The sequence below is a fragment of the Sander lucioperca genome, chromosome 1, assembly GCF_008315115.2.
Source record: "Sander lucioperca isolate FBNREF2018 chromosome 1, SLUC_FBN_1.2, whole genome shotgun sequence".
Taxonomy (NCBI): domain Eukaryota; kingdom Metazoa; phylum Chordata; class Actinopteri; order Perciformes; family Percidae; genus Sander; species Sander lucioperca.
In genome coordinates, this window is record NC_050173.1 from 31,391,595 (window position 1) to 31,463,683 (window position 72,089).

The window sequence follows — 72,089 nt, forward strand, 5'->3', positions numbered from 1 at the left end:
TTTGGGTCTTGAATTTCCAAATGGTTCCATGCAGACGACACAGAAATCATCCTCTTCTGAAGAGGAGTTATCAGCCTTCACCCTTTTCCTGGCAGGTTTTTTTACCTTCTTGGCTTTGCTTTTCTCACCCCCCCAAGATTTTTTCTCTGATGTTTTTCCCTTTTTGACGCTCCTCCTCTTCCAATGCCAGCTTCACTGGTGTATCAGTGAGGATTTCTGAGCGCCTCTTCTTCCTACCCCTACCTGTCTCTTTCCTTGGGCTTGTTTTTGGAAATGGCCTAATGAGTGATGGACTGAATGACTGACATACAATGGACCCCGAGGTGCTCGGCGTCTCATCGGAGTGCAGGTGGACAGCATGAGTGGCTGGAGAGGAACTGGGCGGCAGGTACAGAGGAGAGGAGCCGGGCGGCAGGTGAGGAGAAGAGGAGCCGGGCGGCAGGTGAGGAGGAGAGGATCCGGGCGACAGGTGAGGAGGAGAGGAGCCGGGCGGCAGGTGAGCTGGAGTGGAGCCGCGTGGCAGGCGAGGAGGAGAGTAGCCGGGCGGCAGGTGAGCTGGAGGGGAGCCGGGTGGCAGGTGAGGAGGAGGGGAGCCGGGCGGCAGGTGAGCTGGAGAGGAGCCGGGCGGCAGGTGAGCTGGAGTGGAGCCGGGCGGCAGGTGAGCTGGAGAGGAGCCGGGCGGCAGGTGAGCTGGAGTGGAGCCAGGCGGCAGGTGAGGAGGAGAGGAGCCAGGTGGCAGGTGAGCTGGAGAGGTCTGTTGAAGAGCCCCAGATGGATCAGGACGATCTGTAACTTGAGATGGCTCAAAGTCACAGTCCTGAAAAATGTTACAATTGTAAGGCCATATGCCTGTACACTGGAAGCCCGCCTGTATGTTTTTCTGTGTTGCGGCTGTAGGCAGGGTGACCCTCACAATGCCTGGAATGTCGTAAATACTCATAGTTTTACCTGGATTCCCCCTCATCCAGTCATCGCTCGCCGAATTCACCATCCTTTTAAACGGACCAAACACACTACGATCAAGTGGTTGGAGTTTATGGCTGCAATGTGGTGGGAACGTAAGTAGGACAATTCCATGGTGTTTGCAAAAATCCACAGCTCTCACAGAGATGTGGGAAGAGTGGTTATGAAGCAGGAGCAACACCTTTCTTTCTGGACTGACCTTTGTATGCTTCACAAAGTGAACGAGGAATGATAGGAAATCTTCTTCCTGCATCCAGCCTGAGGAATTAGCACTTCCCGCACTCCCAAATGGCCCGCTCTGAACAAAGTGATCTTTAAAATTCTTACGAGGGAACACAAAGAATGGAGGAATGGTATTTCCCAGAGCTTGCACAGCATATGCAACAGAAACAAGTGTGCCCCTCTCCCCCGACGTCATGGCACCGACCTGCTTCACACCCCACAACTCGGGATGGTTCCTGGACAGTTGTCACGCCGGTTTCGTCGACATTCCATATGTCACTGCCATCGAACCCGTTTTTATCAATCATCTCCCCCAGTCGACTGAAGAAGAGTTCCACATTAGCACGATTGAAACTGGTAGCTCTTGAAAGGCTAGTTGCCTGCGGACTCCTTACTGAAAGTCTTGGGTTCCGCTTCATAAACAAGGTAAACCAATCAGGCCCCGCCATTTTCTTCTCATCCCAGGTTTGTGGATGCTGTATGTTGAATTCCACCGCGAGTTGATAGGCAAACTTTCTGACCTAAAATAAATCATAACACAATGTCTGAGTAGGGACACACATATTTTAGAAATTGTCTAAATGTATGTGTTGGTATTTATTTAACTTTGACCTGATTTTAAATATTGTATTCATCATTCACAAACATTAAATTGAATGAAAGGTCCAATACAAATTAAGAGGTCTTGAATCTTGCCTTTTCTACCCTGTTCTCAAGACGCTTATCCATCATGCTCACCTCACATGGAGTTAGCCCATAGTATATATTGACTGCCTGGCTTATATACTGTGACACAGTCTCCTCCTGCTCACTGGTGAATACCTGGTGAGGACTGTGGTATCCTACACGAGGAAGGTCCCTTGATCCCTGGTCTTTCAGTTCTTTATATTTCCGCCAATATCTGTTCAAGGTGACATGGCAGATTCCGTGGGATTTTGCCACTGCCCTGACAGACTTTCCTTTCCTAACTTCCTCTGCTGCTCTTTTTAAAAGACTGGCATCAACTCCACGATCTGTTTTTCTCACCTGAGTTCTAGGCATTCTGTAGAAATATTAAAATCACAAAAATGTTCTTAGTTGTATGTAAGGGGATGGTTGTAACACTTTAAAAACATGTGTTACAACCTATCCCGCTACTGTCACCCACTGTTTAGCTAGCTGTATTAGCATGGTGAATTGAAATTAGCAGGAGGTTGATACACCATTCTTTACTATAGAAACTACAGTTTGACCTGATATAACTCATACAACATCATCTACAATGGTAGAAGTACTAAACAAAATATTATCTTGTTATTTTTTTTTTACTTTCTTACCTCAGAATTACATTTTCTGCTGTAGCTTCAGGAGAGGTAGCAACACAGACTGGAAAACCTCCATGTGGGATCGTAAAGGAAGCCTGAGGAAACTGAAACTGTCACATGACTCCTATCTTATCCCTGATTCGTGGAACTGGTAGTGTTACAACTATCCCTGTGTTACAACTGTACCCGGTCTCCTGCGTCATCACTCGCGAAGTCATGGCAACCAAATAAACAACAGGGTGAATACACTTGTCATTCAATCTTAGGCAAAGTCACAAACAGCGACGAAAGCCGCAACTTGAAATCCGCACTCACTCAGCTGGTGCGTGGCAGGGCGTTCTGAACTCTATGTGGAACTCAACTGATTCCTCTGCCTGTTCCACTGTTTAAAAAATAGCGGTGCAACTTGGTGGGCGTCATAGTGGTAATTTCTCTGCGTGAGAAATACAAGGTGTGGCGTGTGAGCGTGTAAATGGGTTGAAATGCGTGTGTCTCACGCCCAATGCGTGAGACTTGAGAGGTATGTAATGTTGTTTTAGCATTACGTCAGTTTCAGATAGCTAATGTCTAGCTTGGTCGGCAAAAAGCTGTTTGCAGAAAATCTAAATTATAAATCATCAATCACAAAAAGAATAATAAGAGTACCTATAAGGGTCCAACTGGGGCATTTGGGAAGTAAAGACTCGATGCAACCATGTCAGTTAAACTGCAACTGCATTGGAACTGTGCCAGTAGTGGTTGCCAGTGTTGGGCAAGTTAATTCCAAAATGTAATACATTATAGATTACTAGTTACTGTCATTTGAGAGTAATTAGTTATATTACAATATTACTGTCTCTGAATTGTAATGCGTTACACTACTTTTGCATTACTTTTGAGTTACTTTCACCAAAATAACAGGGGAAGTTTGATTTGGCAGCTAGCTTGTTAATTTCACCACCGGATCAATAAAGTCTCCTCTTTATCCACTTTAAAGCAGCCATATTATGCTCATTTTCAGGTTCATAATTGTATTTTAAGGTTGTACCAGAATAGGTTTACACGGTTTAATTTTCAAAAAACACCATATTTTTGTTGTACTGCAGTGCTCTCTCTCACTGCTGCAGATCCCCTTTTCAGCTGGTCTCTGTTTTAGCTACAGAGTGAGACCTCTTTTCTTCTTCTTCTTCTGTACTATCTTTGATTGCACTGCACATGCCCAGTAGCTCAGATGTAGATCATGTCAGCTAGCTAGCTCCATAGACAGTAAAAGAAAGGCTGTTTCTACAACTTCGGTCAGTTACAAGGCAGGATTAGCTGGGAGACTTCTAAATGAGGGCGCACATGTAAGTAGTTCTTTTGTAGATTATGGTGAACTTGTGTGTGTTGTAGCAGTGCTTTGCTATTGAGAACGAGGTAGCATGCTAGCGTTAGCATGCTAGCATTAGCATTAGCGTTAGCATTAGCGTTAGCATTAGCGTTAGCATGCTAATGCTATGAGCATTATAGCCTGCTCGTTTCGGCTTGTGACGTCACAAGCCGTGCCGATTTTGAACAGCTCACCCAGAGACTGAAGGCAGGACATATTCAGAAACCGTATCTCACTCTAAACAGCATGGATGGATTTTTTTTAAAGTTTGTATGTGTGTGGAAGCACCAGAGACACAAAATAACATATAATAATAAATAAATAATAATAAAAAAATAATAAATATGGGCTTTAATACTTTTCATATCTATTCATATTTTGTATAATTAATATAAATATGCAAAGTAACTAAAGCTATAAAAAATAGATAAGTAAAATGTATAATAGGCAAGTAGGAGAAAATGAAAATACTCAATTAAAAGTACGGCATTGTTGTAAAATGTTTGTTTATAGCACTTGAATAAGAAATTCATGTTGTTTAGTTTAAAACACTCTAAATGAAATGTTCAATTATAGTGTGATTAAAACTCACTATTTACAGTACTTCATTTACAGCTGATTTATGAAAAGGTAGCCTACACAACCTTATTTAACAGTAATTTAGTATTACTGCGAACTGTCACAGGAAGTGCTTTTATTTTGAAGTAAGCTACACGGAAGTTGTCTGTCGTGTAGCCTATGTCGGTACACGATCCGTTCTGCCTGCACGATCCGTTCTGCCTGCACGATCCGTTCTGCACATGCGCAAGATAATACTGTTTTACCGAGGATACGACCTGCACGATCTGTTACACGCTAGCCTATGGCTAGCCTCCACCGGGAAGCTAACGTTAGTTTAACACTAGAAGTGCCGGAATTCCATAACTACTAGAACTGCCATGAGCGGTCATTTTGACCGCCACATTCCAAACTCTATAATCTCTCATGATAAATACCTAATTGCAATATTGTATTATGTATTGTGTTAGGATATCTTTAGAAAAACGTAATAACACCAAAATGTACATTTTTACGATTTTAATTATACATTTGAGTAGTAATACGTGTTTCAATTATTCATATCATGGCATAGTAAAATTATTTCATACATTCATATCCCGAAAATATGGTGTGGAAATTCATTCAGCTTAACTCATAACAGCCAAATAACAATTATAAGTATCTTATTTGAACATTTAGCTATAACCTAACCTGGCACTGCCTCTGTTTTGGCGTCTGCTGCGATGCGCAGCGCTGCTCGGACCGTGAGCCGCTGCCCTTTTTTTCCTCCATAAACTCCGCTCTCAGCTCCTCTGCCAGTTGCTGCATGAACTTCCTCCGGGCAATGTTACTACTGGTGCAGTCCTTGGAGAGGATGTGTGCAATGATTCCAGTCAGTTCGAGGATGTATAAAGTTATATGAACATGTAAACAGCCACCGGCCATCTACGTGTTCCGCGCCTTTCACAGAGCGAGCGCCCGGTGTTTGCCTTCTGATTCAGAACTGAGTCTATCCACGCCGTAGTAGCCTACGTTACCGACTCTGGCTTTGCCTTCGGCCCAACGGTGATGCCCACACTTGTTACTCGAGACCGCTAGTTACGTTGCTCTGACAGAGACTATGGTAGTTACTAAGCAACCAAGATGCATCTTCAACCGCGCGAAAAATTAAAAACAATACCGCGAAAATCCGAGCGGTCAATATGACCGTATATGGCCGAAATAGGTAAAAGTGACTCTATTTTCTTTGCCTTTTGTGTAATGTATATAAAAACAATTTTAAATTAAAATACAGACTCTTTTAGGAAAAGTCAGGCAGCAGCAGGATTGTATTTTTTTATTCAGCAAAGTTATTACACATATAAATTTCAAAACGGTCAAAATGACCGTCATGGCCGTTCTAGTGTTAACTAACAGCTAATTCGGCTAACTGCTAGCTGACAGCTAGATTCAGTCTAAAATAACGTTAACTCAAACGTAATGGGAAAAGCAGGCTACAGCTAAATTAAGACTTCACAGTAATAACAATAAAGACAAGTATTGAGTGATTGTATTTTAAATGAGCACAAGTAAAGTAGAACTGACGTAACAGCTGTTATATATGTTAGGTGTTTGTTATATATGTCAACGTTTATTTTCAAGTTTTATTTTGAGGGTCTTTTAAAGTTATTACATGCTGTCTCAGCTAGCAGTTAGCCGAATTAGCTGTTAGCTAAACTAACGTTAGCTTGCCTGTGGAGGCTAACGGCAGACCGCTACAATCAGCTAGCGGTTAGCCGAATTAGCTGTTAGCTAAACTAACGTTAGCTTGGCTGTCGACCGGAAGCGTGGAACAGATCGTGCAGTGTCGTAAATCCTCGTACAACCGCGCATGCGCGAACATTTTGCGCATGTGCAGAACGGATCGTGCAGGCAGAACGGATCATGTACCGACAGCCTACTCTTGCTAGCTTACTGAGATGCAACATGTCCGTAAGGCTGAAGTTGTTCACTTTTTTGTTTGTAAAACTGCAACATATTGAACAGTAAATGGTCACAGTAAAAGACAAGCGCTTTTGGTCGTCATTCGAAGCCATTCCACTACAGGCATAGTTACTTTCCACCGCTCATAAAATGCAATGATATTTACGTGTAGCAAGCCTCAACATTAATTCCCGACATGTTTATATCTTTCAGCCGCTGACGTACCGTCACCTGTTGGGACATACATGCTGTCCGTACCGTCTCTGGTTCTGACCACGGGAACAGAAACAGGACAGCTCACTTCAACGCAGCGTAATAACTCCTGAAAATAATATCCATCTCGCAAATGTATCTGTCTCTGCAGTCATCTCAACCATCGAATACAGCGACAGGAAAATAATACGGCTTTTTTTATTCCTGTGAAGAAATGTGTCGCGGTGTTGGTGAATTCTTAAAAAAAACAATGCACCACTAAATGTTGCGTTGTAACTTGCGTTACTGAGACTGTAACGAGTATAATATTACCGAAATTTAATTAGTAATGCGTTATATTACTGCGTTACAGCAAAAAGGAATACATTACTGTAATTGCGTTACTTTTGTAACGCGTTACTCCCAACACTGGTGGTTGCTACTAGCAACAGAACACTCAACTGAAACCAACTGCCAGTGGCAGGACAGTCACAGTAGTTGCTGAGATCTGAGTATACGTCAACATTACTAGGGCCGAGTCCACTGGCGTAAGCAACACAAGTGAGTCAGCTTATCACACAGTTTGTAAATAAACACATACACATACAAACACATATCTACACCACTTACACACACTAGCGCCTGAAATGTCAGCTGCAATCATCCATTGCATAGAAAGACGGTGTGAATGCAAAACTGTGGTGTACCTCAAAGTTCAGTTTGAATAATTGAATAGGTGTTCTTAACCACAGATATAGAAAACCCACATTAGCTTAGTTTATCTACCTTTATATTCCTGGTTTTTTTTGTAGAAAGTGTTTGCCTAGAATGGGGTCCCACTTGACTTCTACATCAATAACTGTACTAACAGATTCCCACTAGAGGGCAGTCTCTACCCAAATCAGTCCTCAGTTCCATCCTTCTACCACCCAAAGTGTAGCAGCCACGCTGCCCGAGGACATTGTTACACACTCAATAAAGCAATAGTAAGTCATTTTCTCTGCTTAATTGATCCCACTGCTTCCCAACAATGCGTGGTGTGACATGTTTTTATTACAGCAGAAATAGCAGCATGCCTCAGAGTAAGACATGCTATTTGTAATTATCTCGTTGTTGTGTTCTTGCATGACCGGCCATCTGTAGACAGCCTGCAGGACACTTGCTGGTCAGCGGCCGAGGTCAGGGGCTCAGCATTGCATTCTTCCCGGAGCCGTCTGCAGTGCTGTATAATGACATTGTCCTGGTATTTACCAGGGCTTGTGAAACACTCGTCTCGAGGACAAAAACACAGCACACTCTTACCCAATTTACCCAATCCAAAACTGTTTGGGAACAGATATGGAAATTGACAAAATCGTAAACAAATACAGGGGAGGCCTGATAAGATCATGTTTACTGTGCAAGTTGAGAACACACAGTCTCTCTCTCTCTCTCTCTCTCTCTCTCTCTCTCTCTCTCTCTCTCTCTCTCTCTCTCTCTCACTCACACACACACACACACACACACACACACACACACACACACACACAAAAGCACATGCACTGCACAATGATCCAATTATACAAATTACACTAATATTACTTGGTACTGTATTACTTGGTAAAAAAAACATTATTATTATTATTATTATTATTATTATTATACAAATTATTGTAAAACATAAAGCAAGCATTGTAATCTATATTGATTAATAATAGTAATATCTAATCTAAACCTGTCGGGGTTGCAGGGGGCAGGAATGTGAGCTCCTAGCTCACATTGGGAGAGAGGCGGCTACACCTGGGACAGGTCACCAGTTTATCACAGGGCTAAAACAGACAACCATTCACATCAACTCCTACACTTCAGAGTTTCCATTTTAACTAAACAGAGCACCTGAAGGAAACCCAATCAAATAAAGGGAGAACATGCAAGGCCCCATACACAGAAAGGCTAGCCAGACCCACATCAAGATGTTGGGTCTGGGAACTCACCATTGGCAGGGCTCAATCTGAGGGGCGGGATAAACGGTTGTCTTTCAAATTCCCTCTGCACTCATAGCCAATCAGAGCAACGCTAATTGATAGATTAAACTTTTGCCATATCCGGTCGGCAAAACTCCGAACACATCTTCCTTTTTTTAAGAATGACTTCAGTGCTTAACTCCAAGTCTTTCAGAGTCGCAGCTAAAGCCGATTCAAATGACCGCTGTTCGCCAGCAGCAACAGCCATCTTCTTTGTTTTCAAGTAGCAGGGAATTCACATGGAACCGTCACAACTCTGCCGTCCTTATGTTAAGCCCGCCTACCGACTCTATACACGATGTGATTGGCCTGACCAGAATTTGGTTTTCTAGCAAGCCAACGGAGAGTTGCTAGACTGACCCTGGCTGCAAATTACATTTGCTGCCGCTAGGGTGCGTCTAGATTTCTAGGCTACAGAAAGGCCACAACTTGGTTGGATTCAAACCCACAACCTTCTTGCAGCTGTAAGGAAGCAGTATCAACCAATGCACCACCAGAAAGTGAGTTATTTAAAGCAAGTCTTTATATTCATGTATATTATATGCATTTATTTATTGTGACTCTGTGACCCATTCACTAGTCCATTCCTGAGCAAAGGCATCTTGAACTATAATTAATTGCATAATTAAAAAAGCCTTTGCTACTATTGAATATTTAAAAATGGATAAAACCACACAAGGTCACCAAAAAATAATTTCCCTTAATTTCAAGAGCATGTACTGCTGGCAATTCCTATCACACATTTTCACAAATTAGCAATTATGTTATCGTGTCTTTGTGTGTGTTCCTGCAGCCTCCCTCACTCAGCCACTCCTTGTGCTTTCAGCATGATAGGGTGGAACTGCACATTTCAAGCATGCTCTAAAGCTTCACTCCCTCTCTGTCTGTTTCCCTTCCCCTCAATACTGCACAGTTAAACTGCAAGAGAAAAAGGGAGGGCCCAGTGCGTGTAACCAGCGATGCTTTTTACCAATCACAGGGGTTTCCCCACCCTCCCTCCCTCCATCCCTTTTTTCACTCCCTCCCTCTGTCTCTAGGCACATCAACCAAAGGAAAAAAAGGTGCAGGGGAAAAAAAAGTGATAAGCAGCCAGCAGCTTCTGGGTTTTGCTTTCAAGCGCACTCCTGCTGAATCGCGTGAGTGAGTGTGTATGTGTGTGTGTGTGTGGGGCGTTCACTCCTTCTCCTGCCACAGTAGCAACACATTGCAGCAGCGCCGGCCCCGAACAAAAGGCTCAACGCAGCAGAGCCACAGGAGGAGAAACTCAGGGATAGATGCAGAAAGAGTGGCCCAGCGTGACTGCACTTTTCAGGGAGAAACTCAACCTGCCATTTAGACCTCCTGGTGCTGGAGTGGAGACAGGACTGTACACTAGACCAGCACAGGCTGCCTGTCTGTCTCTCTGAGCTGAGGAAAACACCCTGTTTTGTCTTTCACTTTGTCTTCATTCATATACCTCAGTCTCTGTCAACCTTTACTGAGATTCCTACACTTGCCCTTCTTCACCTGGGCATCTTTCCTTTTCATCCACCTGTCCTCTGAGATGTCAGACGATGACTGCCGCTCGCCCATCGGCCTGGACTGTTGCAGTTGCTGCCTGGACCTGGCCAATGGCTGTGATGACTCCATGGCCAGCAGTCCAGCACAAGGTCTTGGTACTACTGGGGGCCTGCCAGGAAGCCCCACTAGCCCCAGTGTCAGTCACTTCCGTCAGCTCCGCAACCAGTTGATGTACCAGAACCTGAACACTGATAAGCTGAACAACATCATGAGGCAGGACTCCCTTGAATCGGTGGTGAGGGACCCCTGCTTCCTGCTCAATGAGGGGATCTGCAACAGCAACATTGACCAGACCATGCTGTCTATACTGCTCTTCTTTCACAGGTATGTCTGTTGTGTGCTTATCTGACAGGTACACCCTTAGCTTAGACTGAATATAAAGGCTCTGTCATAAGTACATGAAATTTGAAATTGAGCTGGAAGTTATCCTTTACTCCTCTTAGGGAATCAAACTTCTGGATCTGCTGTATCAAATCCCAATATGAGTGCTGTATCGTAACCAGATAGCTAACAGTGGCTAATCAGGTTTCTTGGAATAGCACTTTGTCTGAAAAGGATGACATAAGTGTTTACAGTCATGGAAAAGTATAGGATAGGACAAGGGCGTTTATTTTGAATATGTTCCAGAAATGAGTTTCAGATAAGACTATTAATGCACTTTAGTTTACTTTACATTACTTAAGCAAATGCAATATAGATTTAATATGTAAAGTAATGTTGAAATATGGTTGCAGCTCACAGTGTCTATTTACATCTACACAGTTCATGGCTTTCATGCAGCATGTTTGATATGTTACATAACATGACACTGAAAATAATGTATGCATGAGCTGTACAGTATTAACACGATAAAGTATTAATCTTAAAAATTTGTAAGATATATTTTGAGTCTGAGAAAGAAATGTTCCTAGATTCATCAAAACAACAAAACTCCAAAACCCCAGAAAACAGAGGTAAACTAAACCTAACCCTAACCCTACAAAAACACAAAGTTACTCTAAAGCAACAGTTTGTTGTCATATTGATTCAATTAAAATTATCTTTTATTGCTAGAGGTCAATTAAAACTGGCTTGACACCTTCTCCGTAAACAGTGTTTGGCAGCTCACCTCGCAGTGTTTGTGAGGAAGAGAATGTCCTGCTACAAAGTTGCTGCCAGTTGGATAGTTTGTTTGGCAGCGACTGTTCAATGACTTCAGCCTCAAATTAACAGTTACCATCTTTCCAGACGGCTACAGTTTTGACCGTCACTGAACTCCTGAACCCGAGCCAGAAGTTACTGTACAGTCAGTGCTTACTTGGAAAAGATGTAATTATGTATGGTCTGTCTGGTTATCGGAGCAGTAAAATGCAGAGCTCCATGGGGAAATAGCAGCAAACACTACACAAACCTGTTTTCATCGTAAGAGCCACCTTTGAATGTCATTTGTGTCAGTAAAATTAGATATGTGTTAGACGATCATGACATATGTTAGACATGTATTCCATATGATAACAATCTGATCAATTGGCAATAAAAGAGTTGTTTCATTTTTTGTTTATGGTGTACAGAAGGAATCATCATAATTGACCTTTGCCCCCACTCTTACCACTTTTGTCTCAGGACTGTTTTCTTGAAGCCACTGTATATTAAAACCTACAGACTGACTTTCATACCCTAATGATGCTGTTCCAAGTCTTTTTTCCTCTAACCCAATTATGAAATGCATACTAAAACAACTGAGTTCTTGTTCCATTAAGATTTTATGGGATAACATTCCATGTTTGCTTTGGTTTTAGAACCAAATATTAGAGACAAAACGTCAAGTGGAAAAATGTAATTACATTATAATGTAGGTATGTATTTAAAAAGCATGTAAAATAGCATGTAAAATAGTCTGTATATTACGTGCCATTAATTAAACCATGTCAGGTAAACCCAGATTTTTTCCACGTTTAGTCAAATAGAATATATTTGACAATGTTTATCCTGATAAGATGGGCCTGGACTGAACATGGCAATAGTATTTGTTATCATTAATTCAGGTATTTTCAGAGATTATCATATCAGCAAAGGTCTCTAGCCAAGAAGCGTTATCAGTACTTAATCAAATTTCTCCAGAAGCTAAGCTGTTACTGTGTATCCAAATAAGTTAAACTTCAACCTGGCATATCTTTGCTATATGCTGTTAGTACAGACTTTTCTTATCTCCTGTGATGATTGATACTACATGAGTACAGACAGTACAATGGAAGTAAAACCATTTACTTTGCACTGCAACTGATGGGCTGATGGCAGTGATGATTAGACCTTAAATAGGTATAATTGTATTTTGTAACTTTTTACTGCAAATGCTCATCCATGCAAACTCTCAGGCAGTTGAAACAAGTATTTGCTTTTAATACATGGCACACTACCATCTGTCTGAAAAAAGAACACATATAGACTACTGTATATGGAGAACTTTCACAATTACTTTGTTTTTCCATCTGTTACAAAACAGCTGTTCAAATTCTCATTAATTTGACAGCTTTTTAGGTGATATTGTTCTTGTGGAGTTGCATTATTCAATGAAAGAACAGTCTGTTCTTGATTTATTTATGATAGCGAGGGTGTGTCATTATGATACTGAGAATAAAGAACAAGGAGTGAAGAAACTTTGGATTTGGACTGCAGCTCCAGCTGTATATATACTCCCTTTTTTGCTTTTCAAACAAAACTTTTTTTTAAATGTTTTAATACTTTGAACATGTCCTTAGATGTCCTTAGCTATACTTGGATATGCTCAGGGGAGTTATTATTCTCTGCATTCAGTGTTTACATTATCATAACTTGACTAATGCCTGCTGGCAGGGCTTTGTTAAAAATGTTAGACAACATCTTTTTTTCTGCTCTGCTATTTAGACGTAGTCTTAATAACACAGTTATACTTTTATGCATTTTCTCACTAACCACAGAGTTACACTTTCATGGTTGTACAATTTATGAATATGAATATATCTACTATGAATATTCATAGTAGTCACACTTTACTTACTATGCCGTTAACAAATGATTCAAATCTTGATCTCCTTATCTATACTGGCATCTCCTAGAAGGGGAGAAAAATATGGTTATAAGTGCCAATATTATTTAGGCATTTCTGGCCAAGAGGCAATGTCTTCACTCGCACCATTGGCCACTGTGACTGTGCATCTGTCTGTGTCAGCTGAACTGTTTGCCTGACAAACAGTCTTTACCCAGAACACTTTGTTCCTGAACCATGCCTTCTGAGGAAGGAATCACATGTGGCTTTCATGGATATGCTTTTTACACAGGATTATTACATTGCTTTCAAATGTGTACCCTTTACAGTTTATCATGCAGAAGCACAAATGCACTCATTCATTCACACATGTACTCACATTATAATCCTGTCAGTTGAAACAAGCTAAGCTGAGGTTTGCAGAAGTTCATACATTTTTTCTAGTGCTTGTTTCAGGAGGGCCCGGCTTCTGGTGAAAGCCTGGCTGAGGTTTATACTGTGACCTCACCCTGGGTGGTCAATCTTCCAAGCGGCCATCATTCTTGTTGGCCACTTGTTAACAGAAGGAAATGTTCTGCATAGCCTGAGAAAGCATGCCAGGACATCTTTTGGACTTGTTGAATATCAGTAAAGTAATAAGTTAATCTGTGGCAGTGCCCTGCACACTTGTTATGTAAATCTGAGGGTCACAGAATTGTGCTGAGAGGAGAATTTGAACTCATAAGTCCTGCTTGGTTTTTGAGGCAGAGCCAGTGAGACCTGATGGGGGGGGGGGGTTAGGATCTGTGATTTCCACAGGATAAAAACCAGAGGAACTGTGTTGATTTACTTTGAGGCTTAGAAGCTACACTTGGCTGGAAGGAGAAAGGCACTCCTGCACACCTTTCATCCCAGGCAGTCAGTCAGTACTTAGCAGCCACTAAACACAATCACATGCCAGTGTGAAGAGGGGTGAAGAGCCTGCAGTGATGACACAAACGTTTATCACAGGACTTCGGGTCTCTGATCAGTCAGTCAGTGAGCAGTCAACATACAAAGGGGAAAATAACGTAGGGGCAGCACAAAAGATGTTACAGTGTCAAAGACATCCATAAAAGAGGTTCTCTCTGCAGCGGCCACTAATGTGAACATGACAGGGCTAAAGAAGAGTTTGTACCCTCTAGCCTACAGAGCTCCCTTCCAGGTTTATAGACAAGATAAAAAATACTTTCTTTGAAGAAAGAAAATGTTTTGAGTAATGCAGTGGTGCAGTTGTCCATCTCTTTGAGAGAAAGGTCTGTTGACTGAAAAATAAGTTTTAAATCCTGGTTGGGAAAGACAGTGCTTTTCTTGTCAGACAAAAGATGTCAAATGGGACTGAGGACCCAGGGTCCTCATGTGAGGAGGGCCCAAAAAGATGCTAGAATGACTAGCTGTGGATGCGGGGAGGGGCCTATAGAGAATACCTTTCTACTGGGCCCAGAATTTTGTGCTACGCCCCTGGTTGGAGGTGAGGTTCACTTCTTGTTCACAGACTCCAAGTCTGCACTTTGTATGATAAACTGCGCAGAGGAGTTACAACCTCTGACTAGGTTTGGTTTTTTTGCTCTGACATAGCTATTTAACCTTCTAACACTTTGTTGCTTTACCATCCTCAGTATCATTACTGTGGTAAAACTTTGGCCTGAGAGGATCACTGGCTTCGGTGCAGTTGACTACTGAACATGACCTAGCCTTCCACCATGGAGTGGAGACAGGATCCAGCTGTGTCAGAGATCCTACTGTGCTCCAGAGCTCCACTTTGTGATCAAAATATAAACCATTAAATAGCTTTCAAGTCAAAATCCTGCATTCAGTGATCCACTGTGAAGGTTATGGAAAGTGTCTCTGCCACGTGTAAGCCATCCAGGAATCCATACAAATGTATATTTAGCAATTATAATTCCCAAAAGAGAAACCATGGGCCCTATCTTGCACCCAGCGCAATTTACTTTGCACACCGACGCTTGTATCATTCCCATTTTGCACCCGACGCACAGCGGACTTTTCCCTCCACAGACTCACGTCGGTAAATTAGGGAATGAACTTGCGCTCCCGGGGGCGGTTCAGTAAAAAGAGGAGGCGTGTTCCTGCACAAACGTTCCCTAGTGCTATTTTGCAGTTTCAGAAAACAATTCCGCCACAGACCAGGAAAAATCTAGTCTAAAGTCAGTGGCGCGTTATTCAGATGCTATTTTGAGGGCGTATGCTTGGCCATAATGTAGAGTGTGCACACCGCGCATACACTTTGCTTCTCTCATCTCACAGACCCAGCAGTTCCCATTTTTGCAAACCATACATAAATACAAGGAAAATTATGACCTTGTTTTACACAACCTTTCCATGAATCATGGATGTGTTGATGACATAAATGAGGAAATATTAGAGGACTTAAGGAGATGTGATGTTGAACTGCATGTGCCGATGCCACTTAACCCAAATGCCCCAGCAGCAGCACGGGAGAGGAGAGACAGAAGAGCTGCATCATCTATAGTGAGGTAATCCCAGTCTAATGTTAGACTACATTGCAAAAATATCACCATGCATTCATAACCTCGTGATTCAGTGAGAGTGAGCCCAAAACATCGGAAAGTATGTTTTTGTGACATTTCTTTATTTACATTTTGTCAAAAAGAAAAATCAATAGCAAACGTCGGTCCCCTCGGCTGTAAACCGCTCCTGGCGTGCGCCCATACAGATGTAGGCCTATTGAGCGTGCGCCTTGCAAATCCGCCATTATAATAGCAATCCGCCATGGAACAAGCGCGCCTGCTTTTAAAGGGAATGTGAGAAAACATTCTGATTGGTTTATTGCACGTTACGCCCAAACCACACCTATGAGTAATGTAGCTACTTCAGACCAACCCATTTTAGATTTGCGTCCGAGATCCGCCCACAAAGCTACTTGCGCTTGGTGGTTGATACTTGCGTTTCAGATCGTTAAAATAGGGCCCCATGTCTGTGAAACTACTGAAGAAGCGTTTGTAACCCAGGAAAAAAATTCCATCTCAGCCTGCACCATTGTGCGATAAGTCGGTTTCATACGTTAGTTTTGGTACATGACAGTGGATCAATTGTCTACAATAGGAGTTAGATTATTTAAGAAGTAAATACCTTCTTTATCTTAGATGACCGTATGGTGACCTTTTGAGTTCATTTGCATGCAGGTAACACGTGCAAATCTATCTCAATCAAAGGCAAAGCTGAATACACAGGGCAGCTCCGCCTGCTCAGTCTTTGAGGGCAAATCATTTGCGTAGAAGACTCTCCACAAAAGTAATAAACACTTTTTTGAAGAAGTCGCAGGGCTCATAGTGCACACTGTGTCATCCCTGCCTCTGGTTGTTTTTATGTATTGTGTACCAATGTTTTACAGACTTCCTGCTTTACTATTGAAAAGTGAGTGTAAACAATGTCTAGGAGAGAGAGAGAGAGAGAGAGAGAGAGAGAGAGAGAGAGAGAGAGAGAGAGAGAGAGAGGAGATTTGAGGTGCTGGAACAAATTTAAAACTTGTGACAGTGTGTTCAGGCTTGCTCTGATAACATTGTGGCTGTATGAAAACACACAAATCAGTCAGGAATGGAAAGATTAGGTAAACAAAACACTGCTTCCTCTGTATTCTGACAAATGCTATATATAATAAAAAAAATATCTCCAGAGCATAGAGCACACTCATGACAAACATACAGCACATTTACGGCACTATTGTCTATGAATTATCAAGATGCTAAAAGCTTTACCAGCCGTAGGGATCAGAGTATAACTGCACCAGTGTTGAAATTCAAATTTCACATATTTTCTACTGCTACAAAGCATTCCCTGGATGAGAGAGAAGTGTGAGCTTAAGTCCTGCAAACTATAGATATACCATACATTATGAGGGAGGCAAAACAGTTTGAAACTAAACTATTCTTTTCTGCTGATGTCTCTCCCAGTTTTGACCACATAAAAGGCGTATAGCCTACATGTCACAACACATCTTGGCTGATGACAGAACCTGTATCCAATTACATTGTTTTTGATCCAAGCTCTTTTTTTGCAATAAAACTGAACAGTGTAACTTGGTGTAAAAGGAAAAATTACGTGTCCTACGAAAGTTTGACGAGAGTTACATAACTTTATTGGTTGCAGGTGGCAGGGGGCGCGGATGTAAACAAAAAACAGGGATTAGTGGCGAGAAGGCACAGGGAAGGATGTCGGGGTGGAAGAACAGATTCATGGCCAGGCAAGTCTTAAAAGCCAATCCCTAACAAACAAAGGCCACAAAGGCAAGGTCTGAGCAATGTCAGGGGAGAGAGAGGGAGAGCTACAGGGAGAGATTGCTAGAGGGAGAGTCAGAGGTAGACAAACAGCCAGACAGGAGGCCGGTGCAAAGACAAAACATAGACAGGATTTGCTAAAAATAGTGTGCTGTCAACGTTAGATGGAACTCTAACATTGGTAGTCTGCAGACGTCTGAGGCAAAAGTCACAACCTTTTTCTATAGCTAAAGGAAGTCATTCTTTAGTGGCAAGAGGAACTGAAAAGCCATAACAAGTGTTTTTTTTTTTACCGCTGTTTGTATGGGGTTCCTCAATAACACAGGCTTTGGCCACTTTGTGTTGAAAAGACACATTCAGGGAGCAAGAGATTGATTCACAATATGAGCAACTACTAGATGTTCAAACACATGATGGTATATATTTGGTGTGTTTGTGCCACGACTTAGCCCTGTGCTTCATTTTATCACTGAGGGTGCAATTTAAAGAGGTATGTACCATAATGGCTTTTTAATGGACCTCTTGAGTTACTGTGTTGTTGTGTTGGGACTGTGTGAATAGGCTGCCCTTGGTGCTGTGCCAGTAGATGCCTGGAACCACTGTTGGATGGGTTGTGTGCAAGTGTATGTGTATATGTCTGTTTGTATGTATGTGAGTACTCTTTGGTCCTTTACTTCTGGACCACACTAGACAATGCCTTCTGCCTATGAACACAGTTTATCATGTATACATTTATCTCCCTAGCACACACAGCACACACTTCAGCCGACAGAAATTGTCAACTTGGGAAATCCACAGAGACACAATAGGTTGATGCAACTGTACGGGCCTGTCTTAACCAACACTGTTATGGTTCCTAGCAACACGATTAACAAACCATGCTAATCAGATTGCAGGTACATGTCTCTTTCTGTGCTTAGGTTCTTTGCACTAAATAACCTTTTATATCTTGTTTTTATCACACCCCCTCATTAGAGTTATGTTACTTTATTATTATAATACATACAGACCCACAAGTTACATAAACTGTTGGTGATAGATGATTTAATAAATTAATATTTGTATGCAATTTTTAGGCATGCTCTTAAGGTCTGCCTTTTTTAAAAGATTTCTTCGACCTAAAGGTCTAACGATATTCAATATTTTTTTATTGCCAAAAAATCCCAGAAATCGAACAATGAACTTGTCCTACTTCCAAGTGTGTCTCTAAAACCTGATATAGCTAATCATCTGTGCCATAGGGATCCATTGTTTTCCAGAAACTATTAAACACAACATTCCACACCGTTGGGGACTGTGGTTTATTTTGTGAAGATCACATACACCATCCTAATGTTGCAAATACTTGATAGCATGACTGAAAATAGGCCCCAAAATACTACTAGACTAAACATGTTTTACTCTTGTTTGAGAAACTTTGCTAAAAACTCAAGTGCCAACCTGTTTAAGAAATTATTTAGCCTTTCTTATTCATGACCGGCTTTTATAAATGTATGTTTTCAGTAGGAACAAATGGGCATGAGGCTGACAGCACAGACAGTTTGGGGAAGTCTGAACATATTAAAAGATGAACTAATGGATTGTTGGCTTTGGTCTTTTCATTGGAATTGTTGACAAAACAAATACAGCCAGCCTTAATATTTAAGGATTGGTTAGACAGACTCCATGATGACCTTGTTCGCAAATATGTTTTTTTTACTTTTTATAAATAAGCCCTGTAATCTTTTAATGAAACAATCCTGTCCTCAATGACAGCTGCAAGGATCAGGAATGAGTAATTTATCTTTCTGTCTGGAAGACATAAGGCACACTCCTTAGCAACACACACACACACACACACACACACACACACACACACACACACACACACACACACACACACACACACACACATACACAAATATGAACACATTTACAGTATACAGTACACAAAGGTGACCTAGAGCATTATGCTGCTGTCGACACGTCTCCACTGCACCATCCAGCTAAGCGTACAGTAAAGTGGATTAGAAATCTATAAGTACTACATCAAGCTTGCTATCAAATCCTCAACATCAGACTGTGCTGTAACATTTTTTATGTAAGAAGGGATTCACCCCATCCATCTTCTAAATGTATTTGTCTAAACCTAATTATGAAAAAAATGAGTCACAAAGTAAATTTTGACAAAAGTCATTATAAATGCATGAAAAAGAGATATTACGTTTTTCATAAAAGTGCTTTGAACAGCCAGAATCTACTTATTTTACAATTACTCCTTATTGTATGCATGTGCTTTGATAAAGTACACTTGATATACACTTATTAGGTCTTGAGAACCTAATTCATTTGGCAATTAAAACCAAACTTGAAACAAAACTAAATAAATGAAAGTGAAAATAAAAGGATACTTTTCTGATTGCTTAATGCCTGCTTTTATTGATTGTTATCATGCTGCGGTTCTAAATCATAAATATCCAACATCTAAGTGTCAAAAGTGTCAAACACTGTGTTCTTTGTGTTGTGGTCATGGAGCACAATTTCTCCAGAATTATGTGGTGGTTTCTGTTGAAACTCTTTGTACCGAAGCCCATTAAGTCCAAGAAAAATAAGTATAAAGGCTAAATAAATACAAGGATCTCCACACCTGCTACAGCAAAGCTGAGTGTAGACACCTTTGGAAAGGGCAAATTTTAATTATTTCAGAACAACAAAAAGCAGTACCACCCATCCGTTTAAACCCTTTCTTTTTTCATGCTTCATGTTTGTGCAACTCTGTTTGCCCTTCCCTCTTTTAATTTCCACATCTCTTCCCTCTCTCCTTATCCTTGTTTTGTCCTCCATCTTTCTCTGTCTTCTTTCTTTCTCCATCTCTCCATCTTAGTTGTTCTAGTTGCCAGCCATTGGAATTACATAAGTCTGAGGGAAGGCAAGACGTTGGAGTGACCATGGCTTGTGCTAGCTGCCTTATCTGTTTGGACCATTGCTATGGCGCCTACTTAGATAATAAGGCAGCCTGTCAACACTTGCCATCAGACACACGCCCACACGCACACAGCCCTGTACTTGAGAGTGAGTAATAGTGTCAAACAGTCAATATGTTATAATTACACTCTTTAAATCGGCATTAGACAGTACAGCTTGCATAACATTGATATTAGGGATTAGTAAACTTTGGTTTGCTTTTCATCAGACTGCAGCTCACACACGACAACCTGCACCTTTAGTCAGGGAACGGAAAATATGTGAATTGTCTCCAGTGTAGTTCATGGTGTAGATGCAGGGAAGCTGAAATAATGTTGAGTTATTAGACTTGCACTCTCCATACCACACAGGCTGAGCGTACTGCCCCTTTCTCCAAATCCGTAAAGAAGTAATTCAGCTGCCTGAATATGTAAAAGCTTGACTGATGTTTTATATGCATCCAAAGTAAGAGCTAAAAACTCAACAAAAACTTTCACTTTTTTGCAGCATTTCTTAAAAGGACTGATCATCTTTTTCTCTCTGGATGCCTGTTTCATAATCCCAAGTGCTGTTGTCCCACACTGAGTGACTTTTTTTCTTAGCACAATAGTCTGCTACACAAAGCAGCCAGACAGTGCTTTTGTGGAGAGGGCCTGAGCCAGGCCTATCATTAGCCTATCTTATTCTCCCTGGGCACTATTCACACGCAGGTTGGGTACATAATGTACCCTGGGTGCACACACACACACACACACACACACACACACACACACACACACACACACACACACACACACACACACACAGACACACACACACACACACACACAGTGACACACATGCACAGTGAAGAGAAAAAGACTAAAATGCAGGAAAATTAGGATGCACATCGGAACTCATCTTTTCTCAGCTCAGAACACAGAAATCTGTACAGCCTTATGAAATATCCATGAGTAAACACGCATGCACGCACGCACGCACACACACACACACACGCACACACACACACACACACACACACACACACACACACACACACACACACACACACACACACACATACACACACACACACACACACATTCTTATGATGTCTTTTCCCCTGCAGGGCACAGAGCTAGTATTAGACATACTTTAGCAACGGTGTTGCCATAGCCCATTACTGAGAAGTGCTCAGAGAGTCTCTGGGAAAGAAAACAATTACTTCTCTGAACCTCTGCAGGTCATGAAGACATGCTTTCCAAAACACAGGAAAGGTTACAGCACTAGGACCAATCGCATATTTTATTAGTTACTGGACATTTGCGGTTTGGCAACATGCTTTGTTTTTCTTTTCTGACTTTTACTTCTGTGTTCCCTGGTAAACAATTTTGAGCTCTTGGGGTGGATGTGTAATTTAAGAGCCAAAAGTTTCCCAAACATGACTCTCCTGTCATGAAATGAGCAAAATGGTAATTAGTTTGGTATTACAGTAAGACCCATGAAAGAACACAGGGAGCATAATGTCAAACTCAGTTAAGCAGCATTATGTTGACTTGGCCCGTTAAACAATTATCTAATGCGGGTGTTTAATTAAATGTGTAATTAGATTGATTCTGGAGACTGACATCTGCTTCCAATCACACAATCATATCCTTAATTTAATCTACAGCACCTGAATGGTGTTTTAACATTTAGTTCAATTAAAGCTTTCTGAAGTGTTTAGCTAATTTTGAAAGACAAGTCACCTCTACACCCCCCCCTTGTCTGGGAACTCCTATGCTGTACTGTCATCCATAATTGCATCATTAAACTGGGCTTTTGCACAACATTGAGAGAATTAGAAAAATAAAGCGAGAGACTTCACACAGCTGTCTAGCTGAGAGAACATCTTAGGCAACCTGCTCACGCTTTGGTGCAATGAGTTTGTTTCATCAGATGAATCCAAGTATGCAATAAACTTCTTTGCTAAATCAAGAAAACGTTTTTTTTCCTTCTGTCGGCAGAGGCAGAGCTTGGCAGAAATTGAATGTAATATAACTGCCAGTCTGAATTACAGTTAACAGTATACATGCTCTAAAAAAAGCCCAAATGACTGGCAAATCCCCATGAACCATAATCAAACTCTGACTTTAGTGTAATGAATATGGTTTCCTGTTTGTTACTGGCGCGTCCAAATTTCCAAACTCATTGGCTTCAAGTGCTCCTGCCCAACTGAAGAGGGGCTCTGTGAGAAGGGGAGAAAGAAAGTGAAAAAAATACAAATAAAATAAAGGGCCCAAACAAACAAACAAAGAAAAAGAGGAAAACAAAGAAATGTGATGCAGTGAACCTCCTAATGTACCATTTTTCATCTGGGATGACCATGCAATTATCACGGTGAGTCGCAGACCATGTAGAAATAAAGCTGTTTATATCAGCTATTTATTGCGTACAACCGTGGCTCTTAAAATCAGGTCAGTTCTCTGGACTGAGGACCTGTTCAGTCCCATTGGCAGACTGAAAAGGTGGAGCTGTTCTGCCAAGCTCTTTTTCTCTTTGTGGATGCCTTTCTGTCAGACAAGAGCCTGCGAGAAAGAAAAGAGAAAAATAATTCTTTGCCAAGTTTCAGTGATTTTTTTCTGGCCGTTCCCCAGCAGGGAGAGAGGGAGAGACTAGCAGACTCAAATGAGCGAAAATAACAAGATGCATCCTGTCCAAGAGCTCACTTCTGTCTTTGTGTCACTGTGTTTAAAAGAGGCAGTTGTACCATGGAGCGGCCCCGGCCGGTCCTATCTGAAGGGGCCTTATGCCTCAATCCCCTGCCATCTTACTGTGCAATCATACAGAGCAATTAGCACCAGTGACATTACAGTATATGACCTCTTTCTGCGTTCCTTCCAGTATGTTGTCATGGAGAGGAATGAGTCACAGATCATCATTATGTTTGCATGCTGTGGTGTTTACACAGTCGGGGATTAGGCTAAACAACGACTCTCTGAAAGCATGTGGATGCTTCTGCAGTAAAGTAATAGTTGCTGGGCTTAGGAACCAGCGAAGCAAACGCCAAGAAAGTGTGGGACTCTGGGAGGAATGTTGACGAATGCTGAAATGCTTTCCCTCCCTTTCTTCATGTATTCCACACAGATTCCATCCAGGCTGCCATCCACGTCCCTGACACAAGTCTTTTAGAGGCCTGCAATGCACACAAAGGCCTATTTATTGCTAGTCTGTACAAGGTGTCATATAAGAGGAAGTAGAGCCTGCACAGCTCCAGCAGGGAGAGAGAAAAGAGAGAAACTTATGTAACACTCGAGGTCACAACCTTTTTAGTACTTGTGAGACGATGGTGTGGAAGTGAGCTGGGGTCAGGAGGTTGTCTTGCTGTAGAAGAGTTCGAGCTGAGCAGGACGGACTGACTGTCACAAGACTGGCTTTTAATTTTGAGCGCTATTTAAGTAGCAGTTTATGATTAATCCTTTTCCATGCTGCTAAAGTAGTAGCTCCCATCTGCAGGAATTTGACAGGAAATCATAGTTATCTGTGTGGTGCAGGACTCTTCTTTGTCCTTCTCGTACACATTTCGATCTGTCCGTTCCACAAGCGCTGCCCTACCCTGATGTTTTAACTGATGCATCACCGTCGGGTTTCTCTCATATGACAGGTCACGATGCGTGGGAGGGAAACAGTGCACATACAGAATCAGGGTGTTACACAACATAGCTTTTTTTCTTTAAATGTTGTTGTATGGATTGTTGAGCCAGAATGTAAAGTTAAGACAACTGATGTAGCTTATTTAGCATATAGAGGATTTGAGGTTCATTGTATGCATTTGATAAAATTGCTGAACTGCACACAAGAAAGTCAAGAATGCCATATATATATATATATATATATATATATAGTAAAGCAAATTTCCTGCAAACATAGGGCCTAGTTTTCAATTTTATTGAACATACTTTCCTACATATATAAAACAAACAGAAACTAAGACAATGTTATCAAAGTATATCCCACATGATGCATGGATCAGAATGCCCATGCCGTCTCACACGTACAGTATGTGTCTGAGGGTAAATCCTCTAACATGTTGGTGATGAGGGTCGTCTTTAGTTTGGAGCGGTCAATAGGTGAATGTTCTGATACTCCAAGCATGAATAATCTGTAGGTTTACAGTAACAGCTGAGAGCTCCTCCTGATTTCAAAGCAGAGTTGTGTTCTCACCAGAGGTTACATAACAAACAGACAGACGCAACAGTGGATATGTTGGCAAAATACTGGCAATCCTTCCATGCTTTTTCCAGGATTTTATTGGTAGAATCATCACTTTGAAACAGAATGAATGTGCTGTTATCTGATCCCTTTAGTGGTTTGAGTGGGTGGTTTGGTGTATTTCTAGGGCTCTATTTGTTCATGGGCCCACTTCCTAGCCCTATTGAAGGAAAGGATGCTATTGTAGCTCATATCAGTGGGAAAATTCAGAGAAACACCCTGATAAAAAACAGTCCCCTGCTGTTATTCTGTGACAGCCGGCAAGGGGTGGATATAAAAGAATAAAAACGGAAAGACAAGAAGGACACTTCCTCCTATTGAAATTCAAATATGCTTTTTAGAAAGAGATATCAGATTCAGACAAGGCAGTACTTGTCCCTGTGAGTGCAATAATATCTAGGCTACTGCATTGAAAACAGCATCGCTAAGCTCTTCTCCTGGGGCCTGTCTTTTTAGGTGAGTCTCTCATTTGCCCTCCCAGGTTGGCATCTTAAATGGAATTAGCATTTTATCAAGACAGATGGACACCAATGAAACGGCTCAACTTGGATGGGCACACAGCGAATATTTTGTGTAGTATCTTTTGGGAATCCACATTTTTAATCTCCAAAATGCTATTGTAGTTATCTTGAATTGATAATTTTGTAACTGTCATGATTATTATATTTCTTATTTTAAAGCATTACTGTGAATGTGACACTTAAACCAAGGCCTTAGCATCTCCATCACATTTGTTCTGAAATAACAATTCTTTGTTAAAAACAGATTCATTCATGTTTAAATCATGTTTTCCATATTGTCCAAGGCCGTAACGGTAACAACAATACATAGAGTGAATTCATTCTAACAAAACTGTTGCCCTGCAGTGATAGTCTAAACAGTCATAAGCACCTGCTGTCACCAACACAATGAGACGTGCAGTGAGACAGATTAAAGACTTAGATTTAGCTTATCTTCTCGACCCCATGATAAGAAGCTAACACGTTTTGCAGATGTCTGCACTATTACTGCTGCACAACATCCCACTGAACAAGCTGTCAGATGTGTCATCGTCTAAACACAGATGGGGTTTTGATTATCTGGCATACGTAACTGTTGTTCAGCTCTTCTACAGTTATAGTACAATGATTAATCATATTGTCCTGTGTATTGTTGCTATCAAATAAAATGTTGTACTTTCAAAATTGATGTTTAAACGTGACAACAGTGTATCTCTGAAATGGGCAGCATTTTCCTAACCCACCGGAGGAACCGGCCAAATACAGTATTGGGTAAAACGTTTTGCTGATTGAATAAACCCAAAGCCGACAGTGCTGAAAGATAGTGTGTCATTTGAGCATTTAATGTAAATCTTGTCTTTGCCATATTAAGACCCTATCGCTCTTTCTGTTTTGCAAACACACCAGCATGGTCCCCCCTCATATCTCAAGGTAACCATGTTGTTTGACAGTTTACCTAAAGAACTGGGAGTACAGCCAGAGCGTCCTATCAGAGGAAACACTGCCTAACAACAGCTGTGAAAGCCCTCTCCTCCCTCCCTCTTTCTCCTCCTCTCTTTTTCTCTTCCTCATTTTTGCATTTTCCTGTTTTGGTGTTTGGTAGCTCTTTCCTTAGTCTTTGATACAAAGCAAGGGGCTGTCCTCAGGCTGCGGAGCGCAGACACAGTATCTGGTGAACTGAGGAAAGGCGACACCGTGGATTTTTGTTATTGCGTCAATTTGTGTGTCCGACTGTTAATTTTTTCACACAGACAGACAGCGTTGATAGAAGAGCTGAGAGATGATCAAAATAACAAGAAACATTATACGTAATATTATCCGTAATATTCTGTAGTCACACAAAAGTGTGTGTGTGTGTGTGTGTGTGTGTGTGTGTGTGTGTGACTGCCTATTTTGTCCTTTGCTTTCAGCACTGATGGACAGATGGAAGATGTTCTGTCCCTAACTGTTTTGTGTTATTTTTATTAATAACAGGATGGAAGGCCATGCTCACTGCTCACTCTTTATGCGGGAATACAGCTCAGACACGGTACACTTGCAGAGTAAACACCAGCATCTTAATTCATTGTGTGCAAGACTGATGTTGTTTCACTGTGACCCCTCCAACCTTGCATCCATATGCAGCACAGTCTCTCACTCACGTGCCCCTGTCAGATGAACATGCATGGCGCAACAGCAACACCTGTGCCAAAAATAGGTAAGCATGTACCAGACAACAACTAGGAATATAACGAGACAGGTCAGAGACATGATAATTACCTCGAGTCAGGGTTAGGCTGTCCTGAAGCATTCCAATCAGATGAAATGTACTGCTCAGAGACTGTGTGAAAGGAAAGGAATAACAATAACTGTTAGAAGAGGAGGTGTGCAGTGCAGACAGAGAAGAAGAAAGAGGGAGTAAGAGAACCCAAACAAACAAGCCAGGATGACAGAGACAGCAGGACGAACGACTATGCACAAGGTGGCAGGCAAGATACAAAAGTGACACAGCCACATCAAGACACATTCCCATATTTGCTACTTCAATTAACAATATTTAAAAACGTAAGTGACAATTACTGTTACTATTACTATTATGATTTGTTGAGGGATGTCTATGTTGTAATGGTTGGCAGCTACCTTGCTGGCGCCACACCGTGCTACTTCTCTGCGGTCGGGTTGTAATTACAGTCTCAACAAGAAAGCACACCATGGTCATTAAACTGGTGTGAAAAAGACAATCAGTCACATAGGCTGGAAAACAAAGATAATCACTTGCTCTTTTTGACTGTGTGCATGTACTTGGTGTGTGTGTGTATGTGTGTGTGTGTGTGTGTGTGTGTGTGTGTGTGTGTGTGTGTGTGTGTGTTTGTGTGTGTGTGTGTGTGTGTGTGTGTGTGGATCAGGAGTTATCCAGTGGGTGTGGGAACCTGTGAAATACCCGATTTTGTTTCAGTTCTGCAAATCCTGAAATAGTTCCTCAAAATAGCTGGTATTGCTTAACTGACTTTTGTTTCATTTACGATTCACAGGTTAATCTATTGTAAGAACAAAAAAGAAAGTGCTTAAAATGATTTAAAAAAAAAAAGTTATCTTTATGAGAATCTATAAAGATGACAATAAATCTTATTGAACGAACTGAAAGGCCACAAGATCTGTGCCGTATTTGTATGACGTGGATCACATGGAACGTGGCAATTTAAATTTAAGTGGCTACATACTTTGAATATGTTGTTACAACACAGTTTGCTGGACTAAATGATGGGATAGATGGTTTGATTGCGGGCAGATAATACATTACGATCTAGTTCTAACTGGTTCTGATAAACACCCTGGCACATACCTGCTTTTGAGTGCCATCATTCTGCAACAACACAGCTAAGTTTGACGTATTTCTCCCATTTTATGATGTGCTGCAGAGTGCTTTTGTGTTATGGTGGGGTTGAAGCCAAAGATTAATACGCTGATCAGTGCCTAAACCTCTCCCAGTCTCTTCCTCTTTAATATCTCCTCCGTGTAGTTTTAATTGCTTTCCAGGAAACACATTTGAATGCTTTGTACTCGTTTCTTCCTCACCTTGCCGTGCTGCCACAAAGCTGAGTCACGCATGACCAAGCTTGGTGGGAATCTTGTCCCTCAATGCCTGAACTCTTTAGGTATGAAGATAAGGTGAAATCTTACTGGCTCCCAAACGGTGCTTACGTGGGCAAATCTGGCGAAACTCCAAAACAATCAAGAGCTCTTGCGCACTCTTCTATGCCAATGAGCCAGATCTGATTAGAGATTTTATGTACTCAGCTTTCATTTCAAAAAATCTCAAGCATAGCAATCCTCTTCTTCTTGTTCTTTATGAAACAGATTTTTTGATTGATGCCCGACATTTTCAGAATTGAGTATGCCATTTTCCCTCAATCTGAGCTCCTAGCAGTGTTAATCTTTAAATCTCCAAAAACATTTTTTTCTTAAGTGTATTTAATCCAGCGTAAAAAGAGCTCAATCCTACGAAAGGTGTCAAACTAGAGACCAGAATTTCTTTATTTCTTTATTTAAGAATGTGAGCAGCCGCCTGCCAAGTGCTGTAAATCTACACGTCAAGACCGAGACAAAAGCAGCATGTATTTGTGCGTCCTTGCTTGCATGTATGTATACTTATATGTATGTGTGTGTGTGTGGGTCTGTGCTTTGTCTGCATACGTCAGTGATCTCAAATTTGTGTGCACATCAAATGCATGTCCATTTCTGTGTGTGTCTACGTGTCTTGGTGCAGGTTTGTTCTTTTTGCATGCATATATGGATATGAATCTCTCAGTGTTGCTCGTCCATGGTTGAATGCACACCTTAACTTGCATGGGAGTGTACCTGTGTGGTGCGTGTGTGCGTGCAAAACAGATACAGGAGTGTTCTGTGGTTTTATAAGTGAACTTTGGACCTCTTGGGTACACGTTGGAGTTGGCAAATGTAGCGTACATTGTTTACCCAAGCCTTTATATAATGACTGGGATGGCAGATCATGTTTACTTTCTCTTCTGTGCAGCTTCGAGACCAGGAAAATGACATCTCAAAAAAGACAATTTGTCTTGTGTACTCTGACTGACTCCAAGTTCAAGAGTCACTTCAAGTGGAAGTATTTCCTGTTTGTTTCTCGGAGGAGAGCTTGAACCTTAACGTTGCTGTCAGCCAATCATCTGCTGCAAAATCCCCAAATTTAAAGAGAACGTTTTATTTTTATGGAAAATGAATTGAGGTGAAATGAATGCTGGCTTTAAGCTTATCCCTCACAGTTACATGTGTTTGTATTTAAAGCACATAAATTGTTCCCTATGAGACTTTCGCAATTGCAAAGTACTGACACCATTAGTGTGATTATTCAGCAGCTACAGCATAACTGGTTGCTTAGCTCAAACATTTGCATTTATGACAAAGCACCATGCTCCATGAGCTGTGGGTGGGAAGTGTTTTCAAGGAGAATCCCATCACAAAAAGACAAGCTCTCCTCATTTATAACAGCAACACAAAGTAGCCTAAATACCACACAAACTCAGTGAATGCAACATTTTGTGATACTGTGGATGCTTATATGTTTATCGCATGATTTTATTGTGCATGGGATGTAAGATGTTACCTCACAATGTATTTGTCAGATTTTCTGACTTCTGACAACAAGTCACCAAATATCCTGACGTCAAGTTCCGATCTGTTCCCTTCTTATTGACCTTGCTGCATGTCTACAAACGGAGCATGACCAAGAAAAAACAAAACAACAACCTTCAAATGACCAATCAGTAAAGCTTATAAGACTTGCGTCTTTGTGTGAGAGGTAGCCTTTTTGGCTTTTTGAAGGCAGGATAGGCTGGGTTCCTGTAAACTCCCAAACAACCTCTCAGCTCAGCACTGCACATATCACTTTGTTCCCAGTTTATTTGGATCATGCACCAGCTTTTGATGTTGCTCCTTCCCCTGGCTGACTCACATCCTGAAATAGTGCTCTTGTGTTACACTAAAACTCCTTCTGAACTGATATCAGTCACAAGGAAAAACAAGAGAGTTGAATATTTAGAGGCCTGGAGAATGTTTTATTCCCTTCAAAAAATAGGGAGAACCTGAATCATGATCAGGCTACATAACTGTAACTGCTAGCCCATGTTAGCTTCCTGTTTTTCATGGCTAGTGGTAATAGATATAGATGCTACAGACACAATAACCAAATCAAATCAAATATATGTTGATATTAAGGGCGTTCCATATGACTTAAATATAAAAAAAAACAGTCAGTCAAATAATTATAACAAAGACCCAATGCCATTGACATGATGCACTCTACACAGTTCAACAGCACAGCAGAGAGGAGACAAATAAATGGTTCTTAGTTAATCAATAGCCATGTAGGCAGATAAAGATCTACTTTTATCACTTGCATAAGTAAGTGCATATATGTACATGCAATGTTATTACATTACATCAAGAAACATTATGTAATAATACTTTTGAACATAAATAATTGTATATTTTAACATATCACCTGGTGATATGGTGATAATGTAATGTGATGCTATGTTATTACATTATTTAACCATACAATACATTAAATACTTAGACAGATTAGAACTTTATATACTATATCAGGGGTTGAACATAAAGAAGAAGCATCCTCAAGGCTGCAATTACTTCTATTACTTTTTTATAGTGCATTGCAATTAACAATAATAAGTCCTCATTAACTTTCCAAAATTTAGCAGTGAGAGTTATGATGTAATATGTGTGTTTATAGCCCGAATGTATTCGTTTTACAGTCTTCACACGGGTGCCCGACATCTGGATACACATTTCAGTTGTTCTCCTGAAGGAGATGGGGCTACCTTCTCATTAACTTTTCTTGAAGCTTTCTTCTATTAAATTCCAACATATTTTCTTTTAAGACTCAGTAGAACGGGGTCTGCACATCTGGCCCTGTCCTCATCCGTCTCTGCCTGTCCTCTGTCGGTAGGGGACCCTCACCATGCAGACAGGCTGAGGAAACATTGCGTACATTGTGTTCTCTCACTCTTTGACCCTCCTCTCTGTTTGCATGTGATCCACACTTTACCTCTGTGGGACTGCACAGCCCTATTGCCCCTGTGGTTTTTCAGACACCAGAGTTCAATGGTTTTAATTTGTGATGCTATTTGAAAGGGAGAATTATACGAGGTGCTGAATATACATGAGATCCCTGGTGCACCACTTCACAGCTGCACTTTGAGTTATAACTGGTTCCCCTTTGAGAGAATGTAAAAAGTGGCATGTGAATGGTTTTAATTCAACAACAGTTATAGCTGGGGTAATTTTATGTGCATATTTACATTATGAACGCATCGTAGCTTGCTGTCCGACTGCACCGATGCTATGTCTGAGGCAATCAATCCAAGTTTTCAATAGCGTTGCCCCAAGTAATACACAAGGGGGGGGGGGGCAGCTGGAGTGGTCCATGTCCTTTCTATTCTATTGTCTATAGATCACATATAAAGTACAATCTAATCAGGATATCATATAAATGTTACCCTTTAAAAGCATTGCTTTTTTTTGAGGGCGTTATGGTCCCCAGTATCTGTATACTACAATGTGGTTCTAAAAAATAAAGTTGTCATCATGAGCAACTTGGTAGAAACACAGCCTGGTCACTGCTATCTCAAGTGACTTTACAAGGAAACAAGTAATATAGGCCTATACACCTAAATATTTGAATTTTTCTTTCTACTTGAAATAGATACATTTTTGTAGTTGACAAAATTTCACCAGCATGATTCATCATAAAACTTAATCTTAGATTGTATTATGAAGTTGTGGAGATGTGAGGCACCCCAGGGCAGAAAGGGATTGACAGATGGCACAAAATTAAAATGTAACATATAAAGTTTTAGGAAATGTATGACAAAATACAATAAATATAAGTAAATTCTTAGTTTTTTGAAAAAGTTTTTGTATATATGACTTGTACTTCTACTGGAAGAATTGTTTTTTAATTAAAAAAAAAGGTGGACTGGAGGTTTAGAACAACAGCAAATCATCACCCTATGTATACATATCCAATACTGGACATGGATCATTTTAACATAAGAATACAAACATGGTAATCTTGTTTATCCACATGCAGGCAACAACAAAACAACAAAACTGTAAAGAAATCTATATACATGCATACATATAAACCCTGTACTGGGAGAAATGGTGAAGAAATTGGAAGACATTATGAACATGAAGGAACATATGATGTTCATTTGTGGAGCTGTTTAAGCCGTAAAAGCGCTTTTCTTCAGCAGCAATGACCGCTAATGACTTGTCTCAAATTATCCGTGGGAAATTAGTTGTTATTCCACCGTCATCTCGCAGGTGACAGAGGATTAGCTTTAATGCTCAGCGGAAGAGCCTGCTGGAGTCTGTGGGAACGATTCTGTGTTTGGATGACACCGACAGCGATAGTAAGCAGGGTGCCTATCATCCAGTTAAATCCAGATTGTGCTGACAAGGCCAGACGTGCATGAGAATCCACGTATGCGAGCGTGTGGCGAACCACACGCATCGACATACACACGGGCATAACAAAAACACATGCAAGCACACAAACGCACATCAGGGGACGGTCCATCGTGGGCCCAGCTCCCTCCAGTGTTGTCCCAGTTGCTGGTGACTTCGGTCACACAGCTGCAGGCTGAGCCAGACACACAGCTGGAAAAGGTTGAGGAAAGTTGGAAGATGAAGAGAGGGAGAGTTTGAGAGGTAGAAATGAATTGAAAGAAGGTGGTAATATTAAAATAAGGTATTCTTTAGAAAAAGAAAAAAAAAAGGTTAAACAAAAAAAAGAGAGGTACTCAGGATGTTATATGCAGCCAAGGGCGTTTAATCACCCTTTTTCTTCTTCCTCAATCAAATTCACTTTTTCAAACGTCTTTGATTTTCTCTGTCATTTTCCCTCTTTACTGTTTTGTGCTGTAAAGCAATTAAGTGGAAGGGCTATAAAGATGCCCAGCCATTAATCAGCAGATATATTCACTTATAGCACATATGCTGCCATATAAAGATGATCAGCCTTCACTTAGCAGATATATTTATATACAGCACAGATGCCACAAACCTTCTTAGTGACATCCTTTTTGCTCATGATGAACATAGAGTTCCAAAAACGTTTTTGTAATGACTTGTTGATGTTAAAATTGTAGCACATTGAAGCTCAACAGATGACACTGTTTGCAATGAAAAATAAAACCTGCCAACTTAGAGCTGATAGTGCGGTATAACCCATTGCTCTGCCTTGGAGCGATTCTATGTGTATCAATCAACTTCACAGCACATACTGTACAGTAGATTTCCTTTTCCCAGTGCCATGACAGTCAGGATTTCGGTGCAGTATGTACCCATTAGTGGGATGTCAGCATTCTGCGGCTGAAAGTGACTCAGATTAGACATAGATACACACAACCACACCAACTACGACAGCTACACTAAAGTAACATAGGCAGATGAATATAGACAGATGGCAGTGAACTCTGTAACCTTTTGTTCTGGGACATGATCCAGCCAACAGTGTAAATATCACAGGTGCCATGCAAAGTGGCAGCCACTGCCACTCAGTGTGATTTGGATTCATGTCTTTTGAATATCACTTTTCATGCTTTGTACTGTATGTAAGTAAATAGCATGCATACATGCATACCCTGATTTTAATTCCAGAAATATACACTAATATATATTTTAGATTAGAAACACAAATAGGTTGTGTGTATCTAATTACACCAGACAGAAAAAAAATAATGATCAATTCAACAGTTTTCTCATAAAAGTTTATAGTAATATAGGGGACCCGAACAGAGTTTGAACAGAGTCAAAGGGCTATGACATAGCTACTGTAATAACAGAGTCCACTGCTATTTAACACTGCATGGCCAATTGCATCCACAACCTTTGACCTTTTGTAGAGCATCCACAGAGCCATTAGTGAGATCACTTAATTGCATCCTGAGAGTCTAATCCGTGGTTTTCCATAGCAGACAATCTTGTGTGTGTACACCTGTTTGCACTAAAAAACACAGATGGGAATCCTATGGGCTATTGGCTAGAATATACTGTTATTTCTTTTTAGGGGGATGTTGGGTTGGGGGGATAATTGTGGCCTGACAGGAGTTCACCATACTGTGATATTCCCCGGACACACTCCTCTTGGTCTACGTCAGTATTTCACAGTAAATTTAGCCAGGACATTCTCTTCGTTATAGCACAAGGTAAATCTTTACATTATGGCCTGAAGCTGTCTGCTGAATCACAGCCTGGTGCCAGATGCTGCCAAGTCCCCAAGCTTGTTAACTGCAATATACTGCACACAGCACCATTAGCTACAGTACTGTGTGCCCTGCTGTAAACTGCTATTAGTTTCAGTGAAGGCTACTGTGTATTCACTTATAATCACTTTGTATGAACTGAAATTAAGTAGAAATGAAGCAATACAGTGGCCCTTGTGTTGTCTCGAGGAATCAAATCAAGACAAGTGAGTCTTTTGTGGTGGTAATGAACAAAGTTAATCATGTCACCTAGGCAGATAGAACGAGATCTTCCATCAAGGGACTAATGAGTTTCAGTTCCGCACAGATGCTGAAAAGTACAAACACACACACACACACACACACACACACACACACACACACACACCTGGTCGCGGTGTCCTCTGATTTTGTAACAGCTGCCTTTAGGGATATACAGGGGGAAAAATGCTATGCTATGTTTCCTGCCATGCAAATCATAATTAAAGCCTTTCTGTAGCTAAGTACAGCCTATTAAAAAGTTGCTCCTTTGCCGTCTGTAACCAACATTTAGCCAAACTGCTTAACACAGCAGCGCAGACTCATAATAAATGCTGCGTCCACAACATAGGCTACTGTTTTTAAACTCTTAAGCTAATACAGTATATAATCAGGTTTAATACCTGGTTGTTTAGGCTGTGTGACATCACTGGCATCATGAAATGGTATGACAGCAAAAGTCACATTTATTTTTCTCTTTACCCCTCATTCTCCCTTTCTTCAGAGATTCTGGGAACTAAATTGCTGTCCCCGCTAACACAACATGATAACACGATTAAAAGCCTTGTCAATCACTCTTGCTGTTCTCCTGGATGTGTCTGTGTGTGTGTGTGTGTGTGTGTGTGTGTGTGTGTGTGTGTGTGTGTGTGTGTGCCTTCTCATGTTTACACAGACAGTATTGGTCATATGTGTGAGAAGATAATTGTCTGGCACATGTAATTACATGGCGCCACTTGTGTGGCAGAAAAATAAAAACAAGAAGCACCCTGTGGTTTACAATACTGTAAAGAAACATACAGTATCTACGATGTTACCCATTGGTTTCATTAGAGGGAAGGTTTCAGCTATCTTGTCTCTTGCTGGAGGCAAAAAAACTTTTTTCTGGATATCATAAGTGCTACATTAAGACGAATACATGTCTTTTCATGTAACACCCCAAGAAATTGGAGACAATGAAAGAAGAAAAAGAAAAAGAAAAACATCCACCTGAGTGTGAATGACTAAGCTGAATACAAAAGGATTAAATGTTCTCAATTTTAAATGAATTGCTCCTGACATGACGGGTGTAAACATGCCCAGTGCAAGCCATCCATTCCCTCTGCTGTCCCCGGCAAATAACCCTGAGTAATGATTGTGATCAGTGATTGAGTGTTAGAAACTGAACTGAGTGAACCTGAAATTCCACCATAACAAGAAAATATAAATTACATTTTGTTGACTTGAGAAGGTGTGTGGTACAATAATATTCACCCGACCAAATTATCTTTAACTGTAGGCTGCAGTAATTAATAATCTTAAGGTATACTGTAGACTCACACTTCTGATCTGAAGCTCCGTATTATTGCTTGACATTTAGTTCATTATACCTTTGCCTATTGAATTGATATCTTAATAATACAATATTTGACATTACAGTAAATCTTATCTAGTGATAGATGCCAATTAGCAAATGTTACAAAACAAAGAATTCACCTTTGACAACATGCAGAAACACGACTGTCTGTCATGTAACACCACACCTGCTGTGCATCAAAATACCGTATCAAATGTCAAAACCTTTCACTTGCCAAAAAGATGGGAAAAAATGCAGACAGAGGTTTCAGACATTTACACAGAACTGTCAAAACTTGAGAGCAAATGCAATTAATCATGGCGAGAGTAACTTACTTTTGCTGTTGCACCTTTACCAGTGGCAATTAGCTCTCCAAACATTACTATATTAATTACACCCCTCAAGACAAAAGAGGCTTTCTGAAACAAAAGACAAAGACAAACCCACTAGGCCTTAAAAGTGTTTAGGGGATTGTGAATGCTACACACACAATCTGAAATGTTACATAAAGTACCACTGAGCTAATTTATCTGCCTCAGCTTGGTTTTACACACACAGTTCTGAGCAGTGTAACAATTTCTCTGAAGCGCTCCAAAACCATTCCATATAAGTGAGCAAACACTATGATGTTTGCTCTTATTTGGCTGCCTTTAGAGTCCTGGAAAATCTGGTGCCCGATAAGGTCATTAGATGTCGAACAAGTCTATTTCACATCATGGAACAATGGCCCGACGATGTGTTTTATTACACTTATTACCACTGATTGAATGAGGTATGGAGATAGGCATGATGATTGTTCAGGTACACTTGATATTTTGCTTTGTCTGCCTGAAACAGACGCTCCAGCAGCAAAGAGATGAAACAATTGGTGCATTTTCATTGTGACTCTCGGGCATTGTGTTCCACTGGATTCGAGATGCATCATACAAGTGCCAGTCAGAGCATGGCACTCACAGTTATGGCTGCTTATCCAGAGGTATCGCCAGCACGCCAGTCAATTGTCTCTTTGTGCTTTGAGAAAACAGTTGTTGAGAACAAACAACAGCAGAACAGGGAGCAAACAGTCAAAGGGCTCCTGACGCTTCATTTGGAAGCCAAGATGGGACACTCTCAGACGCGTCCCACTATTGGGTCTATACCACCCTCTCCCAGGACGGTGTGCGCCCTCCGCCTGGCCGAACCGTCCCACAGATTCTGCTGCCATTACCAGCACTTCAGCTATCCTGAGAGAGCTATGAGCTACTCGCCCCCTTACTCACCGAGTCTGTTTAAGAGGCCAGAACGGCGGTAAGTGGGGAACAGCAGAGGATAGTCAGAGAGTTTGTCTTGTGTGTGAGTGGATATCTGGCATGATGGCGTGTCAGTGACAGATGTGCACATTAAAGACAGTTCAGGAGAAGATGGCTGGTAACGGCAGTGTGTCAGTGTCTAAATTATGTTGTGTTTTAGATGCAGTATTGTCATGAAATGGCTTGGATTATAATTCACACATATGGCAGCGTTGGAAACTGTTTTTTATAATGTTCAATCTTGCCAAATAGAGAAGAAAACAGTAAATGATGCTGCAGCATCATCTTTTCTGTATCAGCTGTGTTTAAAGAGATGTTGTGCCACTTTAACACATCTTTATTTCTCTGACATAAACCTTAATGATCATGATGTTAAAAGTCATCTTTTGGATTTCCACTGATTGTTGGCCGCAGAATTTACAGGAGGCAGAAAGTGATTTCGCTACTAGCCCTTGAATAAAAATGTCAGTCCTTTCATCAGGTTCTGCATGTATTGCATGTTAGATACAAGCTATCACATGAAGCTATACATGCATTCCAAGGGCAGAAATTGCCAGCCTGTTAAATTCATTGAAAAACCTTATGAGCAAGACCACGGCGAAGTACCTTGTTTCTATTAATGGTGGCTTATAGGTGATGTGATAATAATGAGTGCCTCTGGGTGTCCCAGTGTATGTGGAGTGTTCAGTATTCATTGGTTGTAACCGCTCCTGTTGCTCACACTGACAGCTTCCACTGAGACAGCCTCTGGCTGCAGCCTAAGGCAGGGCTGTGTGTTCTCAGGCCACACTCTCATACATTCCTAATTATAAAAAAATGCAGATGGGACACACGCAGTAAAAAGAAGAGAAAGGCATCTTTTTGACCAAGAAGTGATCTCAAACTGATAGATTTTGTTTTCTCTGCGCATTTGACTACCTGTGTTTCTTATTGGGCTGTACTGAGTTCATCTCGAATTTGATCAAAACCCAAAAATAACGCATCTCAGCCTCACTCTTCTTCAGCCATTGGTGCAGATGAATCAGAATTATATAACGCAGTTGGCTCTTGCACAAGGGACATCTGATGGAGACCGTGGCCCATCGCCTAGCTGAATAGTGACTCACTGGATATGGCACGCGCCAAACATGGTCAGGCAGTAAGAGTTCCAGAGCAATATGAAGGGCTTAATTTCTTGAGAAGGCAGCACTGGTCAATATCTGTGGTACATAAACTGTTAAGAAACATGCAGATGCAATTTAAACTAGACTTGCTTAAGCTGCGTGTAAATATCTTTCACTTGTTAAGATTTGTGTTGGAGCAGTTTTTAAACTGTGAATTATGCAGGCAAAGCAGGAAGGTTATGAGCATCCAGTTTACACTGTCATCTTACTGCATATGGCTCATTAGGTATATTTTACTTGATCCGTCCAGGAAGCCTTCCCACTGTCTGTTGTTTCTATCTGTGCATCTGAGGACAGCTACAGGTAATCTGTGTGACTCCCCCCTCCTAAGTGAGACTATCACAGCGGGGCAAGGTAATTCACCAGCCCCTCATTGCCAGAACAGGGCCTGCTATTAAACCTGGCAGCTGTACTGTCACAGCACGAAATCTGAGACGACAGGCACTATGGGCTCTAATACCCAGTCAATGTGCTTTCTGCTTAGCCTTGTTAGGCCTACCAAAAGTCAGCCTTTCCACTCTCCCCATTTTACATAACAGAACTCCTTTTTCTACAACAAAATGTGGCAGACCTTAGTTTGCTATAGTGAGGGCTCTGGGTCATTTAGTATAATTTAAGTTTCCTGTACAGTGCAACCTTTTAGGAAATTTGCATGGAAAACCATTTCATTTTTATACACATAAAATAAGACCCACTCCGAAGAGAATTTAAATTCTAGCTGGTGATGTTCTCCATGTCGTTAGTGCTTTGGAAGAAAAACATTATACAACAGAGACTCGCTAATAGAAATTTAATTGGCTTACCAGTATTGGATCAAAAAAATGTAACAGAAAAAAGGAACATAATGTGACAGCTGAGAGGTGCTTAGCAATTACATTAAAGCTATTAAAACCTGCATGAATGCCTCACTTAAAAAGTGTACTTGCCAGTACTCAGTTGGAAATGCGGTGAAAAGAAAGATAACAGATAATAGCAGGTGTGTTTTTCTCTGTGTCTTCTGTGGTCAGCTTCTACTAAAACTTGTTTATCACACTTTGCAGGATGCTCAGTACAGTTGCGCCACATGTTGTAACATGCAAGTTCAAAAGACAAAGTGCAAGAGGTCATAGCCTACACCAGAGAGCAGTCTTCAGGTTTAAAGCCAGACAGATTCCTGTATGCCCTCCCAATGAGTGGATATTTATACTAAATATAGCCTAAGTGGTGGTACACAGAACATGTGCACTACAATCTGTGTTCCCCTAAAATATCCTTGCCTGCTTTGTTGTTTAGTCCAGACATTAGAAGGAACTACAGTGTGATAAAAACTAAACAAAAAAACAAGTTGTAGGCTATGGCATATGTGATCAGTATTAAATACATAAATGAATGAATGAATGGATGAACGAATGTATAAACAAATGGATGTAGATTGTCCTTTGAGAATTTTCTATATGTTTTCTAAGAAGAAAAAAACAACCTGGAGTTGTTGATTTATGGAGGCAGGAAAAGGTGTACAAAAAATTCCGTGGTAAACACTGTGTCCGTGAACAGAGCCTTTGTTATTAATATTAATATTGTCCCCTACGGGCCGGTGTACTAGACATTTTCACCACTAGAGACCGATAGAGTTCAGACATAGACTGAGTGGAAATTGGCAGGGAGAGAGGTTGTTGCAGGACATTCCGTTATAGCATGCAGCCTACTAATTAAGGACAGTTTTACAAGTGTGTACTTGGCAAATCAAGAACAAATTAATACTTTTAAATTACATATTTAAAGAAAACATACTGTAAAATTGCCTTTTTTTTTAGTTGTTTTTTTGACAATTCGAGGTTTCATTTATTGCCGACACTAGTGACTTATTTCTGCAGACCTACTGTGACATTTGTTTCGGTGGTTGTTATGATGTTGTCGATTGCATCGAGTACGGATTTGGGTCTGTGGGTTAACTGCAGAAGCCAGTGGTAGAGGAAAAGTTCAGAAGCAGGGCATATGTAATGCAGCATTCAAATGCTTCTTTAAAAAACTCGTTTTTTCTAGGATCCCTTTTGTTTACTTATAGTAAGCTTAATGCAACCTAAAATTTATTTTTTTAATACCAAAAATAATTTTTTAATGTTTTGTTTTATAAAATAACTGTTTGAGAGGTGTACTTTGCACTTTGCTTTGCAGCATAACAATGACAAATGGATTGTTTTAATAATATAAAAATAATTGATAACACTGAGTTGTTTTTGTCTTTGATTGTTTTTTTTATGAGATCCATCCAAAAAGAAATCTATCATACTATCAAGACGCATGGGCTACTTTAAGAGAGCCCGTCGTAGAACTACATCACTTTTATATTTATAATCTGTAGTATGTGTATCATGAAAAATGTAAATATCAAGTAATTAATTATTTAAAATACAGTAGTTCCCTGAAATGAATGCATTAACCTAATATTAGGCATTTTATATATATTTTATAATTGTAGGTTGTATACACCATTGCATCATATGATATGGTGTTATTTGTTATATTTCAATCTTCTGCACAATAGCATCAACACAAAGAACACCGCCTCCCCCACCAGTTGAATAAAAATCAAAGTCTCACAAAATAGCAATAGAGCAAAAGAGCCAGCCTCGTAAATACTTGAGTATTATTACGTGACTGATCGTACTTTGTTATCTCTCCCTCAATGTTTATTGTGTAAAAGTTTGAGGTGGGATGCATTCATCATGGTCCAGTTCATAAATCCAGTTTTTCCTATGGCGCGGAAAGGCACCATCAAATCTGACCCGCCACCTGCATGTACGCGTCAGATGACGTCAGGAGGCAAGTCATTTAAATAGAAGCCGGTGGCAGAAATAGCATCAGACAGTCGCTTGTTTAAACCGGCGAAGCTTATACCTCGACACAGCATTGCGCTCAGCTAGCAGCAGCGAGTTAGTGCATCGCTACGAAAGACGAAACAAATCCGGATATACAGTTAGGTGACCAACCAGTCGCAAACGTGGCGAGAAGCGTAATCCAAACGAGTCTGGTACTCAACATGAGCGCGGAGATGTTCGGTAAAACACCCATGGAGGTGGCCGTCTACCAGCTGCATAACTTCTCAATCTCGTTTTTCTCCTCGTTACTCGGAGGAGACGTTGTATCTGTCAAACTTGACAACAGGTAAATATCCGACACAGTCGCCATATTTTAGAAATGCATTATTTCGTTAATAATGATTACTTAATAATGATTACTATACATCGGAGCACGAGCCTATTCTCATTCTGACGTTGCTACAGGCCTCCAGCTAATTACGTTACTATTTTTCTATATTTCCATATAGCGGTTTATAACAAATGCTCTCGTGTGCAATGTCTGATATACTTTGAAATTTCACATTGCCTCCAAATGCTCTCTGCCCAACTACCTTTCTCTTTGCTGCTGTCTGTTTGGACTTTGAACAGATATGTGCGCGGAGCTATGTAGGCTACTGTATCAGTTCCTCATACACTCACGCTATAACCTAAATAAAAGCCTGACCATACTCTCAAAGCAATACTTAAAATGACGGCAGAGTAAACAGCTTTTCCTTTCTCTTTTGCAAGCTTTCTGTTTCACTGTCTACCAACGAATTCATTAATCCGCAATATGTTTGTTTTCCTAATAGTTTGGGGTCGAGTTGAAGTTAAGTAAGTTGAACTGTTAAATAATGGCCTCTTTTCCTTGTCTTCTGCAGTGCCTCTGGTGCTAGCGTTGTGGCCATCGACAACAAGATTGAACAGGCGATGGTAAGCCGAGATATGACAAACGCCACACAAAGACATGAGAATAGGTTGCACTATAAAGTACATGCATGTCTTTTATGTTCAAAATGCAGTTGACAGATTCCATTATGTCCTGAAGAAACGTTTTGTACATCAGCGTGCACAGTGTAAAAGCTATAACCCACTGACCTCCTCAAAATGCAGTTTCCCCAATGCATCCTGCACAAAAGCATCTCTCTATGAACGTCCCTGTGATGTGAAGGCAGCATAGACTAGTGTATGCTTTATTCATGTGATAAAGTAGAAAACAAGTGCAGAAGATGATGGCAGGAAGTACAAAATAAACAGAGACATTTTGGCAGCTTACAATTATTGAAAACACCAATAGTCTGTTGTAACATGTATACTTCACTGTAGATCCATGCCAGTAAATGGACAAAATGGTGTATAAGAAATACTGACCGCAAACACCATAATTTTTTTTAGCACATGCATCAGCTGTGCAGCCAAGCAGTTCAACATTATCATTTCTCTGTTTCTATATCTAAACTGATCCAGCTGTTCTTCTTATTATGACAGGATCTTGTCAAGAACCACCTGATGTACGCGGTGCGTGAGGAGGTGGAGGTCCTCAAAGAGCAGATCAAAGAGCTGGCGGAGAAGAACAACCAGCTCGAGAGGGAGAACTACCTGCTGAAAAATCTGGCCAGTCCAGAGCAGCTGGAGAAGTTCCAGTCTCGCATCCCGACAGACACGCTGTTACCCCTGGACAATGTGAGCTCCCAGGTGACCGCAGACCAGCCCTGCAGCCTCAGCACTGGCTCTGCTGTATAAGTGGCTCTGCCTTGGGGCGGGCAGAGCCACTGTTTCTTTACAGTAATGGACCTCCATTTGAACGTAAGCGTTACAAAAATCGCCTCCGCCGAGAACCCTTCGTAAGAGTGAAGGTGACGCATCGGGGCTGTAAATGATCGATGGGACACAAAAGAACTGTTGACATTGATAAGCACAAAACAGAACTTAGGACGCTCTGACTGGGGCGGTGTCAGGCCCGTCCTCTGATACCGTCCAACTCTTTGTCGTAGTCTCTCTGTGTAGACCAAAGTGCTACGAATAGAGAGAGGGCTGGCTAGACACCAACGAGCGCTTGCTTTCAGACCGCAAGGGGGCTTTCCCTGCCCTTCCAACAAACACCCTTTGCTCCAGAGAGGGGGGGGTGAGGAGGTGTTGATTGGGCTGGCCCTGCCGCTGCTAACTTGGAAAGTGTTGGGGAGGGTGCTCCCCACTCACCCAGAGGAGACTCATCTGAGGTGGTCCTCCATGTCTCAACGAGAAAAACCCCATTGTGTGGATTTGTCCGTTCTCAAAATACAAGTTTCGAGGACTCCCAGCCACACATTTCAGCCACATGATGAGGACTTTTCCTGTACCTATAATGTATGTGTTCTTGTACATTTAAGCATAACAAGAATAATCAACAGAATAAGCTAAGGCAACAGGTGGAGGTTAATGCAGTATAGCCTATTAGAGCTGGTGGAGCGCTGCAGTAGACTGATGAGTAAACTGTAATGATTCATAAAATATAATCTCATATTGCCTGCTGTTGGGGCTTGCTGCTTATGGGGGGAATTAATCCAGCTATGTCTTCTGTTTTTTTGTTTGCGATTCTGAACAAAAATCAGTTGTTTTGTAAAATAAGAGCATTGAGTGGTCTTACAAGATTTTTTTATTTGTTTTTTAAATAGTCTTGGGGGACAGGCATATCTGCCTACCTTGTCTGCCTAGCTCTTCACAGTAAAGGATAACTACAATGTACATAAAGTTGAAACATCCTGAAGTAAACGTAGTGGAGATGGTGAGCAAGCAGAAGCCAGCATTTGTTGCTGCAGATGCACTCCTGATTTTAGCAGCGTCGTCCAATATCTGTTTCTTGCTCAGATGCCAACTTGATAACGATGGCATGACAACAGTGCCTGTCCTTTTTAGTAAGAGAGGAACACATTTCCACACTGAGCTCTGTTGTTGTTGTTGTTGTTTTCTAGCTACCAAAGACTTTTTGCCTTTTTTTTGTTTTTGTTTTTTTTTCTTTCTTTTTTTCTCCCAACAGAAACTGAGCAAACCAGGACCATGTGTAAAACTTCACAGGGAGAAGTCTTGTTTGTAGCTAGTGGAAAAGTTTTTATGTGTTTTGTAAAGATAACGGTATTGTTTCTGTAAAGTATCCTCAAAGTTGTTCACTATGGTGTTTGGATACAACTGCACATTTGCAATAAACCTTATGTTTACATAATATGATACGTTGACACTGTCGTGTGTGTGTGTGTGTGTAAAAAAATTATAGATGTATGATGTGATCCCATCGCAGACTCCTGGCAGTAAAGTTAAATTAATGATATAACACACAGTATTATGACAATACATTATCTGTTTTATATGGGGAGTAATGAATGCTAGGTCACATTTCTTACAGGAGCAGTAATGCCAGACCAGATTAGTTTTTTTTATTTTTTGCATCACTTATGGTAGTGTTTTGGAGGTTACATATTCTATGCAATGGAAACAATTATTCACTGGAAAACCAGTCAGGGAACACAGACCGATGAGGTGGCTGCAACAACTTGCAGAGAATTACTGTGAAATCTTTAATTTAAATTTCAGAGGAAACAACACATCTGTTTGCAAAACTAACCTCTTGAAAGTTGGAGCCACTCATCACAACATCTTGTATAGGATGTTGATTTGTTCAGCTTTGTGAGCCTTGTTTGTGTTTACAAGGTCAGTCTTGATGAGCAGCATGTGATTTTATGTTTTTGAGCCACGAGGCTCATACTTTAGACAAAGGTACTTTTAATTTAGCATGTTTGCTCCTCAGACTTAGGAAAGACTCATCCCATTGATACTTTTTAAGAAAAGTTTTTTTTTTCTTTTTCTCCCAAAGTCAAAAGCTGTGTGACCACTAATAGTGAAGTAATAATAGCTGGTTGCCAGAGGACAGGAATCTGCCTGGGTGAAAAAACAGTTTGTCCTAGTAGCATTTCAGACAGATTGGCAGCCAGTCAGTTCAGCCTGTGTGTAACTAGATATGCTGCGGCATCCCTGGTGTGTAGACCAGGCTCACATCCATTGCTAAGATCAGAGAGTCTCAGCTCGGGGTCCAGAATCACCACCACAGATCAAATAGCATGAAAGTAAACACAGTGTCTTCCCCATTGCTCACTGTTACCCATAAAACTGAGGTCCCTCCCGGTGTTTTGTGTCAAAACAACTGATTCTATGTGTGATCAATATGGCTGTTATGAAATGCTTTCTGCATGGAATTAGTGGCAGGTGGGATGTGCAGCATATTGACTTTGTTTAATGTAGCAAAGAGGAGAAGGTCAGGCGTTTATTGGCTCTTTTGCACAAGATAATTAGAGTCAGTCTTCTTATACAGATACCTGAACACTTTGTGGCTGTCAATTAAAAGAGGCTGAAGGGTCTGCTACAGCTGGAAGTGGCACTGCAGTTTAATCATACTTGCGTTAATGGCTAATGCAGCCGCAGTGGAAAAATCCATCTGGCTGCACAGCTAGCGTGTGTACATGCCACAGAGGCTCACAGAAAGTCTGAAGACAATTAGGGCCTGGGCTTGATTTACTATTTTGCTTTGACACTTATTCTGTCATTCTATTTTGGGAGTGGTTTAGGAACAGTGTGTTCAAGAATCACTTTAGTGCATGTGGCTTTTTTATTTGAAACCGATTTTAACCGTTTTTTCAGTCGTGCAGAACTTGAGCCGCATCAGGAAAATAGACCATGTTAGAAATGCCTTTTTGTTTATTTGTTCCCTCCAGTTATCTTTGAAATACAAGTTGTTTTTTTAAGGTCAAATAGTCTTAAAGTCATAAAGGTGTACAGGATTTGATTGTATTATTCTTACCTCATTATAACACATCTGTGTGGATGTAAAAACAAAGCACTAAGTATGTCATTTCAACACTTCAAACCAAGATGTTCGAAATTACATAAGCCAATTTCAACATCTTTTTCTCTCTTAGAATCATCAATGAAACATTGATCTCAGCCCTGGTTATAGGCTCACTAGCTCACTACTCACAAGTTCAGTTAAATATTAAAAGTGTGGGAAGAGCCTTCCGTGTGGAATTAAACTTTAGATTGGAGCTTACTTGAAATCAGGCAGCCAAGGGAAGAGTTTGTGTTGGATTACTAGTGTTATGCAATCCAAAAAAAAAGAACATCTGTTTCGGATGGAAATTCAGGGGTTTTGCTGGGATAAGCGAGCTCTGCCTCAATGTGGTTGGGATCGCATGCAGGGGAATCATTTGGTCTGACTGCTTTTCATGCAGACACACACAATTTGTGTGTACTTTGAATGTCAGCGTATTCATCATGTCAACATTAAAGTCAGAGCTGAATGAAACAAAATGTCAGATTTGAGCTGTATGCCATGCTGTAATGCAGTGTCATGCAATGCACATTTCCTGTAATGTAAACAAGGAGTCAATCTGCTTTTCCAAACAAAGCCATTCAAAAGAGTTTAAAATTGCTGATGACAGATGGTTAAATAATATGAAAAATGTCCCGTTATTGCTCTCTCACATAAGAAAGCTGATTACCTGCTTTAGGGATACAACACTTTTCAAAACTTAAAAAACATAATTTCATTGACATCTTCCTCCACACCACTTTTTAATCTGCTGAAGGGACAATTTTACATTGAACTCAGAGAAGGACAGAGTCAAAAAACAAAAAAACAATGCACAAGTCCATGTAGGGGTTGGTTACAACCTGTCAGAGCCAGATTTATTGATGTATTGCTGTCTGGTCATGACTGTGTATCAGTAACTGCTTCATGATGTTCAGTTCAAGCCTCTGTAACCTCGAATGTACAAAGTCCAGCCACACAGACACAGTTGTTGCACAACAGAAAGATGCTGGTTATGCCTTGAATCGTGTATAATCAAATTAATCCTCCCCCCTGAGCCTTTCCATATCTGATGTAGCTGTGTGACCTCTTACACATTTCATTCTATTTTTGTCCACATGATGGGCCAAACAACAATAATCCTCAAAGCTGTCAACATTAGAAATGAGGTCAGTGTTGACGTGTGGTTTCTTGGCTGAAAGATAGATATAGAAAAGTGCTTGCTCTGCCTAGTTTTTACAAGAAGTAATCTCTCTCTCTGGTCCAAAAATAATTGCAGCACAAACCTTCGCAAAGCTCATCTTAAACACATCAGTCTCCCTGCCATATTTGCTGAAATGTTGGGAAATAAACTGTTGAAATACATTTGTTTTGGATTCAAAAGGTCACAACCGATGAACATGATGAAGATGTCCTGTCTGGATGTTAGCATTGCTAATGCTATTCAGAGGATACACCTGACGAACCGTAAGACACAACAGTCTTAAGGGTTAAGTGTCTGGAGTTTGCCATGCTTCTAGAAACAATATATGGATTTAAAAAAATGTGTATTACACCCGAGGATGTTGGAGAGCCTAACCTTAATGCAAGCTGTTGGTTGGATTTATTATATTTTTTAAGTCCTTGTCTGTCCAGTGATACACTAAAACATGAACACTTTTGTTCTGAAAAATTCATCTGTGATGAAAATGTATTTTATTTGAATCTTGGACTAAAACATTTAAACTCAAAATGTATTCTGTGGTGTAATTTTACCACGATCATATGAAAAAAAGCATATGTGGTTGTTTTTCAGTAAACTGAACATTAAAAAGAAATAGCTAAATTAAAACAGAACAGTTAGCATTTTAGTGGATTGGGGCTTGGCTATTGTGAGTGAGAAGCTCTTGTTTTTCTTCTCAATGGTGAAGGTGTTTGTATCCCAACTGATCAAAGCCGCTTTAGGAATGCAATCAGCTCAGGACATCTAATTAATAAAGACGAAAGGTCAGCAGCCAATGGTTTCAGATTTACGGTGATACCCCGGTTCATGGCACTACTGCACAGCAAGAGCCCACACATCATTTAAAGCCCCGCTGACCTCACTAACATGTGACCCATGCAGGGCCAAAGGGGAGATGGTTGCATAACCTGCACAATACTGAACATGTACATTTCCCAAGCTGTGTTCCTTCAGAACAGTGCATGGGCAACAATCACAAGATCACAAGAGAAGGCTTCAGGGTTTTCTAGGTAGCTGTGATACAGTATGGCATATAGCTCAAATCTGATGTTTGAAACAAGATTAAAAAACAATAGTGCAAGATTGTGTACTGGACGTGTACACAGATTATCCAAGACTTGTTATAGCAAGAAATCAAGTTCACTTAAAACACAGAAGGGCCCCATTTTAGTTTTACACACTACACTGCAGTGCAGTGCAGTGCAGTTGTAATTCCAGAGATAGGCAGTCTCTTGATCTATTTTTAACATCTTTTATATGCGACACAAGCAATAACAAGGCAAGTGAACAAAGTAACAAATGAAAGATGTTACTTAAAGATGAGGGTGGTAGCTAAGACTTCAGCAAACCTCTAGAAATGTAGACAGTGTTAAGTTTATGGATCAGTTTTCTGCAGCATGTTTATGCTCATACTATTTTCTATCACAACAGTTATTTGGTATAGTTTTGGAGACATTATGCAATTCTCCCTCCTCCATTGTGGTCTATTTGTGTGACTGTGCCCTTTGTGTAGTAAACATCCCTTATCCTCTGTACCAGTTTTGGCCCATGCGAAATGAGCTGTCAGTGGGCTGCAGGAAGTTTAAGATGTAAACAGAGTAGGAAATGAACTCCAGACAACCTTGGGAATAATATCATAAAATGTTGAAAAATATTTGTTACATGTGAAAAGTGACATACATCATGATCTCTGGGGTAGACACACTTTTAAATTATAAAATATGACGCGTCAATTGAGATATTTGCTACATTTTAATGTGCAGGCTTATGAGGCAGTATGAGCTATTACTCCTTATTGACATCAACACAATGTTCCCAAATCCAGGTTTAGTCTTTTTTCATTATGTGCTGCTAGGTGGAGTTGGTTGGGTGGCCACAGAAGCAAGTCATGGCATGGCAAGGCACGCATCGAAATAGGAAAACAGATGATGATGATAACAACCATCATACTGTGGCTGTCCTTTTTATGATTATTTAGAACGGGGGAAACACATTCCTTTGTTGTGACATGCATGGCAGGGGGAAAAACAAGCAAGTAAAATAAATACAATTTCATGCAATACTAGCAGAGTAGCAGTTATTGCTGCCATGTAGCCCATTTAAACAATTACTCTCTTAAATACTGATTAAAACTGTTGTAGTGTATTTGCCCAATGTCAGAAATAAACCTCTTATATAATGTAAATTGAATCAATGGAACATTCTGAGTAACAAATGTTTGTGTTAGAAGTAACATGCTTCTCTGTTACAAGCACTATATCCACTTTGTTTTTTTACATTCTGGTTTGCACAAAGTTTATAAAACAGAAATAAAAGAAAAACAAATTAAACAAAAGCCTTATGTTGGCCTTCTGCAAGTCTGTCAATTATTGTTTTCAAACGCAACAGGCCTTTTCATGGAAGACGCCTACATGATTTCATACTGGGAAGAGCACAGTAACAGTGTTACTGATAACATTAACAATGGCTCTGTTTTATTCAAGTGGCCTGGTAGGTCATGACGCTGTGGCAGTGAGCCAGCACGCACAATACCAGGATCCTAAAAGCAACGCAGCTAAATGGAATTTATAGATCTCCACCTGTGCTTTTCCCACTGTGACAAGTCAAAGTGTTGTCCTTGAAAAGGCCTGTTGCATTTTAAAACAACACATTTGGTAGCACAAACCATATTGTAACTACTTTGAAACAGTTGCAATGCTACAAATGAAATGACAAAGATATATAGAGCAGTTCACACTGACCTTTTGATATTTTAACTTGTCATAGCAGGATAAGCACAGGTGTAACTAATACAGCTAAAATGGCTCAGGACTATTATGTGTCACACGCACAACACCAGGGCAGTGGCTTACCAAAATGCAATTAAGTTTTACAGATGTCATTAATTATACCTGTGCTTTCCCTGCTATGACATGTCTGCCATGAAAAATGAGTATAGGTTGTCAGATGAGGATGTTTGATGTCAAAATGGCAGCCGTTCATTAAATACAGTACCAAAAAAATGTGCAAACTTCTTGTTTGCTACAGGACTCCTGCAGCCTACCATATGTATGGGGCTGAACAGAATTTGTAAGATTTCCATTCGGTCTTGTGAATGTTTACTTTATGTCTGACTTTCTGTTTTTAAAAAACACAATAAACCATTGTGAAATTTGAGACAGATTGGAGTAGGAAAGTATTATTGCCATTACTCTTTGTCACAGTCACACATTGTCCCTGTTGGTTATAAAAACATCTGTGGACTTCAGTTAAACAATGTAATTATTTTTAGTAAGAAAACAGCTTGAAGATATGTGCGTTGCGTGTCACTTGATCTGTAGGTGCCTTCGTTCTCATGGTGAGTTTGAAAGTCCCCTCAGATTCCAGTCTTGTGAGCACTTCTAGTTTGCAGATAGATTTTTTGGAAATGCACGAGGGAATGTTGTGGAAAGAAGAACAGGCTGACTCAGCAGAAGATTTCTCAACTCATCTTGCGCAAATAAGTCTCAACAACTACATAATGAAATTGAGTTTTATTTTACTTTCCACTTTCCAGTCTTTTTTTCAGGCGTGTCTGGCAAGTTGACATCCCGAAAGTGAACGCGAGGAAACTTGCATGTCAAACAGGTGATGCCAAAACCTTGCACAACATTCTGACACCTCTAAAAAAACAACATTGCAAAGGAAAGATTACACAATGATCTAGTTTAATCTTGTCCCAGGCATCCCATGTGTGAACCAGACACAGGCTCACCACAGCACGCAATTCAATTTATTAATGTAATATTAGAATGATTTTGATTATAATTATAATTATTATTATTATTATTATTATTATTATTATTATTATTATTATTATTATTATTACCATATTAATTAATTGAAAGGATGGCCCCTTGAGATGTTGAATCTCATTTTCAGGGGTGTCCTTCATACAATTCAGTGGAAAATCGCAATATCATTAATACATGTTTAGTTTTATTTAATATTTTATTCTTTTTAGATTAAAACTATAAAAACCTTTTTTTAATTTTTTGGGGCTTTTATTGCCTTTATTTATAGGACAGATTAAGTCAGATAAAGTGGGAGAGAGAGGGGGATGACATGCAGCAAAGGGCCGCAGGTTGGAACCGAACCCACGGCCACTGCGACAAGGACTGAACCTCAACCAGGTGAGCTAACCAGGCGCCCCCACACATCATATTTAAAACATTTAATTGAATGTATTTTGTATTCCCAAAGTAAGCTCATAGCTATAATATATACCACACTGCCAGAATCACTGTTTGTGTACACCCTGCTACACAGCTAGCTTTAAATCATAAAACTGGGTACATATATTTGAATCCCATAATTTAAGATATCAAATAAAATCATATAATTGCACACTGAGCAACTGAATGGAGAAAGTCTGAGGCATCCTAAAAGTTCACACCTGTCCTGTCCTGCTTCTTTGGGAGGCCTCCTCCTTTGAGCTCCTCTTGGATAGCAGAACAACATGTTCTCTTATGCTTTATTGCCTTCCTGCGGTTTTCCGGGGTTGTGAACTTTATGAGGGTTGCTTTACAGCCGTTTAACCTGTCTCCAGCTGCGTGGAGCTATTGTTGATCAGCCAGGATTGTTTGCTAACGGGCCAAATCTTTATGTTCCCATATTGGCAGGTAGATGATTTTATTTTATTTTTTTTTCATTTAAATTACAAGTCTGGCCACCCCTGTTTTTTGGCTCACTTTATACTACTGCTGCATTCCAACGGTTATTCACCACAGTTACATTCGTTTTTGTTACTGTTTACAATCCTCATAGAGGTGGTTGTTTACATGTGTGTATGTACGTATGTGTATGCTTATGCATGTGTATATGTATAGCTTATATGAACTTATATGCATTTTTTTTATATACAAACATATGTCTTATATGTATTGCAACTCCTTCCTGGCTGGTCTACCTGCTAGTGTCCTCTGCAGCTCATCCAGAATGCAGCAGCTCAACTGGTCTTCAACCTACTACACCACTCCTCCGCTCCCTTCACTGGTAACCAGTTGCTGCTTCAAGAAACTAGTACTTGCGTACCGTGCTGCGAACGGCTCAGACCCAGAATACACGGTTAAACCTTACACCCCAGCCCGTCCACTCTGCTCTGCATCGGCCAATCTGCTTGCTGCTCCCTCACTGCGAGGGACACCTAATCACTCATCGGCATCCCAACTGTTTGCTGTCCTGGCTCATAAATGGTGGAACGAGCTCTCAATAGACATTAGGACAGCTAAAAGTCTACACATCTTCCGCCGCAGGCAATAAACACCTCTCTTCGACTGCACCTTGGCTAAGAAGATGATGGTTATATACATATATATATATATATATTCCACTTACATGTTGCGCTTGCATGTGGATCTTTGTAGTTTGACTTATTTGAAGCTAATGTACTTTTACTGGATTCTTGTTCTTCGGTGTTTGTACCTTCATGATTGAATGCACTTATTGGAAGTTGCTTTAGATAAAAGCATCAGCTAAATGAAACGTGATGTAATGTTTGTAGATAGTAATCAAATGTTTATGTTTACCTTGTATAGCTTTGTTGATGCTTTCTCTGGAGGGAATTGTTGGGTCTCTAAATTATAGAGTGTGGTCCAGACCTACTCTACCTGTAAAGTGTCCAGAGATAACTTCTGTTGTGATTTGACACTACGAATAAAATTTAATTGAAATTGCTGTCCTTGTTTTTAGCTGTGTGTCTATTTTTTGTGTATGAACTTTTAGAGCAACAAAAAAACAGAGTCAAATTCCCTGCATGTGTTCACACTTGGCCATTAAAGCTGATTCTGATTCTTCTAATGCATTTATAGAATGTTGTAACAAAAGATCCAAATTAAAGAGTTTCTTGATTTTCAGGACCAGGCATGTCATGATCATTCTCTTTATTTTGCACTTCACACTTCAGAATAAACATCTACTGTAAGGAAAACAAACTGAAAATGTGCAGTTTTAATGTGCATATATAAATGCACATTAAAACAAAATAGAATAATAAAAAAGCAATTGCACCCATGAAATACAGATTAACCCCAATTAGTTCTATGTAGATGGTAAAACACTTTGTGAATAAATGTTATTGTAACATTGTAATTTCCCTTGTGGGAGTAATAAAGTATAAATTATTATTATTATTATTATTATTATTATTATTATTATTATTATTATTATTATTATTATTATAATAATGAACTGCACAGAGTAGTGCACACTAGAAAAAATACTGGCATAAAGTCCTAATAAAGATGTTTCTATTATTTCCTAGCCTTTGTATTTACATTTTAAACACTTTCAATTATGGCTGGCAATCAATCATGGAAGCAAAACATGTTGACAGCTGTCTATGTATGTCCTGAGGATGAATACCACATATGTAACTCTATCGTTGTGCCTTTGAGCTGCTTTTGTCCCCCTGAACAGAGACATGTACTTTTCAGCAGTTCACACTTTGTGTTCCTAACATAACATGTTTTATTGCCAGCCACACAAATTAACACACATTCTGAACCTCAGCCCCAAGTGTAAAAAAACATGTAAACACACAACACATGAAAATTACATTATTAATATCAGTTGAAAAGCTGACAACCTCTGCAGTTTCAATGTTAGAGAATAAAAGAATATCAAAGAAAACAGGTTTGCAATTTTTAAACATGTTCATGTGCACGATGCAGCACAAAAAGTACAATAATCAACTGACACATGAGGTGTCTTAGTGTTTTTGAAAATAATTAATTAAATTGCTTCAGAGCTTTTATAGAATTGTGAATTACCAGCCAATTTATCACTCACAAACATGCAGTGTTGTAATGTAACGAAGTACAAATACTTCGCTACCGTACTTAAGTAGAATTTCCACGTATCTGTACTTTACTTGGTTATTTATATTTCCAGAAACTTTCACTTTTACTCCACTACATTTCCCCTAAGCAAATTGGTTACTCGTTACTGGAAACTGGAAAGTACACTGTAAAAAAGCAGGTTTGGCGAATCATTGCTCCTAAATTGCCAAGATAATGCACGCTCCATTCCAGTTGGTGACCTTATGCCTGTTTGTTGCCAAGCGGCAAAAAAAAAACCATAGGCCAAAACTAAAGAAGAAGAGGAGGAAGCATAATGACTGATAGTGTCATGGAAGCACCTGATGCAGGCTCTGCCGCCATGGTAACAGACAATGACCACCCGGACGACAGTGGTGATGAAGATAACGTTACACACCTTAGGCCATAAAGTTCATAATCAAGTTTTTTTTTTACTTTGACTTCTAATACTCAAGTACATTTTATATCAGAACATTACTTTTGATACTTAAGTACTGTAAATATCAGATACTTTAAGACTTTTACTCAAGTAATATTCTAAAAGGAGACTTCAACTTCTACCAAAGTAATTTTCTGGTAAGATACTTCTACTTTCGCTCAAGTATTGCTTTCAAGTACTTTATACAAGACTGCAAACGTGTGCACGTCCAGAGCCTCTTTGATCTGTAAATCATTTGTCATCAAGAGGTGTCAGTGAGCTTTTAGGCTACGAGGTGTCGACTTGCAGAGCAGGCACATCAGCAAACAGCATTCCCAGCTGCTTGGGTTCAAGTGACAGTAATAGTCTGATAGAAAGACGGCCAGACAGATAACAAACCGTTACCAGAGAGTAGCGTGAGGTGCTTGTAGCGCCGGTATGATGAGTTTGACAGGTTTCTAGGGAGCAAACATTCATCCTCAAGAAGCACTTATTGTACATACCCCAAATATTAAAACACACAACCCTGCATCTCAAAATGAAAACCTGTCACTAGATCAAAGATGAGTCAAAACTTAAAGCTACATTGTGTAAGAATTTCTCCCATCTAGCAGTAAAATTGTATATGACAACCAACTGAATATTACTTTCTAGCCTCTCCCATTCCGAGCATGTTGTAACTCCTACGGTGGCCGTATTATTCCAAGAAGTACGACTTTGTCCATGAGTGTGCCTTCCAGTGTAATAATAGTTTTACGTTTCGTTATTTTGGTACCATTTCATTCAGCTATCAGGTTACCAAACGAATGCAAGCTAATGTTAGTATCAGCTTTTCTTTCAAATCTGCTGGCAGATTGAGTAATCTCCCCCCCCCCCAATACATACGAGTGAGTCGCTCGTATGTATTCTGAATGATTCTGAATGGCAGATTCTACACTTACGAGAATACTTTGATTAGTTGGTGGAAGTAATTACACATGAATGAGCACATATTTGTGAAAGAACAAAGGGGGTTTTGCTAAGAATCAACTCAAAACATTACACAATGGAGCTTTAAGACATCAGGAGGAAAAAATCCATTCACAATGAGCTGTCACTAAAAGTTGGCGTGCAATACATCACTTGTGGGACAAGAGGTTCTTTGAAGAAAGAATACCACAGGAAGAATGTGTGTTAAACATGCAGCTTTTTTTCTTTAATATCAAGAGTTGACCTTTAACCTCTGACCTTAGTTTTGATCTTTTCCTTCGGCGGTCACTCGAAACGAGTATGACTGTCCTCTCTGTTGGGTTGTCTTATTTGTGCATCCTCAGGTGGCTGTAAAGGCCGATCCGTGATCCACAGATTCTGCTGCAATGTGGGCATTGGAAGGTTGAATTAGTGTGTGGTGGTGGAGCCTGTCTCTGTTTGTCCTTGCGGTGTTGCCGCTTTGCCTCTGCGGCACGGCGGAGTACTATTTCGTGGTGTGCTGCACCTTCCTGCACAGCTTTTCTCCAGTAGTCCCTGTTCAACGCTAGATTCTCCCAGTCGCTGGACGTGATGTTAAACTTTTTCAGGCTGGTCTTAATATTGTCCTTAAAGTGTTTCTTTGGCCCACCAGGGGCTCGCTGTCCTTCTATTAGCTGGGAGTACAGAATCTGCTTTGGGAGACGGTTGTTGGACATGCGGATGACATGTCCTGTCCATCGGAGTTGGTACTGCATTATGATGGTAGTGATGCTGGGCATATTTGTTTCCTCCAGAATGCTGGAGTTTGTATGTCTATCTTCCCAGTTGATCCTCAAGATTTTTCTTAAGGCTCTTTGATGGAATAGTTCCAGGGCTCTTAGGTGTCTGCTGTAGGTGGTCCAGGATTCCGCTCCATACAGCAGGGTTGGGAGAATCACAGCTCTATAGACCAGGAGCTTGGTTTGAGCCCTCAGGTCTCGGTCATCAAAGACTCTTGTCCTGAGTTTGGCATAGGCTCCGCTGGCACAGCTCAGGCGATGGTTAACCTCAGAGTCTATATTGCCCTTGGAAAAGAGAATGCTGCCAAGGTAGGGGAAGTGTTCCACGCTTTCCAGAGTGGTGTTATCCACCTTGATGATGGGCTGGAGTGATGGCTGGTTGGGTGGTGGTTGATACAGAACCTGCATTTTCTTGATGTTCAAGGCCAAACCCAGGGCTCTGTATGCCTTGGCAAAGGCATTTAGGATGCCCTGGAGGTCTTCAGGGGAGCGTGCTACAATGGCGTTATCATCGGCGTATTGCAGCTCCATGATGGTGGTATTTCTGACTTTGCTCTTGGCTTTGAACCTGTTAAGGTTGAATAGCCTGCCGTCAGTCCTGTAAAGGATTGGGATCCCCTGTGGCAACTCTTGACCAGTAAGGTGGAGTATGGCTGCAATGAAGATGGCAAATAGGGTGGGAGCAATGATACATTCCTGTTTGACCCCAGTTTCTACAATAAAGGGCTCAGATTCAAAGCCACTGTTGAGCACTGTGGCTGACATGCCGTCATGCAGTAGCCTCAGTACACGGATGTATTTGTCATGACATCCGTACTTTGATAGTATGCTCCACAGTGCCTGACGATCCACGGAGTCAAAGGCCTTTGTCAAGTCTATAAAGGCCATGTACAGAGGCAGTCCTTGTTCCCGACACTTTTCTTGTGTCGCACTGTGATTCAGGGAGTACCTCCTCAGATAGTGGTAGCAGGCGGTTGGCGAGGACACGAGCAAGGATTTTGCCTGTTGTTGACAAGAGCGAGATGCCCCTGTAGTTTCCACATTCAGCCTTGTCCCCTTTCTTGAATATGGTAACAATTTGGGCATCCCGGAGCTCTGAGGGGAGCTCTTCCCTTTCCCAGACCTTGACGAGTAGATTGTGAATGTGGTGCCAGAGCCTTGGTCCTCCTTCCTTTAAGATCTCCGCGGGGATCCCATCAGGACCAGCAGCCTTGTTGTTCCTGAGATTCCTGATGGCATTGTGAACCTCGGTTTAGGTAGGAGGTTCCCCCATGTCTTCTTTGTGGAGGACGCCTGTGCGTGGCGTTGTTTAACGTGGGGAGGCTGGTGCACAGACAGCCACCACACGGTCCTTGGCAGGTCTGGGTCAGGATGCAGTGGCATGGAGTCCAAGACGACTGGAGACCCATCCCTGCTGCAGCCTTCATCTGCCTTCCCAGCCGTTGTGATGCTTCACTTAAGTGACCCATCATCCTCCGCCTGTTCCGCCGTTGAGGTCTTTTGTCTTTTTTTTCAGGGTGTGCTCCCTTAGCCTTTGCCTCTATAGGCTACCCCACAAGGCAGTGGGACTATTTACCCGTAGTTGGGGCAGTGGTTGGCGGGTGCCAGGGCGTGTCCACTACTTGGTGGGCCTGCACACCACGCCTCTGGGGCCCACTCCTGCTCCGAGATCCCCTACAGTTCAGCCTGGGTCCGCTAGGGCCCAGTTACCGTGTGTGGCCGCGAGGAGGCACTGTAGGAGTCTTGGCGGTGGAGAGGCTGTGTACCAACAGGAGGAGACTTACGCACTCGGCTCCTCTTTTTGCCCCTTGCACAAGGGCTAGTCGGTGGCAATAGATGTAAGCAGAATGTAGCAAGCAGAAGCAGCATGCAGCATGCAATAACTACTAAACTGCTAAACTACAGACACTACTATCCCAGTACTACTGCACTGACGCATCACACACGCCCTGTGTTACACAGACACACACATCGTGAGAAAGTAACTTTAAACACACACACACACACAGACACATGCACGCACGCACACATACACACACACACACACACACACACACACACAGGTGTTCGGCTTGCAGATGTGCACGTATCATCTCGTCACATGATAACAATGGACAACATCAACATACATATTACCCAACAATCATCATATTAATATACAACAAAAATACCAAAGAAAATAAGGAATTGTTCATTTCAGGGATCTGATGAGTTTTTTTTATTTTTTACCGTAAGTGGCCTGAAATGATGTCCCCCTTACATTTGCAGCAGTAATTACATTACAGGTATTATAGGGCGAGTTTCCCCCTATATTCTCAAGCTAAAATCAACTGTAAATCCACATTTTAAAGCAGAAAAGATTTTTTTTCCTGGGGCATTTCTCTCACCCTTTTTCTCCCCTGATGAGTTTGCACCCCTTCATGTATTGAATAGTTTCTTTTTGTTGTTGTTTATTCATAGTTTTTGAAGTTTATGTGGAATAATTACATAATTTTGTTATCGATTGCTACTGACTTTTTTACAAAAAAAGGGAAAAACCCTTTGCTTTTTCAAGGGCATGTATAGCAAATGTGTTTGAGTGTCCCCCTTTAGGACGCAGACTTCGCTGCCCAGGCTGCAGGATGCAGAGAAGGGCAACCTATGTCCCCAGGGCTGCCCAGCTTCTTAATTCCCAACCTCCCTGATCCAGCATTGATTTGCATTGAATTGAATGGCACGTTTGACAAGGTAACAGCTCGTTGTTGCCTATAGTAATGTATGTCATTCAAAACAATCTGTTTCAAGTGCTTTTAGATGGCATCTCAAGTCACTACACACAGTGAACGCAGGCTGTAAGTAAGTAAGAGAGTACTGTAAGAGAAAACCATTTGCATCGACAGGCACTTTAAAACTACAACATGTTGTCTTTGTGCTTTCAAATTGTGGTATGAGATTTAAATAATGGGTTCAGAGTTTCTCTTAATCCTAGTTTTCCAACAACTGTGTCAAAGGGCAGATTCAGTGCGACTGGGTGTTTTCTCATTTCTTGCAACCTTTATCACAATATGTTTTTATTTCTCTCAATAAGCTGTTAAAATTGAATTAATATCTGTTTAGGTTTGTGATTAGATTATAAATTCACGCTGGGAACTGAATGTAAATTTAAGTTTATGTTGTATAAGATATAGTTTAAAACACCCAATAAGCTTCAAAAGGAGCCTAAAATGTTTGCAAAAGCATAAAACTGAAATCACACTGGAATTGACCCTTACGAATAGGGTTGGGTACCGAAACCCGGTTCCATGGAACCGGTTCCTATGCAAACGGTAGTATTCGGACCGGATTAGAAGGCAAATTTCGGTTCCTCATTTCGGTTCCGGCTGAAATATTTTCCCTCTGTCGCTCCGGACAGCGGCAGACTCTTTTTTCTTTCTCCTTTTTCTGCCGAGTGGCGCACGTGCCCGCTCGCGGTGTGAAGCGTGTGTCTGCGCTATTTTCGGACATGCACTCTACAATCACAGCTGATAGACGGCTTTTTATACACGCTCCGAAACGGACAAAAAAATATCACACTTTCTCTGTAGTCTACCGTTAGCTAGCTACCGTAAAGGTAGGCTACTTTTAAATTGCATATTTTCCCTCTGGGCTCACTGAAACAGACGTAAAAGCATATTAACCATTCACTGCCTGCACTTGATCGCTAGTCAACATATTACACTTGCTCTGCCGACCCTGTAGCCTGGTGGTGGGGGAGGCGGGACAGCCCCCCCCCAAATTGTCTGCCCTTTCAAACTCATACCTGTGTGTACAGGCCTCTTGGACACCATCTGAGAGTTTTCTCCTGTGCAGGACATGCCATAAGTCAGGAGAGGTGTAGTATCTCGCCAGAGAAGGCAAATATGGTCATTTTTCTGCAAAAGACCTGCTAAAGTTTGAAGCTGGTTGGCATACCAACTCAACAACATTTATTTTGTTGTTACTTGTTAATAGTGTAACTGTTATTTGTTCAATTATTGTAGTTATGTGTTAGGTGACTTAGGTTTACTTATTATATATTTAAGTACTTTAAAACATTAATTTATTGTTCAATTTAAATCATTTTCAATTTAAAAAAGAAACTCCATAAAAAAACTTTCTTTTATGTAATTTTTCAGTTTTTCAAGAATCATATATATCACTTATAGCCTTTTAACCCAGATCTCTTACTTAACCACTTAAGATCTGTCAACGTGCCACTTAAGCAGGTTGAACGGCCGATACAATCATTTAAAATGTAAAGCATGTAAACAATTCTGAAATAAAAACTTTGAGGGCTCATTTCAAATGAAACTTCAAGTGGCTGGCCACCTCCGAAAGAAACAAAAATTTCTACAAAATAGTTAGTTTTTCTTACATCAGTGCCTTTGAACAAATAATTTATGTTGGGCTTTTAACTATTTAATTTTAAATGTATACAATGTGTAGTTAAAACTTTAATGTGCATCATATTAATGTTGATATTAATATCACAAATATGCAGCTAAAGAGACTTAAAATAAAGAGAACTATATCACAATTTATGACACATGATTTATGTCAGGATAAGACAAGTCAGACGTCTCAAGTTATCAGAAAAGACAAAAAGATTAGAGCAGAATTCATTGGATGACCCCATAACTCAATCAAAATCAATATATGATGCAATTTCATTTCTAAGAATGCAGCCTCGCTAGCACAGGCAAGCTGTACAGAGTGTGATGCCAGGCAGGTCGCCGCCCTCAGAGATGATCAGATGTAATTGGCATCAAGTAGATTTGTTTTTGGGACGGTGACTCACCTCTGAACCAGAGAGACACGGAACGTGACAGTTTTTTTTATATGATTCATTGTGCTACTTTCTCCACTGCAGGCCAAGGCCAGACAGTTTAATGCCACGGATTGATACTAACACGTTGACCATCAGAACAGCCCGTCCTCACCCATATTATTATATATATCGATCATATTACGTGTATATACATTTATACGTTTCATGTTAGGCGGCAACCTCTCGTGGCTGTAGTAATTCTCGCGAGAACAAACGAGGAAGTGAGATGACAATGTATAAGAGTGCCAAATTCCACATGAGAAGGTAGGTTGGGGTGGTGGATGGGTCAAACAAACACAGGACTTTCACTCAGGAGAACAAGGTTCCTGTCCCATGTGAAAACAAAATTCAACTGTCATTTTAAAATTAATAGAGTTTTAGTCTGTGACGCGATGACGTCCGTGACGTCATGTTATGTCCTCATTTTAATAGTTAAACGTGACTCATCTTAAGCCAAGTTGCTGTTCCACATGAACAGCAACTTACCATGTAAAATAGATTAGAATTAGAAGTGACAATGAAATGTTACATCATGTGGAAGACAGCAGTTCTTTGTAAAGAATATTTAATGCCTCCTGATCCATTGCACAGTCTGAGCGACATCATGTCTGCATCACAAAACAACATTTTCCAAGAGTGTTAGTCTTGCCTGCAGCCTTGTCTGCAGAAAGGCAGCATGAAATAGCCAGTATATCTTTTCATCTCTGGTGGTCCATGTTGTTTATAAGCTGTAACCAGAATGAGATGTTTTTGACATAGTTGAGGACTTTGCTAAGGGTATGGGCTTAGCTTTGGTCACTCTATATTTGTTCCTGGATGAGTTGGTCAAACAGAAAAATTAAATCTTTCCCATGCGTCGCAGCGCAGGCATAAGTGGAATTCAGATTGTTATGTAAGGCAGCTTTTTCATTTTTGACTTGTCACGCTTTGGACGTGTTGTACCCTCCCATATTTGATTACGCTACTGTAGCCTGAACCCAGAGGAGGTTAGACATGTTGATTTATGTTTCTCCTCCTTTTTCCTTCTTTCAGTTCACTGGATTCACTTCCTCCCAGAAAATGAAGGGCAAATTAATTTAAAATAATTTGCTTAAGATGTCTTTTATGTTCAATAACTGCTATAAAAGAAGAAAAAGTAGACCTTTAGAAAGATGTTCTAAAATAACAGTACCGACATTCATTCAAAGCAGCCCTACTATCAGTCGGTTGAGCTCCAGACAGAAACTGTTTCGGGGGAGGGGATGCTAATAAGTAAGCCAATGAGAAGCTAGTTGTGGTGTGACCAAGCCTGTGTTGCATAACCTCTAACAGCCACACACAGCTCAGAGCAGAGACTGTCTAGCTCTACAGACTCAACAAGCTTCACACGCAACACTCCCCAAGTACAGGGTTGTGTGTACATGCAATATGTGTGTGTGCTTAAGTGTGTTTAAGTCTCACTTTTTTTGCTTTGTTTGCTTTCAATTTATACCTTTTATGTCTATGTTATATCTATTTATGATACCATTATTTAGGTCACTGCAAGATTTTAAGAGCCACTGCCAGTGATAATATAAACATAAGCACATTAAATGAATGAATATACTGAACATTTTGACCCTGAATTATAAGATGTGATACTATTTGATTGACTGTACCGGATTCTTGGCCTCCCAGCTAAAGAGCTGAGAGTGACAATCAAAGACCTTTTGCAGGCAAGTGATCCAAGCAATATACTTCCACAACTTTCCAGAAACAATACAAACACACTTTAACCAAGATTTATTATTATTTTCAAACCAAAGTCTTATTCCTGTGTACTGTTCCTATTCATTTTAAAACTCTATACACTGTGGATCAATGTTTAAACCGTATTAAAAAGATAAATAAGGGAATGAATATTCACATTAACCCTTGACTGGTGTTCATATTTTTGTTACACAGCCAATGTTCCTGGGTCTGGTGGACCCACCACATTATTAGGCTTTTAAATCAATACAGCCATAACAATTTATGTAAAAATACTTAACAGATGTTTACTTTAGCTCAATTACCGATGATATATACATCATTTATGGTTCATATTTGCCATTTACCCCTGTGGGATCACATTTATGATCATATGATTATTTTCGTTTTTGTGAGAAAACAAGGAAATTCAATTATAAAAAAGGTAAAAAAAAATCTAGAAACAAGATTTTTGATCATTATTGGTGCTTATTTCTTAGAACTTAATCAGAAAAGTGAAAGTGCTTGAAATGTAACAATTTTGTAACTTTGTGTGGGAATAGCAGAAAAGACAACATTCCCGCACACAGACACCTACACTCAGACATGCACACACACACACACACACACACACACACACACACAGAAGGCCCAGTTAGGAGGAGGACAGTTAAGTTTCATAGCACCTACAATTATTACACAATTATTACACTTGAGTCCAGTAGACCCGAACACCTCATTTGTAATAGTTATGTGTAGGGGGGGGGTGTACCATGTGCAGTCATTGAAAATAAGTTATTTTTTATGTTCTTCACAGAAAATGAGCCAAGGCCAATTAGTTTGAGTTAGAATAAATAATAAATAGCATAATTTCTCTTTTAGCAAACATTGAAAACGGGTCCCACAGACCCAAACACCACACAAGGGTTAATTCATTGACCAGAGACGACATTTCAATTGGATGAGTCAGTGTGTGTGGGATCTTTTGTTAACTGGAGGTGTCAGTGTAAAACACTGGACAGCTACCAGCTGGAATCTAGACTAAACTATGAAACATCATTTGACAATACTCCAGTTCTTTCTACTCTCTGTAAGTCTGAGCTGAGTGTTTCATACAGAAATAGAATGAAGGAAAGTTAAGTACATAACAGAGGAAATGATAAGCTGTACAGTAAAAACAACATATGGGAAAATACAATGGCTGGTCATATTCCCTAAGGAGCAGGTTTTGTATAGGAAATGTTAATGGTTCCACCTCTTTGTTTTGGTGGCCCACAGATGTCTGGTGAAATGTTTTGCATGGATTATTCATTTGGTGGTTATTAACAGGAGCAACAATACATTTTTATGTGGCTGTAATAGATTAATTGATTTTTAGAGATTCACATGCTCAGCAAAAATCCAATAGCCAACACCTGTGCCGCCAAATCAGCTGCAGTGGTCCTGTTAGATGAAAGACACATTTTAGCCAGGGCACTTTGTAGCAAATGTCAAGCCCATGACTAAGATCTCAGTGCCAGATGATTATTTCAATTGCTCGACATTCCTGCTATTTCCTGCTATCTGAGCTATCTATTAACAATAGGTTCTGGGTTGAAAATAAACTGAGGAAAGATTTGAAATCCTCCTGGCTTTTCCTGGTGCTGCCTCAGCTGCGGTGTGGGACTCACAAAGCACTATTCAGGTCTGACTGTGCGTTTTCAAGGAGTTTCCTGAGGGAAAGCTATTCTGGCTGACTGACAAGACAAACATGCTCTCTCTCTGTCTCTCTCTCTCCAAGTTGGACAGGAAGGATCACCGGCCTACTTCAGAATCATTTCCTCTCAGCTGTCAAAGCACCGGCCGGCCACTGAAGAGTGGGTTAACTCCCGTATAATGCATTCAACAGAGCTGTGCTATAGGGCCCGGCTGTTTCCTGTATCTGCTGAAGACAGAGCCTCTGAGTGCAATACCAACTCTCATCAGAAGACATTGGGATTCTTTGTGACGTAGTGCTAAGATTACAGTTGAAGAAGAAGTGAAGAATCAAATTTCTTTTAACATATGTAGGTCTACATGTGAACAAAATATGAGTCACGACTAAAACAAACTACAGTCATTTTGATGAATGTGACCAACATATATACAGTTTTATTTTTTAATCTTTGGCCAGATTCATACACAGTTTGAAATATATTGTTTCAGAATAAGTATAGTCTGGATCAACGAAAGTACATTTCTTTGGAGATAGGCCTGGCAATGCGAAACTAGAATAAGTATTATGAAATTAATTAATTTTCTTTCTGAACATATATGCAGCATGGGAAACACATTAGCTTAGCTTAGCATAAAGAGTGGAAGCAGAAGGTAACAGCTAGCCTGGCTCTGCCCAAAGAAAGCAGAATACATCTTAGAAGGTTATACCTTGTTTGTTGAATTCGTACACAAACCAAAGTGTAAAAACTTTTATAAGGATCATGTGTGGCCTATTTCTTGGCTTCCTGCAGTGGCTTCCTGCAGTTTGGACATTGTGAATTTGATACATGTGTGAACAGCCATAAATATGTTAATTCTGGAAAGCGTGAAACCAAACAGAATCTCTGGATAAACCGTTACCCTTTCACTTAAGGTTATGGCATGTGCATATGTGCATGTGAAATTCTGATCTGAACTGAAAATGTATTATCAAACTCACTGGGTATTTCATATTTTGCACATTTTCTATTTTTCTACTCTGCAGCCACGTTTTTGGATACCTTATATTGCTGCTACAAATTATATACAAGTTATATTGTATGGTGACTTTCGGTAATCCAGATCAGACTCAAATCAAGTTAATTTCAGTAAAGCAAACATTTTAACTATTTCACAGGATGTTAAACAGCTGAAATGGATTTTAGCTCCACTACTGCTGTCCACCAGTATTTACACGCTGGCACATATTGTAGGAGTACATTCCCAATATGCTGTGATTCTGCATAATCTGATCCACAATTTAAAAGCGGATTAGAACAAAGATTCTTCTTTCTAAGACCCAGTAAGGCGCTCAAATGTGCTTATCACTGCAAATAAGTTCATTTGTAAATAACTGTGACACTTTCCCATGGTGCTAAAGAGTCTTGTGCAGATCTTTATTTTCAGACCAAACACCCTAACCTTCACAAGCATGTACACACGCATACATGCAGCATGTGTACATATGAATACTGCTAATTTGGTAGCTGCTCATTTGTATTCTGTTGGTTTTACTTGAAAAGGAATAATCAGTTTTAAAACAAACAACCCGCACTGTTGTAAATAATTCACATGTTAAAGCATGTCCTGGAGACTTCTTCAGTTAATTGACTCTGTTTATATGCATAACGAATGTCACTATGAAAGGGGGAAACATTCTGGTTTAATTTGGCATAGAATGCATGGGGAGTTTTATACCTCCAGTTAAATTATTTTGCTGGTTGTGAAGAGCAGCACAAAAGACATTAAAAGATGACGCCATGCCTTGGATTTAACTCAAACAACCCTACAGTTTCAAGATCCTAAACACACTGTCATGCATCCCATTTATATATACCTATAAAGCCAGTCAATGAAAACAGCTGCTGAATTGGCAAAAAGGATTTTTAAAGGATCTTGGATACACACGTGCACAGTAAAAAGGGTTTGTGTTTGTGTCTGAGCCGTAGTGAAAGTGTAATTTCTCATCAACTTTACAGCTCTTTTACTATCCACCATATAACTAATTGCCAAATCTAAATTGAGATGCAGAATCAAACACTCAGATGGCTGTGGTGATGAAAACTCTTCTCCCATGACCTACAGCGATGCAAAGTTGTCACGCTACAGACCAAATGTGTTCATAGTGTGCACAGACAGAAAATGTCATCCAAAAATGGCATCTACCAATAGTGCCTTCATAATACAACAGTGGAGGCTCTTGTTCTTACTGGTTACAACTGCATCATCGGGAGGCACTGATAGTTGTCTGATAATGTCAAAGGCTGGCTAAAGAGTCCCTTTGCGTCAGCCAGGGTGACTCACTGGCTGACTATGTGTGAAATGTAGCTTTGTCTTAGCAAACAAATAAACAAACACAAAGGCAACAAATTGAACAAGTAAAGCATTTGCTTTGGTCGCAATATCAACAAATACGATTCTGTTGCAGGAATTCTGTGGACATCTTAATAGGTCAGAGAAAGTGAGAGGAAAACAGACAGTATTCCGGAGCCTGGACGGCCTGTTGCTGAAACAGCTGATTGAAGCATTGTAGTGCCACATTAACATACATTTTTACATTGATACTTATTGCCAGTAAAGTGGTGGTGATCAGTCGATAAATTAATGAACAGCCATACAGAATTTAAAAATTTGGTTTCACGCTACTGATCAGTGGCATCCAGTAAAACGTTCTGTACAACTTGCATGCTCTATTTAGTAATATTTTTATCATATAAAATTACCTGCCTTGACACTTGTATTAAATATACAATGCAAACAGGTTAATTTGACTGCACAGAAATTACATAAATTCAGAAAAGTATACTCTAATATACAATTGAGAAATTATCGTGAGAAACTAAAGAAAATTAAATGTTTCCTCTTCGGTGATGACACACTGTAAGTCTTTTCCTATCTTGACAATTTTAGCAGGTATACTTTATTTTGAAATGCAGCCCAGTGCGGAGTATATCCTAGTTTGATTATATAATAGCTTCTATTTCTAACCCTGAAGCTGTGAGGATTAGTCAAATGAACAAGTCTTTTAAATTGGTTCCCACCCTAGTGGGGTGTTTGTCAGAGACTGGTGGTGTTGGGGTTTTAGTGTTCACCCTTTGGTCTGCGGACATTGAAGGAACAACTTGCATCACCACCAGCTGGGGACAAGTTTCACCTGCTCGGTACAAAGATGACTGCCAGATCCGGATAGATCTGGATAAGCTTAGAGATTACATTGCTACTGTAATCACAAATGTATTCTATTTTGCTTTATTTGTCTTAAAATAAGATAGAAAAACTGAACTAAAAGCACACAAAATAATATATATTTAAAAATATCAGAATGTAACTAAATCGCTTTGATGAACACATTTCCAGGCTACAATCTCTGCAGCTAGAGTTTTTAAATGACCTCAGGTAACACTTCAGCTTGAAGTTGCCATTACAATAGGGTTGCAAACTTTAGATACTCGCAAACTAATACCACTAAAACCCAAATAAACACAATATAAATTTCAGAGGTCTTGCTGTGCTCTCACTTCTTTTCCCTTCAGGTGGTTTCAGGAGTCGGAGTGGGAAGAATCAACAACTAGAAAGAAAGAAAGAAAGAAAGAAAGAAAGAAAGAAAGAAAGAAAGAAGAAATCCTGTCTCTGTGGCTCTGCTTATCTTTCCATACACACACAGCAGCAGGACAGCATGTTAGTTTTGGTTCATATTTTTCAAAACAAAATCTTTTGAAAACAACATACTGTGCTGTGTGCCATCGTTCCCCACTACAAAGAGTTTCTTCGACACGTCTACGCATTCATTACATCTGGGGGCCTGGCGCTGAGGGAAATCCCATAATTCTCTGCAGAGGAGAGCGCTCAATGCTTTCTCCAGGGATTTGGTGTGTTGATCTAGCGGGGATAAATGTTCTATTAAGAAAGGCAATGGTCTGTAATTTAGAAATGCTAAATTTAAACCTCACTAGTTTTTTGCATGTTGGTGGCCCAAAACAAGAGTGACAGGTTAATTGTTTGAAATGTGAGGCCTTTAAACCTCCAAAGTCATGTACTGTAACACTAGTACAGTAAATTGCACACTGCACAGTCACGTTTAACAACGTGCCAGTCTTTCCAAGTACACCACATTGATGCAACTCTGCACGATCCAGCTCATCTCAAGCTATTTCTTGAGAATCACTTTCTCACTTTGTGCACGGAGTGAAGCGTCCACAACTGAAACAACAGCTTTGTTTATACAAATATGGCATATTGGCATCATAATTACTGTTTTCTGTTGCAGCTTACAGTAATAAGTCTTTAAAAAAGAAGTTTGTGTAAAACAAAAGTGAAGCTCACTAATACACCCATTGCATGGTTTTTGTTTCATTTCAGTACACATATCTGAAATCAGGTGGTAGAATAGCAGCAATGTAAATACCAAGAGAGGTCACGTTGTCTGTAAATTGTTGTTTGTGGATTTTGCGGTCACTCGACAAGAGATTCCATGTAAGCTTCTACAAGCAAAAATGGTGCCACATTTATGTACTGTGTACTGTTACATCTCTTTTTCCCATGCACACTGCAGCTTTGTTGATTCCCCTGCAGTGGCACACAGAGGGAAATTGCCCTCCCTGACTGCTTCAAGGCCTCATCGGCTATTTAGACAGCTGCATACATCAGCCTGGTCTTAACTATACTCCAGGGTTATAGCAGATTAAATAAATCCACTTCATTTGCATAGCTTATTGCACAACAGACACATGATTATGGGCACAGATGGAGCCAGGTTTTATTTATCATAGATTCATCGCATTAATGGAGATAATCCATCTGCTTGTTTCAATGAGCCTAAGTGGAATTTCTCACCAGCACAGGCCTTACCGACACACTTTGGACAATAGCCACCAGGCACTGTGTGTGTATCAACTTTGTCCAGCTTTTCTACTGAAAGAAGCTGTGCCAGGACTCCCGGTGACACACATCTGGGCTGAGTTGGATTTCCACAGCTGACCAGGGCGTGACCCACTTCCCTCCCTTTTTTATTTCTCCCTCTGTTCTAGGCCTGGGGAAAAGTGTTTAATTGAATCATGTCACTGTTAAATACAAGAGCTCAACACCACCACTTGTTCCCTTCCCCCTCTGTGCTTCAGTACATGAGAGAAGAAACCAAGCCATGGGGCCTCAGTAACTTCTATTCTGGGATACTGCTGGTTTGCTGTCGTGAGCAGTGGAGGAATTTCTTAGTCAGATTTTGTGTGTTGATTATGGGTTTCCCTCTACCACTGTTACCATGGAGATAAAAACGAGACACACAAACGCAGTTGACGACAGAGAGATGTGAGGAATGAAAGGAAATGAGGACTCATCCATGTTAAATTAGTAAATCTTAAAATAGCCTGGGAATGAGTTTCGTTGTCACACACTGAAACTAGGATGAAGGAAAGGAACACAAACACTGGTATATGTGTTCATCCCAAGAGAATTTTTCTTTTCTCTGGGTGTGTTTCATCAACAACTGGACTCTAGTTCTTATATCCTCTCTCCTCGTAAGTGCAGACAGACGCACAGAGTGAAGTAAACCACAGATCCACTTCAAGAGCTCTCCTGGGATGATCTGCTCTACAGATAGGAGGATGGCTGCCTAGTACAAAACAGGAAGAGCAATGAGCTCATTTCTAAATGCAAAGCGAGAGCGTGTGTCATATCTAGTGTTGGGTTAGTGGGTTCTTCTCAGTGTACCCACTCAAAATGCTTCATAAAGTACACTCATTTAGACATATAGTGTGTGTATATATATATATATATATGTGTGTGCTCTGAATGGCATTTTATAAGTACTCTGACATGAAACGAATTAGTCAATGTCAAGCACAGACCCATTTTAGGAATTACATTAAAGCATGAAATTGTGTCGACTAGAAGATCCTCAGCATTCCAATATTATCTGTACGCAGAGTCACACTTTTGCTCCAGGTCAGAGTTTAATGGAGCACATGTTGTACCTAATGTAACTCACAAACATACAATTATTTCTAACATGACAACGATCACATGGGCTTAACATTTTTTTATTAAAGCTCACACACTCAAATAGAGAAACAAGGAGAAATCTACACACCTAAAGACATACATGCACGTGTATCTGTTTGCACACGCAAAGACACAAACACAATAGCAGACTGGCTCCTAGCTAGCAAAGCCACAGCTGCATTCAGTGTAGTGGCTTGCATACGCTAGTTGAATTTACAAACCGCCGCACGATTACTAAGCGTCACTATTCAGTTCACTCACTTGTTTATGCTCTAACATAATCTACATGCGAAGTGGGTTTACAAGCAACCAAAGTAGGGCTCTGCGCAAATGATTAATTACTGTAATCATTATCAGTTATATCTCCAGACACAGTCGATTCTGCTGTTTGTTGATTCTGATGGCATAGTAACTGTCAGTACATAAACAATGTATATGATTGACCCACATGCTAAAGCTATTAGTAACATGAAGCTTCAGATGATTGTAATAACATTCAGCTGACAGAATACAGTGGCTTCAAAGTTACTCAGACACCCAAAACATTCACAATAATGCCCACACGTCCGAGTCCGAGAGATTTTTTAGAAAAATACATTTTATATAACAGTTTCCTCTAAGACCAAAGGCTAATCACATATTATTTTTGAGGATATCTCTCTCCTTTTATCAGTTGACCTTCATGCTGGCAGGTACCAGGGTGTATGCTCCTGATAAGGATAAGTCAGCGATTATTCACCACACTGTTTTCATTCCTAGTGTATCACTTTAAATACGTTGTCACATTACCTTATGTTAGCAGAGTGTGAACAGACAGCCTGCATTAAATGATGCAGAAAAGCATTTTCACACAAAACACACCTGCTCCAGTAAGATGAGCATGAATATGTGTGACTGCTGCTTGGCATAGCTTTAGTTATGCAACAGACACACTTGTCAAAGTGCATGGCCTTGAGCAGGTCTTTGTCTGTGTGTGGCATGTCTGACTGCAAACAGATGGGAATGTAAACACCCAAGGATATAATGTCTAGCACTAAACACACAACATGATTACCTTTGCAGGCTTGAGAAAAATACAGGGTTTGTGAAGAGGTTGCCGTTTTTAGTCCCTTTAGTTTTGGAGGAATGGAAATGCTATAGGTAATGAAAACCACACAAGCAGATCAGCAGTTAGCCTCAAAGCCTGCAGTCGTTGATGCACATCACATGCATGTCTGCTTGGTCAACTGACAGACAACTTTCTCTGTTTTTCTTTTCTTTTCTCATTCATAATTACACAACATAACTCCATTGATTGTTTATCTGTTCCTAGGCCTTTGATAGTGGGCAACAGCAGATGACCGATGTAAGGATTGACACGTTTAATCTAATGTTATGTAGTGTATGACTGAAACACACAAGACTTTGTCAAGACTTTTATGGAGAATATGACATGCAAATGCAAACATACATGCAGCAGATACAATGTTGTGTAACTCTCCTGACGAGTAAATATTTGAGGAAAATGTTTTCTATTCCGGTCTGCAAAACCAAATGAAACATTTCTTTCCAGTCGTGGTTTAGGCTACTACACAATGTGAGCTCTTTTTTTTCACTACACAGCAGTTTTTATGTAAGCTAGCACGTTGTCCTACATT

General features: G+C 40.4%; 1 protein-coding gene and 2 long non-coding RNA genes across 5 annotated transcripts; 1 reads left to right on the plus strand and 2 right to left on the minus strand.

Annotated features, from left to right (window-relative positions):
• The first annotated feature begins 9,608 nt into the window (after positions 1-9,608).
• On the plus strand, positions 9,609-44,374 carry tsc22d3 (TSC22 domain family, member 3). Of its 3 annotated transcripts, none has more exons than XM_031303048.2 (3): positions 9,609-10,418; positions 42,055-42,106; positions 42,662-44,374. In XM_031303048.2, exons 1-3 carry the CDS (start codon positions 10,078-10,080, stop codon positions 42,914-42,916), a joined length of 648 nt encoding a protein of 215 aa, XP_031158908.1. In that variant the 5' UTR covers positions 9,609-10,077; the 3' UTR covers positions 42,917-44,374. The 3 variants fall into 3 exon arrangements, with proteins under 3 accessions (XP_031158908.1, XP_035858188.1, XP_031158910.1); XM_036002295.1 differs by lacking the exon at positions 9,609-10,418 and adding an exon at positions 36,804-37,189; XM_031303050.2 differs by lacking the exon at positions 9,609-10,418 and adding an exon at positions 41,176-41,498.
• LOC116052390 lies at positions 22,071-26,993 on the minus strand. Its single transcript, XR_004105588.2, has 3 exons — positions 26,807-26,993; positions 22,642-22,864; positions 22,071-22,524 (listed from the first exon to the last, which is right to left on the minus strand). It is a non-coding gene; the product is annotated as an uncharacterized LOC116052390 (long non-coding RNA).
• A 4,366-nt stretch (positions 44,375-48,740) lies between the features above and the next one.
• On the minus strand, positions 48,741-52,395 carry LOC118495286. The gene is made up of 3 exons (XR_004897638.1): positions 52,314-52,395; positions 50,255-50,261; positions 48,741-48,751 (listed from the first exon to the last, which is right to left on the minus strand). It is a non-coding gene; the product is annotated as an uncharacterized LOC118495286 (long non-coding RNA).
• Between the last annotated feature and the right edge of the window lie 19,694 nt (positions 52,396-72,089).

What these genes read in the sequence shown, in the direction of transcription:
- tsc22d3 (XM_036002295.1), top strand. Translation starts at nt 36,819, where the DNA reads ATGCATCATACAAGTGCCAGTCAGAGCATGGCACTCACAGTTATGGCT. An exon ending in TTTAAGAGGCCAGAACGGCG is followed by an intron (nt 37,190 to 42,054) that starts GTAAGTGGGGAA and finishes TGTCTTCTGCAG; the next exon opens with TGCCTCTGGTGCTAGCGTTG. An exon ending in ACAAGATTGAACAGGCGATG is followed by an intron (nt 42,107 to 42,661) that starts GTAAGCCGAGAT and finishes TTATTATGACAG; the next exon opens with GATCTTGTCAAGAACCACCT.